The sequence below is a fragment of the Emys orbicularis genome, chromosome 7 (assembly GCF_028017835.1).
Source record: "Emys orbicularis isolate rEmyOrb1 chromosome 7, rEmyOrb1.hap1, whole genome shotgun sequence".
In the NCBI taxonomy this organism is placed as follows: Eukaryota; Metazoa; Chordata; order Testudines; family Emydidae; genus Emys; species Emys orbicularis.
In genome coordinates this window covers 1,826,209-1,897,339 of record NC_088689.1, presented here as the reverse complement: position 1 = coordinate 1,897,339, position 71,131 = coordinate 1,826,209, and the positions used below count along the sequence as shown (strand labels likewise).

General features: G+C 48.2%; 1 protein-coding gene and 1 long non-coding RNA gene across 2 annotated transcripts in view; both read left to right on the top strand.

Moving 5' to 3' along the window:
* PPRC1 (PPARG related coactivator 1) overlaps nt 1-7,142 on the top strand; it is a 13,253-nt gene extending 6,111 nt beyond the window's left edge. Inside the window, exons 5-13 of the mRNA XM_065408062.1 lie at nt 216-269; nt 806-866; nt 1,202-1,272; nt 1,548-2,280; nt 4,113-4,292; nt 4,848-4,914; nt 6,077-6,198; nt 6,415-6,566; nt 6,820-7,142. Of these exons, the coding sequence (XP_065264134.1) occupies nt 216-269; nt 806-866; nt 1,202-1,272; nt 1,548-2,280; nt 4,113-4,292; nt 4,848-4,914; nt 6,077-6,198; nt 6,415-6,566; nt 6,820-6,923 (1,544 nt within the window). The 3' untranslated portion in view covers nt 6,924-7,142. The remainder of the gene's footprint in view (nt 1-215; nt 270-805; nt 867-1,201; nt 1,273-1,547; nt 2,281-4,112; nt 4,293-4,847; nt 4,915-6,076; nt 6,199-6,414; nt 6,567-6,819) is intronic.
* Nucleotides 7,143-36,389: 29,247 nt separating this feature from the next.
* On the top strand, nt 36,390-68,694 carry LOC135881092 (uncharacterized). Its single transcript, XR_010561532.1, has 3 exons — nt 36,390-36,504; nt 63,502-63,594; nt 68,649-68,694. It is a non-coding gene; the product is annotated as an uncharacterized LOC135881092 (long non-coding RNA).
* Nucleotides 68,695-71,131: the final 2,437 nt, after the last annotated feature.

The window sequence follows — 71,131 nt, the reverse complement described above, 5'->3', positions numbered from 1 at the left end:
TGCCCTGGAGCCCTGGCTCACGAGAGTCCCGGCTGGTCCGGATCTGGCCCCGTCGCCCCATGGCAGCAGCGTGGCCATCCATGGTGCCAGTGAGTGTCCCTCGGCGCTGCTCCTCGGGGGGGGGGGGGGGGCTCGTCAGCCTGAGCCCCTCTGCCCCAGCTCAGGACCCCAGCCCGGAAGGGACCTGACAAGCCGCGTCTCCTCTCCCGCCACAGGAATCGAAGCCTCCGACCTGTCCAGCCTGCTGGAGCAGTTTGAGAAGACTGAAGGTGAGCGGCTGGCGCCCTGATCGGCCATTCCCCCGCCTGCCCCCAGGCTCTGCGGGGCTGGGATGTGCCTGACCCGGCCCCTAGCCCGACAGGCCTGTTGCAATCCCACGTCCAGGGAGGTGCCGGCCTGGCTGACGCTCCGTCCCGAGCTCGGCAAGCGTCGGGTTTCTGGCGTGTAGCAGGGACTGGGTGGGGCAGCCCCACGGCGGAGGCTGTGGGTCAGCAGAAGTTCCCGGGTTAGCTGAACAATGGGTCCCGGCGTAAATCGGAGCAGCCCGAAGGCTGCCAGTGCGCAGTTACTGCGGTGAAGGGCAGACCTGGCCCATTTCCCCACCCCTGCCCCATATGTTAACTGGGCCAGTGGGGGGCCCCGGATGAGGCCCGGAGGGAGGGGGCCCCAGCAGAGGTGTTGTGCTGTGCAGAGGTGAGGAGGAACCAGGCCCCCTCTCCCAGCTAGCGGGCCCTGGAGTGGGGACGCTGGGCTCCCCCCGTGGCAGCGTCTCCCTCAGCCATCCCTGCATTCGCTCTCGTTTTAGCCACGAAGGAGGAGCTGCACGTGCGATGCCCTAGAGACAGGCTGGCGCCAGGGAACGCTGGGTGAGTCTGGAGGTGCCCATGGTGCCGCCCAGCCCTGGGGCTCCTGGCCTGAGGGAGGGGTGCGGGCAGAGCTCGGGCAGCTGGGGATGGGTTGGTGCTGTCTCTCCGTGCTGCTGTGAGCCGGACAGTGAGTGCCCCCGGGGCATGCTCTCCTGCCCGGGCACCCAGGGCTGTGCCATCTGTGCCCCGGGCTGCGGTGATGGGCACTTTGGGTGGGGCGCGGGGGCCCCGCCGGCCCGCACTCCCCACTGAGGTGGGGGTGAGAGAGACCTGGCCCGGAAGGTCACGGGTCTTGGCCATTGCCGCTTTTAGCGCTGACCCCTCTCTCCCTCCAGCAGGTCGGAGAGCCACCAGGACAAGAACCCGCCGGACAGCCTGCATGCCCCAGAGCTGGCCAACGTCGCCGGTAAAGCCCTGGGGCTGGAGGGGTTGCTGGGGGCGGGGGAGATCTGGCACCCGTCTGGCAAGCGCTGCCCAGGTTTGGCTCCTCACTCCAGGGCTGGGAGAGCCACAGAGCAGACAGGGAGGCAAGGGGGCACCGAGCACCCGAGGGGGGCATGGCTGGCAGCTGCCATGGGGAATGCTGAGCGGGGGTGGGGGCCCAGGCCACGGAATGCTGCTCGCTGTCAGGGCGCACGCCGTGTCGTGGGGGCCCCCCTGAACGCCCTCCTTCCCTCGCAGGCCTCACCCCGCCGGCGACGCCGCCCCACCAGCTCTGGAAGCCCCTGGCTGCCGTCTCACTGCTGGGGAAGCCCGGGGCCGCCCCCCAGGAGGGCAGCCAGAGAACTGCCAAGTTCATGGAAGCGAAGCCGCTGCCTCAGAGCAAACCTCGGGGGAAGGGCCCGCCCCCCACGACCTGCGGCCCACCCCCCAGCCACGTGGGCTCCGGAGACCATGACTACTGCGTCCGTGGCTCCGCCCAGCCAGAGGAGGGCGCTAGGCTCCCCGGCACACCGGCCCCGTCGGAGCTGGGCTCCCGCTGGAACGTGAAGCATCACCAGGATATCACCATCAAGCTGCCCTCCTCCCTCTCCACACGGACGCTGGCCTGGGCTGGGCTCAGCCCCCAGCCTGGCGCTGCCCCTGGCTCCAGCGAGCAGCTGGATCACCGGACTAGTGCCCAAAGCCAGGTTGCCGCTGGCAGGAGCAGCCCCCCCACCTCGGTCCTGCTGTCTCCGGACGCATCCCCCTGCCGGGACGAGGAGCTGCAGACTCGGGACCCGCAGTCGAAGCAGCTGGCTGCCAAGAGGTCCCTGCGCTGCTACCGGAGACGGGCCTCGCCAAGCCCCCGGGCCCACACCAGCTGCTCTTTCAGCTCCACGTCCAGCGGGGCCAGCGCCTCCTCGTCTTCCTCCTCCTCGTCCTCCCGGTCTCGGTCCCGGTCGCTGTCCCCCCCTCCAAAGCGGTGGCGAAGGTAAGTGGCGGTTCCGTCACACAGCCGCCGTAGCTGGATGTCCCCACGGAGTCTGTCCGTTGTGTGTGGCTGGGCACCCGGGCGGCTGGGAGACGCGCCTTGCAGAGCGCCGGGGGATCTTCGGGGGATGGGCCCCGTGATGGCATTTGCTGGGCATGTGGAGGGTGGGGTGATGCCCCAGGGCTGGGGGACCCGCCCGCGCTGAGCCAGACTTGCTCAGCCAGGGGGGACTCTGGGTTTGGGTCCCCCACCATGGCCATGCTTGGGGGGCAGCTTCGTTCCCTGACTTGGGCCATGTGCGCCCCCCACCAAGCTGGCGGGGTAGCTCCGGGGGGTGCTCTTGACTCCCTCGTCGAAGGGGGTTTTCACAGAACCCGGAGCCCAAGTTCTTCTCTGCACCCGCTCAGCCGTGTGGGAAGCCGCCGGTGCAGCACCGCGTGGGCTGGTTGCAGCCACGGCGCGGCACAGGGCCCATGGGCTGCCCATCACTCGCCTGTGTCGTAGCCATGTCGAGGGGCACCGGGCCAGCCGTGGAGTGAGCAGGGCTGCGTCTGCCCGGGCAGAGCCAGGCGCTCGTTCAGCAGGGCTGCCCCTGCGCCGGAGGCCTTGGCATAGGCAGGATGTCCGCACCGACCCCAGGGCTCACGCACTGTGGGGCTGGCGCCCGGCCCGGCCCACGCGGGTCGGACCAAGTCCCGCTGCTGGTGGGGTGCCCAAGCCCGGCTGTCGCTGCTGAGTAGCCAGAGGGGCCTGGAGCTGCGTGGGAGGCACCGGACAGCTCTGCCTCCCGTCTCCTTCCCTGCGAGTACGCCCGGGGGCTTGGCGCTGCCTTCTGGAGCTGGGCGTCGCAGAGCGAGCAGCAGGGGTGTGTGTGTGTGGGGGGGGCTGCCCGGTCCCTCCAGCCAGGGCACGATCACCTCTGCTCCCCCAGCGCCAAGCCCAGTCTGAAATGGCTGGAGCAGCCCTGGCACGGCTGAGGGCGCTCCCCACCATCCAGTGTGTACCCCTCAATCCCATTGTCCTTGTGCCCCTCCCGGCCCTGCTGGCACTGCCAGGCGGTGGGGAGCTCCTGGGCCCCGTGGGATCAGGCTCCTCGGCCCCACGTCCCGCTGTGCAGTCCAGGAACGGGGGCCAGGGACAGGGGGGCACCTCTCCTCTCCACTCCATACAGCCAGGCCAGCGTGCTCCACGGCCGCCTCGAGGCGCTGTGAGCTGCCCCCCGCCAGGCCCGAATGCTCGGTCTTCGTTGCAGCCCCTGGCTATCGGCCGGGCTGACACGCAGCCCCAGAGAGACTGTCCTGCTCCCCACCTCGCTCCCCAGGCAACCAGTGAGTGGAGCCGTGTCTGGGCCGCCCGCCCTGCTCCCTTCCCCGTCCCGGGGAGCCCGGCTAGCCCTGCAGGCAGATCCGGTGCCTGGTGCCGAACACTGCATGCTCCTGTTCTGTCCTGGCAGCCGAACCGTTCAGTGACGGCTAGTGCGGGCCAGGCCACCAGCGGCTCGTTAGGTTTCAGAGTCAGTGCCATACCGTAATGAACACGGCCGTTGGCTCAGGCTCTCTGCAGACTCAGGCAGGCGCTGTCCTGCCAGGGGCACGTTTTGAAGGCTTTCCTCGTACCATGAGGTTCAGGAGGCCGGCTTGGGCGGACAGGTGTCCCCTGGAGCGCCCCAGGCAGTGCTGAGTGTCCTCTGCGTGTGGGTCTGGAGAGCACCTCGCGGCCTCGATGCTTTGGGGATGGGAGGAAGCCCCAGGCTGGGGCTGGCGGTGAGGGGCTTGGGGCCCACCGGTGGTGGGAGGCGCCGGGGCTCACCGGGTGATGTGCTTGTTCAGCAGGTATCGCTCAAGACGCTCCCGCAGCTCCCACTCCTCCCGCTCTAGCTGCGGGTCGTGCGGCCGGTCCCGGGGGAGGTCGTCGTCGTCGTCCTCCTCGTCCTACTCGTCCAGATCCTCCTCGGCTTCCCGCAGCCGCTCCCGCTCCCCATCCCCCCGCAGGAGGAGTAACCGGAGGAGAAGGTAAGGACATCCCGGGGACTTGCTGGTCCCTCCCCACCCCTAGGCCCTCCTGGCTCAGACTGCTGCACCGTTTGGGCCCCCGCTGCCTACCCTGCTCATCTGGGGCAGCGACTGTAACAGTGGTGCCCCCCACCCCCGCTCTGCTGGCCTGCTGCTGCCCCGATATGCTCTGGGTGTCTCCAGTCTGGGAGGGTCCCGTGCCTGCCCCCTCCCCCCCCCAACCTGGGGAAGCAGCAGCCCCCCTCGGCTCCCCAGCCCTGTCTTTTGGGGCTGGGGAGCGTCCGGCCCATCTCCTGTTCCCTAGGTCGCGTGAGGGACTGGCCGGGGGCTCTCCACAGCCTGCGACCCCCCCGGGCTCCATCGGCCTGGTGTGCAGCCAGGGGTGGGTGTGGCCTCACGCTGGGCTTGAGGGCACATGCCCAAGGCCCTTGGCAAGCCTGTGGCTTCCCCTGGGCGCCAGCCACAAAGCCAGGAACAGCTCTGGGGGCCTGTCATGGGGGGGGCTGCTTGTCCTGGCTCTCCCGGCTCCCAACAGCCCTGATTGTGCCCTGCCAGATACGATTACGGCGACCCTCCGGATCACTGCCAGCACCCGAAAGTCCTCCACAAGGAACGTGCTATAGTGAGTGAGGGTGTGCACCAAGCAGGGGGGGTCCCTGGGAGCTACGGGCTGGGCATGTGGGGGGGGATCTGGTCCCAGGCAGCTATGGGCTGGGCATGGGGGGGGGGGGGGGGAACGGACCTGGGAGCTATGGGCTGGGCATGTGCGTGGGGGGGTCCCTGGGAGCTACGGGCTGGGGGACGGGGGGGGGGGGAGATCTGGTCCCTGGGAAGTATGGGCTGGGCGTGTGGGGGGACGACGACATGGGGGCGGGGATCTGGTCCCTGGGAAGTATGGGCTGGGCATGTGTGTGGGGGGAGGGGGGGATGTGGGGAGGGGAACTGGTCCCTGGGAAGTATGGGCTGGGCATGTGGGGGGGGGGGATGGGACACATGGGGGGGGGGGGATCTGGTCCCTGGGAAGTATGGGCTGGGCGTGGGGGGGAGGGGCATGGGGGCGGGGATCTGGTCCCTGGGAAGTATGGGCTGGGTGTGGGGGCGGGGATCTGGTCCCTGGGAAGTATGGGCGGGGGGGGGGGAATCTGGTCCCTGGGAAGTATGGGCTGGGCGTGTGCTGGTGCAATGGGAGGGGGGGGGGCAATCCCTGGGAGCTGCAGGCCGGGCATGTGCTGGTCTAAGGGGAGTGGGGGCATGTGCTGAGCGGGGGGGGGCAGTCCCTGGGAGCTATGGGCCAGGTGTGTGCAGGGACCAGGGGGTGCCTGGTCCCTGGGAGCTCCAGGGTGAGTGTGTGGTGTGGGGAGCCCGGGTGACCAGGTCTCTGCTCCCTGCAGGGCCGGCCCCTCCCACACCAGGGCTCAGAGCTGAGCCCCCCCCCGGCAGAGAAAGGGGACGGACGCCCTATGTGAGTGTCCGGCCTGTCTCCCTGCTTCCCCAGGGGGCTCGGAGCCCCTCTGGCTGGGGGCTTGCCAGGTGTGAATGCTGCTCTGGAGTGGGGGCGTGGCAGGGCCCTGCCCCACCGCACCCCACCCCGACTTGCTGAGCTGGGGGCAGGATCCCCACCTTAGGGCCCCATCGGGCGCCGAGCTGGGCAGGAAGTGGCACTGGCCAGCAGCCGGGGTCGCGCGGCGGAGTCTGTAATGCCGGCTTTCGGGGTGAGCTGGGCGAGCGTGTGCCGAACTCCGGGGCTGTGCCCAGCTCATTGCATTGTGCTGTGCTCCCTGCAGGAGGAGAGGAGAGTCGTCTTCATCGGCAAGATCCCCAGCAGGATGACGCGGGCAGAGCTCCGGCACCGCTTCTCCGTGTTCGGGGACATCGAGGAGTGCACCCTCCACTTCCGGGCTGAGGGGTGAGGCCGGGCCCTGCCCTGGGGATGGGGATTGCTGGGGCTCCCTAGGGAATGTCAGGGTAGCTCCTGGCACCCCGTCCTTGCCCAGAGCAGGCTGTGCCCCTGCCCGGGTGGGCATGGCTGGGCCCATGCACCTCAGCCTTGGGAAGCCTCTGCCAGTCACCAGGCCCCGTGGGAGGGGACGCAGCGAGTCACCGGCTCTTCCTCTCCCCCCAGGGACAACTACGGCTTCGTCACCTACCGCTACGCCAAGGAGGCCTTCGCCGCCATCGAGAGCGGCCATAAGCTGCGGCGCCCGGACGAGCAGCCCTTCGACCTGTGCTTTGGGGGGCGCCGCCAGTTCTGCCGGAGGAACTACGCGGACCTGGGTGAGTCGGGGAGCCCGAGACGTCGCCAGGGCCTGGGCCACCCTGGGAGCCCCGCGGCAGGAGTCTGCCGAGCAGAGCTCTCCCCTTCCCCTGGGGTCCCCTGGGCCCGCCGAGAGCTCTGAGCAGGGGGGCGGCAGCCCCAGGTCCGGCACTGCCTTGTGGGGGGTTGACCTCTGTGGAGTGGGGATGATCCCCCTCGCGGTGCCTTACCACCCCAGCGCCTCGCCGCTCACTGCAGCCTTGTGTCCTCCAGATTCCAACCGGGAAGATTTAGACCCTGCCCCCATCAAGAGCAAGTTCGACTCCCTCGACTTCGACACCTTATTGAAACAGGCGCAGCGCAACTTGCGGAGGTAGCGCTGGGCCCATGGCGGCTCTGCCCGGTGCCCGCGGGAGGTGCCCCGGCCTGGCTGCAGCTGAGCAGGGCTTTACAGAGAAACGAAAAAGACAAAAAAAAGTGTCTCACCAGATTTTTTAAACCGTTTGTTTTTATAACAAATATTTAAGGCAGATGAATTGTCTCTGTTAACTGAGGGGCTGCCCCAGCCCAGTCACTCTGGTTAATAAACCCGGGTCCAACCCAGTCCTGGCTTGTCTCCCTCCTTCGGTTGCTTGGGCCTGGCGCCCCCTGGGTGGGCTGGGCCCAGGGGCGCCACCTCGTGGCGCTTGGGTGAGGGCGGCTGTGCTGAGATGGGCCTTTGGAGTTAGTCTCTGGGTAGTTCCTGGCACCGGGCAGCAGTGCCCAGCTGGGGTCCAGCATGGCCACCCCCGGCTGAGCCTGCACCGCAGCTGCCTGCAAGTGCCAGGGGAGAGCCGGGGAGCCAGTGCCCGGCCCAGGGACGTCCCGCCCCTTGGCCTCCCTGGGGGGAGTGGAATGCATGTGAGCTGGAGGGTCTCACGCTGGTAGAGTCAGGCTGGAGCTGTGCGTCTGACCTCCTCTGTGGGACGGTTCAACACGGGGAACTTACCTTCTCTCTGCGCTAGGCCAGGTTGCCGGGGGACACAGGGACACGGCATCGTGCTCCTCCCCCAGCATGACCGACCTGCGTCCCGTGGCTGACACCCGAGGGGCATGCACCTCTGCAGTCACTGTCCTGGCGTCATCTCGTCCAGTTCTGCTGGGCGCTTCCCCAGAGCAAGCGCAGGGAGAGAACCCTGTAACCGGCAGGGACGTGGCTCTGAACCCCCAGAGACTGAGGGAGGGTGGGGCCAGGCCTGGAGCAGCTAAAGTAACTGGGCCCGTGTCACAAGGGGAGAAAGGACGGTTAATCATCCCAGGTGGCCTGCAGGGCTCAGGCCAGAGAGATTCCTGCGCTAGGGTCCCTCTAACCCTGCTGTGCCCTGACAGAACCGGAGCCGGCCCCCGAGAGCTCTGCAGCTGCCACGGAGGTGGGGTCACTGGTTCTGCAGACGGGCAGGCAGGGCTAGAACCTGGCTCTTGTCTGTCCCTGGCTTTAGCACTCGCGGGTTTGGTGCCTGACAAGCCAGGGCGCAGCCCCTGTGTACCCCGAGCCCAGGGCGGGCGTGGGGAGCTGAGGACCGGCAGGGCTGGGATGGCTCCGGGAAGAGGGGAGCATGGCTTGTTGACTCCTGTTTAGTGCCAGGTACTTGGGCGAGCTGCAGTTCCGATGTGCACCACAGGGTGGCACTGCATGCACCTAGCGCTCCAGCGCCGTGCCCCGGCCCGGGACTCTGCACGGGCCGGGGAGGAGCCGGTCCCGGCTGCCAGGGCTCAGCCTTGTCCAGTGAGCGCTGCGGTGGGAGCCGTTGGCGCTGAATTGCCAGCCCAGGTGCCTGGGGAGCAGGGTTTGCGTCGGTCACAGGGGCAGGGCTTGGGCTCAGAGCTGTTCACAGATGGGACTTGGCTGGAGGGAGAGCTCCCCCTTCCCCCGCTGTGGGCGGCAGAGTCCTGCCCACCCTCTGGGTACAGCAACGGGCCCCTCCGTGAAATGCAAAATCAGCAGGAGCGGCTGGCCCTGCATCCCTCCTCCCTTCTGGAGGCCACTGCTTGCAGCAGGAGTTCTAGCCCCCGCCCGTCCCTGTCCACACCGGGGGGGGGATTGGACCCTGCGGCTCTCGAGCAGCCCGCTGCCTACAGAGGCACTTCGCCCTCCTGGCCTGGGGGATGCTGGCAGCTCCCCTGTACGCACTGCCCCTCAGTCACTCTCACGGGCACCTGATAGCGGCCCTGCACCGGGGGGCTCTGGGGCATGGATGGCCAAGGGGGCAGGGGTAAGGAATGGAACTCACCAGCTCGCTCCCTTTGCTGCTCTGGAGTCTCTCCAGTCCGACAGCTCTGCAGGGCAGGGGCTCTCCCTGGCCAGGCAGTGCCCGGTGCCAGACTGGGGCCTCTGGCTGCTGCTGCCATGCAGACGGTGGCAACAAGGGCCAGCAGGGCTCTGCAGCTCGGCATCGCACTCAGCAGGGGAAGGGTTAATAACGGTGCCGTTAGCCCTGCAGCCCCCTGCCCCTCCCTGACCGAGCCAGGGGGGTTGCGCCTCCGCTCCTCGTTCTGGCTGTTGAGCTGAAGGCTCAGCACGGGGTTGCCGCTGGCCCTGCCCCAGCGCTTTGCAAGCAGAAGAGCTTGGAACTGCTTAAAAACCAAGGGAAGGGAGGGGAGCTTCAGGACGTCGGCTGAGAAACAGGATCGGAGGTGTCTGGGTGCCCTGGCCAGCTTTGGGAACTTACCATCCCGGTGGTGGTGGTGGGGGGGGGGCCTGTTTCACGCTGCAGGATGGGATGCTATGGGGACGGGGGGCGGGCGCATGGGAGCGCGGGCGCACTGTGGGTGGTGGGGATGAGTTGGGTCTCCTCTCTGCCCATGTGACCTGGGGGGTCTCAGCATCCCGCAGGCTGGACCCAGGGTGCAGGGACACTCTCCACCTGCGCCTGGCGTGGCTTTTGCTGCCATCTCTACTGCCCCGGGCCGAACTCCCAGCCAATCGGCGGCTGGGAATGGCTCGGTGCAGCTGATGGATGGAGGGCTGGGCCGGGCCAGGCCACCAGCACAGTTGGCCTTCAGCACCCCCAGGAGCTTTGGGGGTAGGTTAGGTGTGATCCCCCTTGGTTCCGGCTTGGTCCCTATAGCCATGCCCCGGGGCAGGCTTGCTGTCTGAGCCCTGTTTCCCAGCCTGTTTTCTTGGGGCCTTTATGTCTGGCAGCGATGCAGCGAAGCCACTGGCCCTCTCCTGGCTGGGGAAAGCGCTCATCTGCTTTGCTTCCCTGGCTCGTTCCCAAGGAGACCGTGCATCTCTCAGACCTGGCGTCAATCTCCTACCCCAGTGTCACGGAGCTGGAGTCGGTGCCATGACCCCAGCTTTGGAGCAGTGTGTGGGGGGGAATCCGTTCAGGGTGTCAGTCCCACTTGGGTCTTGCTCCTCTTCCAGGGTGAGCCGTGTGGCCCCATCGCCTCTGGGCTCCAGCCCTCCTGTGTCACACCGTGAGCTCTGCCCTGCGAGGCCAGCTGAGATAGACCCCGAGGGAGGCTTGTGCATTAGCCCCTCGGCCAGCGTTCGCAGCGACTCCCCCAGCGCTCAGACAGTCGGGTTTGTTCGGTAACTGGCCACGGCCCAGGCCGGCCGTCAGGTCGCCCAGAGAACTGAAGGTCACAGCACGGCCCATTCTGGGGAGCCCAGCGAGGCTGTAGGGAACCTACATGTTCAGGCTCTGACTGACCTTGGTCAGTTTGCAGGTGAGAGCCCTGACTCCTTCCAGCAGCCAACTCTGATTTTCCCCCCCCTCCCAGCCCTCTGTTCTCAGCTGGGGAGTCTGTGTCCTGTGTCTCTGCTGAGAAATGAGGAAATCCATCTTCCGCTGGGGTGTTGGTTGCTTGTTGTCAATGGCCGGGTGAATGGGTTTTTCGTTGTCCTCTCTGATATGGGGTCGGCCGTGGCTGCTCCTTTTAAGCGACCCGTTCAGGTTCAGACAGCGGGGTGTCATTCACACCCAGGTCTCCAGCCTGCCCCGAGAGCAAACAGTCCTTTCCCCACTCTGGATTGCCATATGAAATATAGGGGAAACTGAGGCACACATAGGATTCCTAAAACTATTTCAGAAAATTCCCACGTGGTCTCACCTGGCTCGTCTGACAGTCGGTGTTAGCACGGTGTGTCTTTCTAGTGCCTCCTATCTCCAAGCAGTTTGCAATCTGGGCAGCCAGCTCTGGGGTGGAACAAGGGGCTCTTGAACCATCCCCAGCAGTGTGATATACCAGTCTAGGCCAGGAAGTGAAAGATCCCACACAGTGCAGAGGGGAGGACTGGAATTTAACACCACCCTGTGGGAGCTCTAATGACCACAAGGCATCAGGCCCTCGGTTTTATGCTTTAACCCGAGTCCAGCACCTCCTGCAGTCCTGGCCCTAGCACTGTGCTAGGCCATTGGCTCGGGCCTGAGGCAGGGGCACCTGCCAGACGAACAGGAGCGGCTAACAGGACTTTTGCGAGGGAGTTGTCTGGGTGAAGGAGGGCCGACTGGGTGACCCTTGGGGTGTGTTTGTGGTGGGCTTGCAGCTTGACTGAAGTATATAGTGTTCTCTATTTGGGGGCTGGGGGCTGAGCCTAGCGGCCTGTTAGGCAAGGCTGAGAGCTTCTTAACGAGACTTTGAGCCCTAAGGCCTTTAGCACCCATCAACCCTTAACTGGCGGCGGGGCTACCAAGGTTTTAAAAAGCACATCCCTAAGTGACCAGAGGAGCTAGCGAACAGGGGACTTTTGCAAGGGAGTTTGGAGGAGAAGTGGGGGGCTAGATACACTTAACATTCTTTAAACTTAAGGCAGTAAACACCCCCTGATTAAAAACAAAACATCAAGAAAGGAACCAGCGGCAGGAGTAAAAAGAGAATGCAGGCAGAGTCCAGCAACAGAGTGGGGCTACCCAGTTTATTGCACCCAGTGCAGCATGTCTGATTACCTGCCCTGTGGGCTGGTGGCGTATGTGTGCACTCAGTGCAAGGAGCTCCTGGCCCTCAGAGACCGTGTACGGACACCGGGGTGGCTGAAGTGGAGGAGCTGAGGGAGACAGAGAGGTGCATAGAGGAGACTTTCTGGGACACAGGAGAGCGGTCCCACCCCCAGTCTGACAACCTCTGTGCTGGTGGGGAGGATGAAAGTCTCAGGGAAGGAGAACATCCAACTGGAGCAGAGGGAAATGATCCCTAGTTGGGATCATTCTTCCAGATGAGGGCAGGATCTATGAATGGAGATTCTCTCTGTCCTAGTAAGGAGGAGAGGATGGAAGATGATAAAATATGGGTAGGATCTGATGAGAAACAGTCAAACGAAAAAGTCCCATTCAATTCCATCACGTAATGGCAGACAGCTAAAAAGTGACAATTTTTTAAAGTGCTGATATACAAATGCTAGAAGTCTAAATAATAAGATGGGTGAACTAGAGTGCCTCGTATTAAATGAGGAGATTGATATAATAGGCATCACAGAAACTTGGTGGAATGAGGATAATCAGTGGGACACAGTAATACCAGGGTACAAAATATATCGGAAGGACAGAACAGGTCGTGCTGGTAGGGGAGTGGCACTACATGGGAAAGAAAGCGTAGACTCAAATGAAGTAAAAATCTTAAATGAACCAAACTGTACCATAGAATCTCTATGGATAGTAATTCCGTGCTTGGATAAGACTATAGCAGTGGGGATATATAACCGACCACCTGGCCAGGATGTGATAGTCACTGAAATGCTCAGGGAGATTAGAGAGGCTATTAAAATAAAAAAATCAATAATAATGGGGGATTTCAGCTATCCCCATATTGACTGGGTACATGTCACCTCAGGACGGGATGCAGAGATAAAGTGTCTTGACACCTTAAATGACTGCTTCTTGGAGCAGCTAGTCCTGGAACCCACAAGAGGAGAGGCAGTTCTTGATTTAGTCCTAAATGGAGCACAGGATCTGGTCCAAGAGGTGAACATAACTGAACCGCTTGGTAATAGTGACCATAATATAATTAAATTAACACCCCTGTGGCAGGGAAAACACCACAGTGGCTCAACACTGTAGTATTTAATTTCAGAAAGGGGAACTGCACAAAAATGAGGAGGTTAGTTACATAGAAGTTAAAAGGTACAGCACCAAAAGTGAAATCCCTGCAAGCTGCATGGAAACTTTTTAAAGACACCATAATAGAGGCTCAACTTAAATGTATCCCCCAAATTAAAAAACATAGGTAAGAGAACCAAAAAAGAGCCACCGTGCCTAAACAACAAAGTAAAAGAAGCAGTGAGAGGCAAAAAGGCATCCTTTAAAAAGTGAGGAAAATAGAAAGGAGCATAAACTCTGGCAAGTGAAGTATAAAAAAAGAATTTGAAGAACAGTTAGCCAAAGAAGTACAACAGAAGGAGGAACCCTGCTGAACAACCAGTGGGGCCACTGGACAATCGAGATGCTGAAGGAGCACTCAAGGACGATAAAGCCATTGCAGAGAAACTAAATGAAATCTTTGCATCGGTCTTCACAGATAAAGATGTGAGGGAGATTCCCAAATCTGAGCCATTCTTTTTAGATGACAAATCTGAGGACCTGTCCCAGATTGAGGTGTCATTAGAGGAGGTTTTGGAACAAATTGGTAAATTAAACAGTAATAAGTCACCAGAACCAGATGGTATCACCCAAGAGTTCTGAAGGAACTCAAATGTGAAATTGCAGAACTACTAACTATGGTATGTAACCTATCATTTAAATCAGCTTCTGTACCAGATGACTGGTGAATAGCTAATGTGACACCAATATTTTAAAAAGGCTCCAGAGGTGATCCTGGCAATTACAGGCCAGTAAGCCTAACTTCAGTACCGGGCAAACTGGTTGAAAATGTAGTAAAGAACAGAATTGTCAGACACATAGATGAACGTGAACTGGGACCGTATAGATCATTGTTGCAACCAAGGTCCTGTAGTGGCACCAAATCTTTTATAAAGGGAGTCAAAGAAGGTGTCTAAGACAATGGTTTGCTGGTTATCATTATGCTATCTGTATGCATGGATCATTTTTGTATTTAAAGTTATAAGTATTGGCTCTATACTGTCTGTATTTCAAACTTATGCTATGCTTCTGGGTGACACCCCAGACAAGTTGGTGTCAGCTCTGCCTAGCCTGCTTGATGGCCCATTAAGGACCATCAGCTACACAATTGACCCATTGAAAGAAGGCAGATACATCTTGTAACTCAGCAAGGCAAGCAGGGACCTGCCTGTGGACAGAACTCTTGGTTTTTCCAGGCCGTGTGCTGGGCGGCTTGTCTTTGGGACAAAGAGAGCAGAGACCACATGGCAAGAGACTATAAAAAGCTGCTGCAGCTCCTGCATCTTGTCTTCAATCCTGCTTCTTACCTCTGGAGGGACTTTGTTACAAATGGAAGCTCTGAACAAAGGACTGAGGACCCATCCCAGCTGGGATGTTTCAGAGACTTGATTTGAACCTGCAGTTTATTCTATCACTGCTACAAGCCTGAACCGAGAACTTTGCCATTACTGTATGTAACTGATTCCATTTAACCAATTCTAGCTCTCATCCATATCTTTTTCCTTTTAGGAATAAACCTTTAGATTTTAGATTCTAAAGGATTGGCAACAGCGTGATTTGTGGGTAAGATCTGATTTGTATATTGACCTGGGTCTGGGGCTTGGTCCTTTGGGATCAGGAGAACCTTTTTCTTTTACTGGGATATTGGTTTTCATAACCATTTGCCCCCATAACGAGTGGCACTGGTGGTGATACTGGGAAACTGGAGTGTCTGAGGGAATTGCTTGTGTGACTTGTGGTGAGCCAGTGGGGTGAGACCAAGGTTTTCTCTGTGTGGCTGGTTTGGTTTGCCTGGATGTGCAAAGGAACCCCAGCCTTGGGCTGTAACTGCCCTGCTTTAAGCAATTTGTCCTGAATTGGCACTCTCAGTTGTCTCACCAAAGCCAGCATCGTTACAATGAACACAATTTGTTGGGGGAAGAGTCAACATGGTTTTTGTAAAGGGAAATCACGCCTCACCAATCTACTAGAATTCTTAGAGGGGGTCAACAAGCATATGGCCAAGGGGATCTAGTGGATATAGTGGACTTAGATTTTCAGAAAGCCTTTGACAAGGTCCCTCACCAAAGGGTCTTAAGCAAAGTAAGCTGTCATGGGATAAGAGGGAAGGTCCTCTCATGGATCAGTGACTGGTCAAAAGATAGGAAATAAAGGGTAGGAATAAATGGTCAGTTTTCAGAATGGAGAGAGGTAAATAGTGGTGTCCCCCAGGGGTCTGTACTGGGACCACTGCTGTTCAACATACTCATAAATTATTTGGAAAAGGGGTAAACAGTGAGGTGGCAACATTTGCAGATGATACAAAACTACTCAAGATAGTACTAAAGTCCCAGGCAGACTGCGAAGAGCTATAAAGGGATCTCACAAAACGGAGTGACTGGGCAACAAAATGGCAGATGAAATTCAATGTTGATAAATGCAAAGTAATGCACATTGGAAAACAATCCCAACTATGCATATAAAATGATGCTGTTAGCTGTTACCAGTCAAGAAAGAGACGTTGGAGTCATTGTGGATAGTTTTCTGAAAACATCCACTCAGTGCACAGCGGCAGTCAAAAAAGCGAACAGAATATTAGGAATCATTAAGAAAGAGATAGATAATAAGACATTGACTCTATATAAATCCATGATACGCCCACATCTTGAATACTGCAGGCAAATATGGTCATCCCATATCAAAAAAGATACATTGGAATTGGAAAATGTTCAGAAAAGGGCAACAAAAATGATTAGGGTTATGGAACAGCTTCTATATGATGAGAGATTAATAAGTCTGGGACTTTTCAGCTTGGAAAAGAGACGACTAAGGGGGGATATGATTGAGGTCTATAAAATCATGACTGGTGTGGAGAAAGTAAATAAGGAAGTGTTATTTACTCCTTCTCATAACACAAGAACTAGGGGTCACCAAATACAATTAATAGGCAGCAAGTTTAAAACAAACAAAAGGAAGTATTTCTTCACACAATGCACAGTCAATCTGTGGAACTCCTTGCCAGGGGATATTGTGAAGGCCAAGACTATAAACAGGGTTCAAAAAAGAGCTAGATAAGTTCCTGGAAGATAGATTCACCAAAGGCTACTAGCCAGGAGGGGCAGGGATGGTGTCCCTAGCCTCTGTTTGCCAGAAGCTGAGAATGGGCGACGGGGGATGGATCACTTGATAATTCCCTGTTCTGTTCATTCCCTCTGGGGCACCTGGCATTGGCCACTGTTAGAAGACAGGATACTGGGCTAGATGGACCTTTGGTCTGACCCTCTAGCCCAGTATCCTCTAGAGGAGGTATCTGAGCCTCTAGCTATTATCTTTGGAAAATCATGGGAGACGGGAGAGATTCCAGAAGACTGGAAAAGGGCAAATATAATGCCCATCTATAAGAAGGGAAATAAAAACAACCCAGGAAACTACAGACCAGTTAGTTTAACTTCTGTGCCAGGGAAGATAATGGAGCAAGTAATTAAGGAAATAATCTGCAAACACTTGGAAGGGGGTAAGGTGATAGGGAACAGCCAGCATGGATTTGTAAAGAACAAATCATGTCAAACCAATCTGATAGCTTTCTTTGATAGGATAACGAGTCTTGTGGATAAGGGTGAAGCTGTGGATGTGGTATACCTAGACTTTAGTAAGGCATTTGATACGGTCTCGCATGATATTCTTATCGATAAACTAGGCAAATACAATTTAGATGGGGCTACTTTAAGGTGGGTGCATAACTGGCTGGATAACCGTACTCAGAGAGTTGTTATTAATGGTTCCCAATCCTGCTGGAAAGGCATAACGAGTGGGGTACCGCAGGGGTCTGTTTTGGGACCAGCTCTGTTCAATATCTTCATCAACGACTTAGATATTGGCATAGAAAGTACGCTTATTAAGTTTGCGGATGATACCAAACTGGGAGGGATTGCAACTGCTTTGGAGGACAGGGTCATAATTCAAAATGATCTGGACAAATTGGAGAAATGGTCTGAGTTAAACAGGATGAAGTTTAACAAAGACAAATGCAAAGTGCTCCACTTAGGAAGAAAAAATCAGTTTCACACATACAGAATGGGAAGAGACTGTCTAGGAAGGAGTACGGCAGAAAGGGATCTAGGGGTTATAGTGGACCACAAGCTAAATATGAGTCAACAGTGTGATGCTGTTGCAAAAAAAGCAAACGTGATTCTGGGATGTATTAACAGGTGTGTTGTGAGCAAGACACGAGAAGTCATTCTTCCGCTCTACTCTGCTCTGGTTAGGCCTCAGCTGGAGTATTGTGTCCAGTTCTGGGCACCGCATTTCAAAAAAGATGTGGAGAAATTGGAAAGGGTCCAGAGAAGAGCAACAAGAATGATTATAGGTCTTGAGAACATGACCTATGAAGGAAGGCTGAAAGAATTGGGTTTGTTTAGTTTGGAAAAGAGAAGACTGAGAGGGGACATGATAGCAGTTTTCAGGTATTTAAAAGGGTGTCATAAGGAGGAGGGAGAAAACTTGTTCACCTTAGCCTCTAAGGATAGAACAAGAAGCAATGGGCTTAAACTGCAGCAAGGGAGGTCTAGGTTGGACATTAGGAAAAAGTTCCTAACTGTCAGGGTGGTTAAACACTGGAATAAATTGCCTAGGGAGGTTGTGGAATCTCCGTCTCTGGAGATATTTAAGAGTAGGTTAGATAAATGTCTATCAGGGATGGTCTAGACAGTATTTGGTCCTGCCATGCGGGCAGGGGACTGGACTCGATGACCTCTCGAGGTCCGTTCCAGTCCTAGAATCTATGAATCTATGACCCAGTCTGGCCGTTCTTATGTCTCTTCACGAGGGATTTAACCTGAGTTCAAGCTGGCTTGGCTCCGCTAACTCCCCCACTCCACCCCACATCAGGTGTTACTTGTGGCATTGCTCGAGCAGGTTAGTGACGCACAACAGTTCACAGCCACTAGTACTACAATGCCGCCCCACAATCCCCAGCATTGGCCGATCATGCCATCTACCCATTCGCAATCCCTTGGCTGGACATCACCTACCACTGTGGCTAGGGGGCTTGGCATCCTGGTCCCTATTTGCACACAGCGCCTGGTACCAGTCCTTGCACATTGCTCCAAGACGGTGCTCCGAACACCTGCCAGCAGCCACCGTCTCAGCCTGCCACCAGCTGCCCAGAGGCCAGGACTGAGGAAGTTCCTGACCTATGCAAGGCTAGCAGTGCACCTGACGTGAGGGGCAAGAAGAGGCATGCCAAGAGCCCCCGCACGTGTCTGGTTCCTGGGGTTATCCCCTTTCTGCCCACTGGGGGGCCACAGTCTCATGCCATGCCAAGAGCCCCCGCACGTGTCTGGTTCCTGGGGTTATCCCCTTTTGCCCACTGGGGGGCCACAGTCTCAAGCCATGCCAAGAGCCCCCGCACGTGTCTGGTTCCTGGGGTTATCCCCTTTCTGCCCACTGGGGGGCCACATTCTCAGGCCATGCCAAGAGCCCCCGCACGTGTCTGGTTCCTGGGGTTATCCCCTTTCTGCCCACTGGGGGGCCACATTCTCATGCCATGCCAAGCAAGAGCAGTTTGCTGTGGCACAGTGCACCATGGGATGTGCAGCCCCCCAGTTGCAGGCAGCGCTGGTACGGATACAGGGTGGCTCAGTGAGCGCCTGGGACACAATCAGTCCTTCACAGCAGGGTCACCCTCCTGGGCTGGGCTGACAGGAGAGAAGATCCTCGAGTGACTCCGCCCTGGTGGCTGTGTAGCACGGGTGTGCCCCTGCTACGCTGCCGGCTCCACGGCCCAGTGAAGGTGCAGCATGGATGTGTGCCTAGGACATCGCCAGCACCACAGCGATATGTCCACCACCGACCCCACGTCCCAGTGACGGTTTGGGTGTGCCCCCGGTGTGTCTGACCCCCACATCCCAGTGATGGTGTAGTGTGGGTGTGCCCCTGGTGCATCTCTAACCACACGTCCCAGTGATGGTGTAGTGTGCCCCCGGTGTTTCTGACCCCCACGTCCCAGTGACGGTGTAGTGTGGGTGTGCCCCCGGTGTGTCTCTGACCCCCACGTCCCAGTGACAGTGTAGTGTGGGTATGCCCCCGGCGTGTCTCTGACCCCCACGTCCCAGTGACGGTGTAGTGTGGTGTGCCCCTGGTGTGTCTCTGACCATCACGTCCCAGTGATGATGTAGTGTGGGTGTGCCCCCGGTGTCTCTTACCCCCACGTCCCAGTGACGGTGTACTGTGGGTGTGCCCCCGGCGTGTCTCTGACCATCACGTCCCAGTGACGGTGTAGTGTGGGTGTGCCCCCGGCGTGTCTCTGACCATCACGTCCCAGTGACGGTGTAGTGTGGGTGTGCCCCCGGCGTGTCTCTGACCATCACGTCCCAGTGACGGTGTAGTGTGGGTGTGCTCCCGGCGTGTCTCTGACCATCACGTCCCAGTGACGGTGTAGTGTGGGTGTGCCCCCGGCGTGTCTCTGACCATCACGTCCCAGTGACGGTGTAGTGTGGGTGTGCCCCCGATGTGTCTCTGACCATCACGTCCCAGTGACGGTGTAGTGTGGGTGTGCCCCCGGCGTGTCTCTGACCATCACGTCCCAGTGACGGTGTAGTGTGGGTGTGCCCCCGGCGTGTCTCTGACCATCACGTCCCAGTGACGGTGTAGTGTGGGTGTGCCCCCGGCGTGTCTCTGACCATCACGTCCCAGTGACGGTGTAGTGTGGGTGTGCCCCCGATGTGTCTCTGACCATCACGTCCCAGTGACGGTGTAGTGTGGGTGTGCCCCCGGCGTGTCTCTGACCATCACGTCCCAGTGACGGTGTAGTCTGGTTGGCTCTGTTCATTCCACGGAGGTTAGATGGCACAATCCTGCATGCAAGCTGCTTCCTCATCCCAGTTATAAGCTCCGCAGCCAGTGCGTCTTGGATTGGGTCCTGGTGGCTAGGCCGCAGTCATGGAGAGGGGGCTGGCACGAGGGCAGCCTTACAGTGTGTTGTGGGAACTGGAGCGTGTTCCTGCTGCCCTTGGTTTCAGAGAGCGGGAAGAGATGATTAGGCTGCTTTATGACAGAAGAGTGGTCTTCCCCCTAAACACAGGCACATGGCGCTGCCCGAACAAGAGCGCATGGGAGTCTGCGTAGGAATTAGGAGTACATGGGCAGAGGGTTTTTCGCAGAGTATTGTTTGGTGGCAGTGCTGTACCTGTGTGTGAGGGACAGAAGGGGCAGCAAGGGACTGAAGCAGCCAAAAATCCAAGCTAACGGTAATGGAAGTCCTGGTAATGTGGCGCTGAGTGAAAGCTTTTTGGGCACTGAGTGTTGTCTGGAAAGGCAGGCTTGGAACAGCTGGCAAATAAACTATCCCCTGATGTTTGATCCCTGCTGTGTTCAGAGAACAGGCTTTATGTACAATCTCTGCACATAAATAAGATTGCATCAAAGAAAATATCTGGCTCTATCATCAGTTTCTCCTCCCAAGAGAAACAACCCACTGGGCCCCAGCTGTGGCTATCAGGTGGGGGATTACGCGGGTGTCAGGGGTGGGCTTCAAACCCATCCCTCCAGGTAACAATATGAACAGCAGAGACTGAGAGTTCAGCACTTTTTCTGCCTAGGAAGGAATATTCCCAGCCTCTGCCTCTTCAGCCAGGACAGGCACAGGCTTCCACTTCAATTGCCACTCTCCTGTGAACAGATCATGAGCAATGAGGCTGAGAGGCTCTCTTCCATGAAAACACGCTCCATGACTCCGCAGATTTGTGGGAATCCCTCACATTGAGGCTCCTCAAATGTACACAGGCCACTTGGCTGCTGGAAAGGTAGCTACAAACAGCACCTCTCTGACCGCAGCCTTTCACCTCCAGAGTCTGGAATGCACTGTAGGGAACAGTCCTGCCCTGGCCACAAAGGGACAGGCAACCTGGCACATCACTGCCATTTCTCAGAACAAGGGCAGTACATTACAAGGAAGCTGAGTTCCTCAAAGACAAATTTTTTTCAAACCTTCAGCATAATTTGTCAGATTTCCCTGACAGGAGCTCTTGATTAAGAAACTAGAAGAATACAACATTAACATGGCACACATTAAATTAAACATTGGCTGACTGGCAGGTCTCAAAATGTAATAGTAAATGGGGGCGACATCAGCAAGTGGGTGTGCTTCCTGTGGGGTCCCCCGGGGATCAGTTCTTGGCCCTATGCTATTTAACATTTTTATCAATGGCCTGGAAGAAAACACGTCATCACTGATAAAGTTTATAGATGACACAAAAACTGGGGGGAGTGGTAAATAATGAAGAGGACGGGTCACTGATACAGAGAGATCTGGATCACTTGGTTAGTTGGCCACAAGCAAACAATATGTGTTTTAATGCAGCTAAATGTAAATGTACACATCTGGGAACAAAGAACGTTGGCCATACTTACATGATGGGGGACTCTATCCTGGGAAGCAGCGAGTCTGAAAAAGACTCGGGAGTGGTAGTGGATAAAAAGCTGAACATGAACTCCCAGTGGACACTGTGGCCAAAAGGGGCTAATGCGATCCTGAGATGTATACATTGGACTATCAAGTAGGAATGGGAAGGTTATATTACTGCAGTATTTGGCACTGGTGCGACCGCTGCTGGAATCCTGTGCTCAGTTCTGGTGTCCACGCTTCAAGACGGATGTTGATAAATTGGAGAGGATTCAGAGAAGAGCCACGGGAATGATTAAAGGCTTGGAAAACCTGCCTTAGAATGACAGACTCAAGGAGCTCAATCGGTTTAGCTTAATCAAGAAAAGCTTAAGGGGTGACTTGATCACAGTCTAAAAGTATCTAAACAGGGAACACAACTTTGACAGAGGACTCTTCAGTCTAAAAGAGAAAGATCTAACCAGTGCCAACGGCTGGAAGTTGAAGCTACACACATTGAGACTGGAAATAAGGCACACATTTTTAACAGAGAGTGTACTTAATCATTAAAACAACTTAGCACAGGCTGTGGTGGAGTATCCATCTAATCAAGATGGGATATTTTTTCTAAAAGTGCTGCTTTGGTTCAAACAGGAATTATTTTGGGGACAGTTCTCTGGCCTGTGTTATCCAGGAGGTCAGACTAGATGATCACAATGGTCCCTTTTCGCCTTGTAATTGATGAATCTGTGACCCACTCTGCCTTGTAACTCATGAATCTGTGACCCACTCTCTGGTCCGTTTTGCCGGTAACTTCCTTTATAGATAACAAGAACTTGCCCTGAGGATCTCAGGAGAATTAGGTTATTTACTCATTCGCTCAAAGGCTAATGCACCTCTCTTTAAGCTCAGCACTTAATTTTGGAAGCACTAAATGGCTTTTTAAATGGCTACGGGAGAGATTACTTCCTCCCCACTCCTCTCCGGCTCCAGAGTGACAAGGGTTCAGACCTTCCCAGCTAGCGGAGCAAATACAAGGGTTGTCTGAGTGCACAGAGATGGTGAAATGTTTGACTGAGCATTCTTTCCATCTCACACGTCATCACCACTAATAAAGGCTCAGCTACTCTGGGCTAAACTCTTTGGTATCTGTGAGTTTGCACATGTTCAGCTAAGCGTAACTTAGTTAATTGGTGCTACACACGAAGGAAGAGTCCAGTGTTGGTTCTGCATGGCTCAGAGGAGTAAAGTCACTCACTCCCCTAGAGCCAGCAGCTCTGATGCTGCTACACGATGATGTGCTCATTAAGAAGGTGCCATTTTCAGAGTCACTTTCTGGAACAGACCCGTGCTGTATGCACAGACTGCATGAGACCTGCAGTCAGACTCCTGCAGATTTGCAACTCGCAGGCCGTCTGTTCTGACTGCCCCGAATCAGCCCAGCAGGTGCACCACAGAGGTAGGCAATTCCCAGCTGGGGGACATCCTGGCCCCACTGAAGTCAACAGCAAAACTCCCACTGACTTCAATGGGGCCAGGATTTCACTCTGGATTTTTCCCACCTCTGGCATCTCAGGGGCCCCACGTCCTAATGCTGAGTGTAAGAGAATGCAGGTTCCTGCTGCTAGAGCCTTTCCGTGAAAAGCAGATGTTGGAGTGACTCGCTGGACAATCTGCCTGGAAATACTTACCTTTAAGATGCCGGGTGCTCCTTGGTGCTAAGTGAAATTGTCTGTGTCTCATTAACATCAAAGAGTTTCCTTCAGTAGTCCGGGCAATGGGAGAGCAACCAGCAGATGAGCTGGGGAACCGTTAGTCTCCACTAATGTGGCCTGCAACCAATTAGCATCAAAGGGGAGCCACTAGAACGCGTGAAACAGGGAAGGAGGGCAGCAGCAACAGTAAATCGCACCAACTAGGGAGAAAGGAGCAATGCTAAAGTTTCAGCTCAAATTGTGACCCCACCCAAAGACAGTTCGAATCCTGTACTGGGGAGTTCTACCTAGTGCTGGTGGGTTCCTCTGAAATCCCCCCACTCCTCTGTACTGGCCGTAGTGGGTCGTGCCTTCGTCATCCTGGCTGGACTGCAACTCTCTCTATCCTGGGGCTTGTCTACACTGGCACGTTACAGCGTGGCAACTTTCTCGCTCAGGGGTGTGAAAAAACACCCACCTGAGTGCTGCAAGTTTCAGCATTGTAACATGCCAGTGTAGACACTGCACCAAGAAACTCACAAAGAAGCTACCACTGGTGCTCAGCACAACAGCAGTCTGTAAGTATTTAGGTGGGGAGAAGAGTTCTACATAAGAATGGCCAATTTGGGTCAGACCAATGGTCCATCTAGTCTGGTATCCTGTCTTCCGATGCTTCCGTGGGAATGAACAGAACAAGGCAATTATCAAGTGATCCATCCCCTGTCGTCCAGAACCAGCTTTTGGCAATCAGAGGCTAGGGACACCCAGAGCATGGAGTTGCATCCCTGACAATCTTGGCTAGTAGCCATTGATGGACCTATCCTCCATGAATTTATCTAATTCTTTTTTGAACCCTGTTATACTTTTGGCCTTCACAACATCCTCTGGCAAGGAGTTCCACAGGTTGATTGTGCATTGTGTGAAGAAATACTTCCTTATGTTTGTTCTAACCCTCCTACCTATTAATTTCATTCAGTGACCCCTGGTTCTTGTGTTATGTGAAGAGGTAAATAACACTTCCTTATTCACTTTCTCCACACCAATCATGATTTTATAGACCTCTATCATACCCCCACCCCCACCCTTTAGTTATCTCTTTTCTAAGCTGAACAGTCCCAGTCTTTTTAATTTCTCCGCATATGGAAGCTGTTCCATCCCCTAATTACTTTTGTTGCCCTTCTGTATACTTTTTCCATTTCTAATATATCTTTTTTGAGATGGGGCCACCAGAACCGCACGCAGTATTCACGGTGTGAGCATGCCATGGATTTCTATAGTAGCATTATGATATTTTCTGTCTTACCTATCTCTTTCCTAAGGGTTCCTAACATTGTTAGCTTTTTTGACTGCCGCTGCACATTGAGTGGATGTTTTCAGAGAACTATCCACGATGACCCTAATATCTTTTCTTGAGTGATAGCAGCTAATTCAGATTGCATCATTTTGGATGTATAGTTCGGATTGTTTTCCAATGTGCATTGCTTTGCATTTATCAACAATACATTTCATCTGCCATTTTGCTGCCCAGTCACCCAGTTTTGTGAGATCCCTTTGTAAATATTTGCAGTCAGCTTTGGACTATCTTGAGTAATTTTGTATCACCTGCAAATTTTGCCATCTCATTGTTTACCCCCTTTTCCAGATCTTCTATGAATATGTTATACAGCACAGATCCCAATATAGATCCTTGGGGAACCTTGCTATTTACCTCTCTCCACTGTGAAAACTGATCATTTATTCTTACCCTTTGTTTCCTATCTTTTAATCTGTCACTGATCAATGAGAGGACCTTCCTTCTTATCACGTCTGCTTAATTTGCTTAAGAGCCTTTGGTAAGGAACCTTGTCAAAGGCTTTCTGAAGGTCGAAGTACACTATATCCACTGGATCACCCTTGGCCACATGTTTGTTGACCCCCTCAAATAATTCTAATAGATTGTGAGGCATGATTTCCCTTTACAAAAGCTGTATTGACTCTTCCCCAACATAGTATGTTCATATATATGCCTGGTAATTCTGTTCTTTACTGTAGTATCAACCAGTTTTCCTGGTACTAAAGTTAGGCTTACTGGCCTGTAATTGCCAAGATTACTACTGGAGCCTTTTTAAAAACTGGCCTTACATTAGCTATCTTCCATTCATCTGGTACAGAGGGTGACTCCAGCGATAAGTTACATACCCCAGTTAATTGTTCTGACATTTCATATTTGAGTTGCTTCAGAACTCTTGGGTGAATCCCATCTGGTCCTGGTGACTTATTACTGTTTAATTTATCAATTTGTTCCAAAACCTCCTCTACTGACACCTCAGTCTGGGACAGTTTCTCAGATTTGCCAACTAGAAAGAATGGCTCAAGGCTGGGAATTTCCCTCACATAATCTGCAGTGAAGACCAATGCAAATAATTCATTTATCTTTTCTGCAATGGTCTTATTTTCTTTGAGTGCTACTTTAGCACCGTAATCATTCAGTGGCTCCACTGATTAATTTGGCAGGTTTCCTGCTTCTGAGGTACTTAAAAAAAATTTGCTGTTAGTTTATGTGTCTTTTGCTAGCTGTTCTTCAAATTATTTTTTGGCCTGCCTAATTATACTTTTACACATGACTTGCCAGAGTTTATGTTCCTATCCTCTTTTCCTCAGGAGGATTTGACTTCCAGTTTTTAAAAGGTGCCATTTTGTCTCTAACTACATCTTTTACTCTATTATTTAGTCATGGTGCCATTTTTTTGTTCCTCTTACTGTTTTTTTATTTGTTTTATTTGGGGTGTACATTTAGTTTGAACCTTTATGATGGTGTTTTTAAAAAGTTTCCATGCAGTCTTGTGACTTCCCTTTAATTTCTGTTTAAATAGCTTCTTTATTTTTTGTGTAGTTCCTCTTTTTGAAGTTAAATGCTACTGTGATGGGTTTCTCTACAAGGATATTAAATTTAATTACATTATGTTGCTATTACAGAGCAGTTCAGCTATATTCACCCCTTGGACCAATTCCTGTGCCCCATTTAGGATTAAATCAATAATTACCTCTTCCCTTGTGGGTTCCAGGACTAGCTGCTCCAAGAATCAGTCATTTAATGGTGTTTAGGAAATTTTATCTCTCCATCCCATTTTCAGGTGACATGTACCCAGTCAATATGGGGATAGTTGAAATCCAACTAATTTCTAAATTACTATAATTATTATTATTTATTTACATTACCATACTGCCTAGGAGCCCTAGTCATGAACCAGGACTCCATGGTGTGAGGCCCTGTACAAACATAGAACAAAGAGATGGTCCCTGACCCAACTATCTTACAATTCAAGTATATGACAGGAGACTAAAGATGGATACAGACAGATGGGGGGCGGAAGGGAGTACAAGGAAAGGAGACAGGATTGGTCAGCATGACAGGCAGTGGTCTCAGCACACCAGGGGCCTAACCAATGTCATGTTTTTTGTAGGCCTCATGGAAAAGGAGAATTTTGAGGACAGATTTGAAGGAGGAGAATCTCATAGACAGCAGCATAGTGAGATCCAATGGTTGGAAGTTGAAGTTAGACAAACTCAGACTAGAAATGAGGTGCAGAATTTTAATAGGGAGGGTAATTAACCATTGGAACAACTTAGCTAGGGATGTGGTGGATTCTCCCTCTCCTGAAGTTTTCAAATGAAGTCTAGATATCTCTTTTTAAAAATTATGCTATACATCAACCAGAAGCTATGGGTCTGATGCAGATTCCTCAATGGATGAGATTCTCTGGCCTTTGTTGTGCACAAAGTCAGACTAGATGATCACAAATGGAATCTTCTGGCCTTAAAATCTATTAATCTAAGGCCTTGTCTACATTCAAGTTTTTCAGTGGCATAGTCCCATCAGGGCAATTAGAGTTGGTTGAACAATTTTCTGTCGGGAAATGCATTTTCATTGTAATCTAAACATTTGTTAGGAACATGTCAATTTTAATGAAATTTTGGAGAGGAAAAAGTCAGAATGAGTCATTGCAACTTTCTTGTTTAGTTTAAATAATTTTTTTTCATTTGATAAAGTAAAAACTTTTTTTGACCTTTTAATTTCAACTATAATAGAAAATGAATCAAAACAAGAAAGTTGAAATGAAACATTTTTACTTTATATTGATATATTTCATATTGTAATATAAAAGTCTAAACAAAATGAATTGACATTATTGAAATTAAACATTTCAGAGGAGGCACAATTTTTGTTCTACGGGAAATTGTGAAATTTTGACCTCTCGGGCTGATTTGGAAGAAAACTTTCTTTGGAATACCCCGTGGAATGGAAATTCTGGTTTCAGACCAACTCTAGTTATATTAGTGGCTAAAACCTTAATTTACACAAGGCCTGAGTGAAAGGAGCTGGAGAGACAGCATATTGTCTGTGCTCCAACAGCCTGCATTTGCTTCTCATACAATACACAGTCTGACACACCTAGACCATCTCTTCTTGTGGGACCCTCTGTTGCAGCTATTGCTCTGTAGCACTCTGCATTTGTGCAAACCCACATACAGACTGAAGGAGCAGGAGGGAGTTCTCAGGATTCTGGCAATCTACTAAAGAAACCCAAGGAAGTGTCCTCACCTCACCATCTTCAAGTCACACCATAAGCTTCCCCTTTTCACTATCACAGTCCCCAAAGAGCCAGAGCAGAAGATGATTCAGTGGAGTGGTCAAAACAGCCAAGATTCATCCTAGAGCAGGGTGAAGGATTGACTGTGCTTAGAGTGAGGTTCCAGTTACAGCCAGCATAGGAGAACAAATCCACCATCTTTTCCTCCCACCACCAAAACCAAAACTGTGGATACACAGAACCAAATGCTCCAAGACAGATCTTTCCTCTCGGTGTCCCAGTACGTTCTGTGTTGTCCTTCAGTTTACATTGTGTCCTCCTTGGGGCAAGGGATGGTTTCTTCTGCATTTTGCATAGTGCCCAGCAGACTTTTGCACTGGGTCTAGCAAAAGGCAAAAGAGGTTAATGATACGTGATGCCACCAGGAGAGAAGGAAGTGAATGAGGTTACCTACCAATGCGAGGATGTTTCACTTTCTGCTTGAGTCATTTCTCTCACCTTCCATATCAAGTTTGGATTCGTCTTCATCTTCAAGGCTCTGCATGACTCAGCTCACATGTAGATCTTTGATCTTGTTTCCTCTTGCTCCCCCTTACTGCTCTCTATGCTCCACCACGATTTTTCTCCTACATGCTCCATTAGTATCCTTTCCCCATTGACCTCTGATCTCCTTGCTCCAGGTTGCTTTCGACATCTGGAATGTCCCCCCTTATATACCAAACTACCTCCTCTCTGAATCATTGCTTGAGGCACATGAGGCTTCCATGAGAACTTTTATCAAAGACGCAAATGTAGAAAATAGCTCTAATAAAAATACAGAAACAAACTGCTTGAAGTTTGGTCCTTCAGCCAAGGTACTAGGTAACACAGATGAGCATTCAGTGTACTGATTTAACCAGTACACTGCTGAATTCCCTAGGTACTGGTACCACATACAAGTGACAGCTTAGTTTGGAACCAGTTCCTCCCCATTCTGTCTCAGCAATTCTCAGATGCTGTGAATCCAACCTGATGAAAGTCCAGTCGGGTCCATGCAGTACAGCCCCACTAACCTACACCTTGTATAACCAAACCCCCAAGGAACCAAACTGAAATATCTCCTGGGGTTCGGCTTCCTGGACTCTTGTTCCCCAAGGCAAGGGCACAGTGAAGGAAGGCCAGGCTAGCTGACAGCACATTGATCAGCTCCAGTGGGATACTGTCATTTGGAGAGCAGCCAAAAGTTCGACGCTAGCTAACATCTTGGGGCTCTTTGTAAAATCCAGAGGGCAGAAAGCATGTGGAACAGGTGCACATGGAGTGGCCTAGCCAGCAGGCTGTTTTGGGTGATACCCCTTTAGCAAGGGCACGGGGTGGGCTGTTGGAACAAGTGGAACAAGAAAGTTCTGTGGCAGTTGGGATACAGGAAGTCTGAGGTGGCCAGTTGAAAGCAGGCAGGCTGGAGAGTGGAGATTGCAAGAAGCAGATTGGGAGGGGAGAGATTGGGAGTTGCAGATAGAACTGGGCAATTTGGGGTTGGGATTGGCAGTTTGAACAGGGAGGGGACTGACAATTGGGACTGGCAGATGGTGTGAGGGAATGACAGTTGGGATTGCCAGTTTGAACTGGGTGACGAGTGACAGTTGGGATTGGCAGATGGGATGAGGGTGGTGACAGTTGGGACTGTCAGTTGGGATGAGGGTGGTGACAGTTGGGATTGACAGATGGGGTTAGGGATGACAGCTGGGATTGTCTGATGGGTGAGGGGAATGACAGTTGGAAATAGCAGTTCGAACTGGATGGGGATTGGCAGTTGGGATTAGGGGGGTGACAGCTGGGATTGACAGATGGGGTTAGGGGATGACAGTTGGGATTGGCAGACAGGGTGAGGGGATGACAGTTGGGACTGTCAGTTTGATCTGGACGGGGAGTGACAGTTGGGATTGGCAGTTGGGATGAGGGGATGACAGTTGGGACTGGCAGTTTGAACTCGATGGGGAGTGACAGTTGGGATGAGGGTGGTGACAGTTGGGATTGGCAGTTGGGATGAGGGGAGTGACAGTTGGGATTGACAGATGGGGTTAGGGGATGACAGTTGGAATTGGCAAAAGGGCTGAGGGGGATGACAGTTGGGATGAGGGAGGTGACAGTTGGGATTGGCAGTTGGGATGAGGGGAGTGACAGTTGGGATTGGCAGATGGGGTAAGGGGATGACAGTTGGGACTGTCAGTTTGATCTGGATGGGGAGTGACAGTTGGGATTGGCAGTTGGGATGAGGGGATGGCAGTTGGGACTGGCAGTTCGAACTCGATGGGGAGTGATGGTTGGGATGAGGGGGGTGACAGTTGGGATTGGCAGATGGGATGAGGGGAGTGACAGTTGGGATTGGCAGATGGGGTGAGGGGATGACAGTTGGGACTGTCAGTTTGATCTGGATGGGGAGTGTCAGTTGGGATTGGCAGTTGGGATGAACAGAGCAGGTTTGAGGGGGAGTGACGGTTGGGAAGGACTGGATTTGACAGGTTCAGCAGGGGTGACTGATGATTTTAAATGATAACTGTGCAAGGGGCTAGTCCCAAGTGAGGAACCAGCTGGTCATGACATTTTGGACAGTGATGGAGGAATGAAATTGAATTAGACAGTTTGGGAGGGGCTGTTTGACCTGGGGAGGCAACAGAAGGATGAGAAGCAGGTTGGATTTAGGCAGTGAGAGGATCAGAAAACAGCAGAGGAGGTTACTAAGAAGCAGGTAAAATGTATGAGAACTATTCCCTCTTCCTCACTGAGTAAACTCTACTTGCTAAAGTAGTGATTAGTCATGGTGTGAGGTAGTAACACCGGTTCTTGTCTGTAGTATTCCATTTGTGGTGCACCTGCACTCGAGATGAGAATCCTTTGGCCAGCAGTGTCTTGTGTTCCATGCCTCCACCCTGCATGCCCTCATACCCCCACCTACCCAAGGACAGAGCGAGGCCAACTGACCCTCAGTTCCTTCTTACTTCCCGTGGCTGAAAGACACAATGTCGAGCAGTGTTTCTGTCTCTTGCACTTACGATCTAGTTAAGGTTTTTGTATATAGCTGCCCTAGGACAGGTTTTTTTATAAGTCTTAGCTGGGTGACTTTTTTTTACCTTGTTTCTATTTTGTTCACCTGGTATGGGGAATTCAGTCTTATGGCTGACCAGAAATCCCTTGGTTTTAAGCATTATTCATCATGTGAGGCTGCAATTCCTCTTAACGATGGATACTCATTCTCCAAGCAGTCCCTGAAAGTGACAGATGCTTGCTTAAAATGTTTCTGTAAGACAGGTCCATGAGTTCTGCCTCTGACCCAGGAAAACAAGACCAGATGAGTTCTGCAAATTCCTCTTCTAAAAGCATTGCAGCAGGCACTATTTTTGCATCACCCTTTAGTGCTTTGAGGCAATCCCCTGCTGCTGTGTCTGTAAAGTCTTTCTCCGTGTCTGAAAAGGGTAGGTCACAGCACCCCTCCCCTAAGGAGCACAGATGTGGGTCTCCATTCCAAAGGCGGTCTAAGACAGCAAGGGATAAATCCCCTGTCTCTACTTTGAAAGGACAGCTCAGGGGTGATCCATGTCGTACTGGCACTCCCTGTTAGTAAAACTCTGGTACCACCTAATGTTCACTCTGACTTTGGTATACAGTCCCCACTATGGTCACATACTCTTGTGGTAACCAATCACGGAATGTTCTGTACCTGTGCCAACATTTCTGGTGCCATCCATTGTCTTGAATCTCTTACTACTGGTACCGAGATTTACTGCAACGGCCGATTTAACTGTCTTAGCTCTGCCTGATTCTCTCTTATCTTCTTCTGTGAAAATAACTGCATTGGTAGTGTCAGCTTCTGTACCGACCTTCCTAGAACAATTGTGAAGGAAATAATTACATTAATGGAGGTAAACAGTAAAGGGGATGTAATACAATATGAGTTTTCCAAAGGTAAATCATGCCAGACTAACCTGATTTCCTTCTTTGAGAAAATAACTAATTTGTTTAGATAAGAGAAGTGCAGTAAATCTACTATACTTGGACATCAACAAAGCATTTGACATGGTTCCACATGGGAAATTATGGGTTAAATTAGAGAAGATAGCGATTAGTATAAGCACTGTAAATTGGACAAGGAACTGGCTAAAAGGGAGAAGGCAACAGGTTCTGCTCAAAGGTGAACTATCTGACTGGAGGAAGGTTACTAGTGGAGTTCCTCAAGGATCAGTCTTGGGACCAATCTTATTAAATATTTTTATGAATGACCTTGGCACAAACAGTAGGAGTGTGCTAATGAAATTTGCTGATGATACAAAAGCAGGGGGCATCGTCAATACAGAGAAAGATCGGAATATTATACAGGAAGATCTGGATGATCTTGAAGACAGGAGTAACAGAAATGGGATGAAATTCAATAGCAGAAAGTGTAAAGTCAGGCACCTAGTTCTAATAAGAAGAATTTCTGCTACAACATGGGAGCTCATCAGTTGGAAGCAACAGAGGAGAGAGAGCTGGGTATGTGGGTTGATCACAGGATGAATATGAGCTGCCAATGTGATGCGGCTGTGAAAGAGGCAAATGCAATCCTAGGATGTATTAGGCGACACATTTCCAGTAGAGAGAGAAGTATTAATGTCACTCTGTACAGGCAGTGATGAGCTGCCAAAATCTTAACAACCGGTTCCCTACCGGGTCTTTGGCGGCACTTCGGCGGCGGCTCCTTCACTTGCTCCAGGTCTTCGGCAGCACTTCGGTGGCGGGTCCTTCAGTGCCGCCGAAGACCCAGAGCGAGTAAAGGACCCACCGCCGAAGACTCGGAGCGCCGCCCGGTGAGTACAAGCCCCAGGTGTTTTTTTGCGTGTTTTTTTTAAGTCATCCCTGCCGGGGCCCCGTCAAAACTGTTTGAATCGGGCCCCGCACTCCCTAAAGCCGGCCCTACACATCGGGGTTGCAAAATTGTATCGCGGGCCGGGTTGGGAAGGCTGTGCCTCCCAAAACTGCCTGCCCCTCTCATCCGACCCCCACCCATGTCCTGCCCCTGACTGCCCCCCTCAGAACCCGCAACCCATCAACCCACCCTGCTCCTTGTCCCCTGACCACCCCCTCCTGAGACCCCCCACCCTAACTCCCCCCAGGACCCTTCCCCACCCCCTACCCAACTCGCCCCACTCCCTGTCCCCTGACTCCCCCGACCCCATCCACCACCACCCCGACAGACCCCCGGAACTCATGCCTACCCGAACCCCCCCGTTTCCTGTCCCCTGACCGCTCCCCCAGAACCTCCGCCCCCTCCAACCGCTCCCTGCCTTATCCAACCCCTCCTCCCAGCCCCGGCCCGGCCCCCTTACCATGCTGCTGTGTAAGGATGCCACGCGGCCCGCTGGAGCTCGCAGCCCCCCCCCCCCTTACCTTGCCGCTCAAAGCGGCAGGAGCTGCAGAGCTGCCCAGAGCGCTGGTGCAGGCGGCGTGGCGCGCTGCGGCTCTGCAAGGGGGGGAGCAGGGGAGGGGCCGGGGGAGCCCCCCCAGCTGGGAGCTCAGACGGGCCAGAGACAGGACGGTTCCACGGGCCGGATGTGGCCCGCGGACTAGAGTTGTTTGCCTACCCGCCCGCCTCTTTAACAGCCGGTTCTACACCGGCTTCTAAATTTAACAACCGGTTCTTGCGAACCGGTGGGAACTGGCTCCAGCTCACCACTGTGTACAGGCACTGGTAAGACCTACTTTGGAATACTGTGTACATTTCTGGTACATGTTCAAGAAAGATTAATTCAAGATGGAACAGGTGCAGAGAAAGCTACTAGAAAGTTCAGGGGAATGGAGGACCTATCTTATGAGAGGAGACTGGAAGAGCTTGGTGTGTTGGGCCTAGCAAAAAGGCATCTGAGAGGGGAGATGATTGCTCTCTACATTGGGGTGAAAGCACCAGGGAGCTTGAAGAGCTATTTAAGCTAAAGAGCAATGTTGGCACAAGATCAAATCAGTACAAACTGGCCATGAACTAATTCAGGCTAGAAATCAGACGATTTCTAACCATCAGAGGGGTGAGGTTCTAGAACAGCCTTTCAAGAGGAGTTGTGATTGCAAAGAACTAAATTTGTTTTAAGACAGAAGTGGACAAATTTATGAGTGACCTTGTATGACAGGGTTGTTGTTTGTGATGGTAGAGGGCAAGGCTCAGCAGTCCTGGGGCTCACTTCTGGTTTATGTCTTGTGTTCCTAAAAGATCATGCTTCAAGGCTTCAGCCAGCCACCTGCAGGGGTCAGGAAGGGATTCCCCTCCATCCCAATGTATTCTGTTTTTGTTTGTTTGTGTCTGCTTTCTCTGAAACATCAGAGATGGCCACTGCTGGAGCTGGGACACTGGATAGGGAGGGCAGTTGCTCTGAGTTGGTGCTGAGCATTCTCTCTCTCAGGTGCTTGGCTGCCTGGTTCTTGCTCACATGCTCAGGATCTGACTCATTCCCATATGTGGAGTCAGGAAGGCATTTTCCCCCAGGTGAGATTGGCAGTGACTTTGGGTTTTTTTCACCTTCCTCTGCAGTGTGGGGTGCTGGCCACTTGCCAGGATTATCTGGATACCACTTAATTACTTCCCTGCCATTGCAGGGGCCTTGGATACTGGTGTACCTTGGTCCCTCCCTCTCTCTCTGTGGCACAGAACGGTTTCTCATAGCTGCGAGCAGTAATATTTGGTCTATTTTCGGTTGTTGGGTTTAGGATATGGGTTTTGGGTTATGTGGGTGGCCTATGAGATACAAGAGGTTCCTTCATGTCCTAAACTCTATGACTCAACACTGATCAGGTTCCATGATGCCAGAGCCCTCAGATTCCCAGCAGATAATTTTCCCCACCCTCCAGGAGAAAGAAGTTTCATACTCCTCCTCTGCCTCAGATCATAGTGCAGGGGACTCTCCCACATACTACCCTAGCTCACAACACTATGACCCCTATTTCTCAGATAGGGATTCCAGGCATAGGAGTCCTAGTAAGCATAGGGACTTCAGACAGGACCCCTTGGTTTGGAACCACACGCCCTGGCCACCTGCTAATTATCTGTACGGTTCCCACTCATAGCCATACCGGTTGCCATGGAAAGTACAACATGCTAGGAAACCTGGCTCCCCTGTGCCATCTAGAGTTAGTTTAGTACCACAGGAATTTATTAGGTCTCACTTTGAATATCCCCACTCAACACTTCTGCACCTATTTCCACTATACAAGATCTTCCCCCTCCTTGGGACCTAAACACTGTCCTCACGGGGTTAACTACTTGCATGTTATTATCTCTATCTATGAAGACATCTTGTCTAGTAGCAATCACTTCAGCCCACAGGGTAGAGGCCTTTGTAGTACAACCTCCATACACCACTTTTCATAAGGATATGGTCACACACTTGGACCACATCATACATTTCTACCAAAAGTTGTTTGAGATTTTCATGTATGTTATACATGGAGCAGTATATTCCCCTAAACTGCATTCCTCCACAGGGGAGCTGCACTCCACTCTTTAGACATCTTTAGGACCTGTCCTACTTGCATGAAACAAAGCCATTTAGAGTCTCCTCAAGGTTCTTCATTGCTTTTGGTGAAGAATCCAAAGATCAAGGGATTTCAACCCAAAGATTATCTAACTGGGACTCAGATTGTATTAAATTTTGCTACAGAATAGCTAGTCAAGGATTACTGGTCAGGTTAGGGCTTGTTCCACCAGAGTGTAGGCAGCTTCCACATCTTCTTTCAGAAGTGTCCCTATAATTGACATGTACACGGCAGTTAAATGGAACACCTCTCATACTTTTACTAGATGCTATTTGGTAGTAGAGGCATCTCATTCTGATGCCAGATTTGGCAGGACTGTGCTGAAGTCTATTTAGTTAGATTCCTACCACCTGCCTTCTTTTGTCAGGTTACTTGGGAATCACCAGAAGTGAAAACACATGGACAAGCACTCAAAGAAGGAAGAAGTTACTAACCTGTACAGTAACTGGAGTTCTTCAAGACATGTTGTCTAATTGTATTCCATGACCCACCCTCCTTCCCTGCTACTATGGAATCTAATACTATCTGGACTCTATACTAGCAAAGGAACTGAGGGTCGGTCGACCTTGCTCCTCACTTTATGTCCTCCACTGGGGGTGGGGAATGAGGGTATGCAGAGCGCAGGCGCAGACCAATGGACACTGCTGGCCAAAAGATTCTGATCTCGAGCGCATGGGGCAGACGTGCACCAAAACCGGAATACATATAGGCCTTGTCTACACTGCCACTTCCAGCGCTGAAACTTCCTTTGCTCAGGGGTGTGTGAGTGAGGAAATGTTCAGTGCTGGGAGTGGCAGTGTAGATAGTGCTCCAGCGGGTAGCTAGTCCCCTGGGAGGTGGTTGTATTACAGCGCTGGGAGAGCTCCCATACTACTGCACAGGAATGTCACTTCTCTTTCTGGGGCACTAGCAGAACCTAGTGCCAGGCTTCAGAGCTGCAGCTCCTGCTGTGGGAGCAGGGGAATGTCGGGCTCAGCCGGGGTAGGCTGCAGCTGCCTCCCACGACGGAATGGCGGTGAAGAGCAGTGAGTTCGTTCCCGAGGTTCTCACTGAGGAGCCGCCGACCCCGGCATGTCCTGCTGGGAGAAAGCCGTGAGCGGGGAGGCACGGAGCAGTGCCCATCGCTGCTCGCTGCGGCCGCCTGAAAGGCGGTAGCGAAGCCGTGTCGGCGCTTGTCACCGCGGCGACTGGTCTGCTGCTGGCCCGCTGATGTGCTCTGCAGGGCCCAGCAACCGAGCCCCCTGCCCTGCCCTGCCCTGGCTAGAGCTGTCCCCCGGGGGCTGCCCATGCCAGCCTGCTGCACGCTCCTCCGCCCCCTCGGCCCGCTGCCAGCCCGGCTGCGGGGCTCAGCGCTGCACGTGCCCGGGGAGCCGGGGGCGCGCGCTGCGCCTCGGGGCCTGGAAGGGCTCCCGGCCTCCATAGCGCAGCCCTGCTGGTGGGGCAAGGCGCCGCGCTCCGTCTCCATGGCAGCGGGGGCGCGCGCGAGCACGTGGGCTGCCATCCCTCGGCCCCGGCTGGGCGGAGGCAGCCCCTCTCCGGCCGGGCGCGAGGGGGCGCGGCGGGACGCGGCTGCCGTGACGCCGCGGTGCGTGGCGCGATGACGTGGCCAGCCGCGGCCGTGGGCGTGCCGGTGCGGGGCCCTCCCCCAGAAGATGGCGAGTCCGTGCGGGCGGCAGGAATGCTCCATTGAGAGGCGCGGCTTCCGCCACCAGCTCGACTCGTGGCGACACAAGCTCATTCACTGTGTAGGTGAGGGCTGGCGCGGGGAGGGGGAGCCCCCCGCCGCGGCGGCGCCCCTTCCCCTCCCCCTCCCCCTCCCCCACCGCTCGGAGACACAGCGCGCCCCTCCCCCCGCGGCCTCTCCCTCCCGCCCGCCCGCCCGCCCGGATTAGCGCCGTGCGCCGCCCGCCCCCTCCTTCCCCCGGGGCCGGTCCGGGCTGCGGCCTCCTCCCTGGGCCGCCCGCGCAGCCTGCGTCGGGGGCGCGGCCTCTCTGCTCCTCAGCCCCCGCCGCCATCGGCGTGTGCGTCGGGGGACGACCCCCACCTCGGGTTCCGCAGGCCCGGCCCGTCTCCAGGCCGGGACCTCCCCAGCCGCCGTTTCCCGGACCCCTTTGTCGAGGAGGGGCCGGTGGGGGGAGGCCTGGGGCGCCGCTCGCCGCTGCAGCTATCGCCCCCACGGGGTTCCGGCCGCAGCCAGGCGAAGCCCTTTGGCTGCCCTTCCTCCCTCGCCGCGGGACCGCCCGTTCAGCCCGAAACCTGCTCGCTCGCACGTGTTCCCTCGGGATTGATCCCCCCTTCGGGAAGAGCTGGAGCGGGGTCCTTACCTCGGCTCCCCCCGATCGGCTCGCTCACGGGACCAGGGCACTCATTTCTGTTATGGTCCCCTTGGGTGTGCGGCTCCCGTGCACCCTCCTGCGGACCGCACCCAGTGTTTGGGGGGCAGCTGAAGGCTGAAATGTTTCTTTTGGCATGGAGAAAAAAACCCTCCTAATGCGTGTTGCTCTTGGAGCTTGTTAAACCTTGGTCTTGAACTTGATTGCCACGTTACCCCGAATTGTCGTGAGTTCCTTCAGAGTTCTGCGGGGAAACCTCATTACTTGTTTGCAAGAAATGGAGGATCCATTCAATTAAAAATAGGAGGAACTCAGTTTTGCTAAATCGGAAGACTACTCTAGCCTAGAAGAAACAGCTCTTCTGTCATTTTTTCAATTTGTCTTCAATCTGCTTTGACTCTGCTACCTGTCTTATTCATTCAGATCATATTGCTTCCCTTGCGTAATATAAATTACTGGTCAGTAGATACAGTTTCTGGTGTATGTGAAGCTCAGTGTTAGACACTTGCACAAGGAACCCTTTTGAAATTTGAAAGATAGAGTGCAAATGACTTCAGAATTAACATTAGAACCTTGCAACTGTGTGTCTGAAGCAGAATCCTTGTCTAGTTTGCCTATCTATCCTTGCACCATAATACTAGTCCTGTTTCATGCTGGTTTTGATTGAATTCCTGAGATTTAACTGCCAAATGTATCTTATGTAGTGATAGTGACTTCAGCATATGTAAACTGTATCTGTTATAACAAAATGTTTTAATTTTTATTCTGATTTTAGCCCCTTTATTCATTGTATAGAGTGACTTGAATTCAAAGTCAAAAGTACCAACAAAAACATACCTTTCCCTCTATCATTATGTAAAAGAAGGACACATTATGGAGAGAAGGAATGGAGTGAGTTTAAGGTTATTGTAAAGTCCTTGATTGGACCCAATATTCTGGCTCTTAATAGTCCTCATAAGAGTTAAGGGACGTATAATTCTGCCTGTAAACATTCTTGTTACATAGTGCTTATATAACAGTCACATAGGGACTGTGACAGGGAATGGATCACTTGATGATTACCTGTTCTGTTCGTTCCCTCTAGGGCACCTGGTATTGGCCACTGTTGGAAGACAGGATATTGGGCTAGATGGATTTTTGGTCTGGCTCAGTATGGCTGTTGTTATGTTCATATTTAATTTTTTTCTTAAAAAAAAAAAAAAGTCTAGTAGTTCCTTTTCATTTTGTGGGTAACCTTCTTCAGAGAAAGAAAAGTGCAGTCTCCATTTTTCAGTTAGAGATGGTCTTTCATAATACATATACTAACAGCAGAAAGTGCAAGAACCGAGAAGTTAAGTTTGTATCTGTCTGAGCTCCCTGGGTAGATAGTTTATCACCCTTAAATCTACTTGCTTCACTATGTATCTCCAGGACATCCTTAAGAAATTCTATAGCCTGATCCCTGAATTGATATTTTTATTCTTGTTTAATATATTCTCCCACATTTTCTAAACACAGCCCATCCTTTTTATTCTTCCAATATGTAAATATGTCCATAATGTCAGTGATTGCTCAGTATATGTAATCTGTAGTGAAACTTTCAGATTCACTTTAGTTCCTACTGAAAAGAGTTAAATGTATTTTATTGTGAGGTAGTTCAGCATCCTAGTTCAGTATCTGGGCTTTGAAACATCATTGTGTGTTACACTAAAAATCCTAACAAAGCTGTTTGGTATATACCTGCTCACCGAATCCATGTGTGAGTGTATTTTATGTAAATAAAATGTTCAGGGCTTGAGAATATACCAGATCCTATTAACTAGCAGCTAGTACAAATGATTAAATTGGGAGGTCCAAGGTTAATTAGCTGCTGACAAACTCTCCTCTACTCCTAACTACTGGAACGGGGGGATGTTTGGATTTCTACCAGAATGATGTCTCTAGATCCTGCTTAGGAGCTTTCTTTTGGATCAGTCTCTGGATAACAGATGTCTGTCATTTGACAACTACCTTGCTGAAGTTCTATGGCCTGTGTTATACAGGTCAGACTTTATCATCATAGTGGTCCCTTTTGGCCTAGAATCTGTGACCCACCTCTGTCTCCTTCAACTGGATGTGTTCTGCCTTTTCCCTTTGCCTCAAACCTGCCTGGCTTCTGGGGGACCATTATACTCTTCCTTCCTGGCTGCACCATGTATGAGGGAGCGGGGTGCCTTCCTCTCCTTATCTTATATTTTTTGGATCATCCTTGAATAGCTTCAGTGCTGCTCTCTGGTGCTTCTCAGAGCTTTCCTTAACAGCTGCATAGTGAAACTAAGAAATGTCTGGGCAATTCTATTGCTGCAGTTCCAAATCTTGTGGGTTTCAATGAGACTGCTGAAAATCGTGCCTGTTTCATTCTGCTGCTGCTTGGGAAAGCTATGAGAAGTCAGAGGTAATGGAGCTGTCTGCAGACTCAAAGAAAACATAGCATTGGGGCACATCTAGAATGTTCTTAGCAACCATAAGTCGTAGAAACTTTTAAAAAAATAAGCACTTAAATTCTCCAGGGATTGGTAATATTGGTTCCCTTTAGTCCCCTCTTGGTCCTCCCTCACCCTTTATGAATTGATAGGTGTGGTTTGGTAGGTTTTTTTTCCAGTCCCTGTGACTGTTTACAAGAGAGGCTATGGAGGAAATGGTTAATTACTAAGTTGACGCGTTTTTTTGGAGCTAAAGTACAAAAAACATTTTGTAAAAAGTCCAAAGTATAACAGTGTGAAGTGGCTTTTATCTTGATGGCAGTATGCCAGAAATAGTTTGAACCTCAAATTGATCAGTTTTATGAGACCTCAGACCTGCCCTTTTCCTAACATGTGCCTAGCATAATTTCTGTCTGTTCATATGAATAGAAATTGTAATTCCTTTATTTTTCCTTCTTACAAGTGTTGAAGGCCTCACTACTATTCATGATATCCAACTGAAATTGCACTGGAGGTATAAAAACCGAATTTTAAATACATAAATACATTTAGGGGTAACTTATCAGCCATAAATGGGTTGTATACAGCCTGTGTTCAGAAGCTGATCTCTTATTCTGCCGTGATAATTCCATGATAATCTTAATATTATAATAATCTTTATAGGAACTAAATGCTCTATTGGAGAAAAAAAGAGGAAATATCTACTTTGGGTGTTTCTGAAGCACCTATCACCTTGGTAGCTGAGTGAATCTTATGTGGACTAGTGTTCTATTAGCAGCATCAGTCCAAAAAGAGAGTAGTTTGATAACAGTCCACAGAGCTTGATATCCAGAAAGCACCAAGAGGCTAGCAATGCTTTTGGCCCCCCTATTGAGTACTAGGTTGTAATTCAGTCAAGGAGTCAGTCTATAAGAATGCTGCTATACAAGGCTTGAAATAGATGGATAATCCACTAGTTCTGTTTAAGCAATGGTGTTACATTGGTAACCTGAAAGAAACTCTTTCAATTATAAGAATAATTGATCTGGAATTTATGATGTGGAAGTATCTTGGCTTGTGTATATGTTTCAGTGTTAAAAGCAAACTTAGCTGTTTGGATTCTAAGCTGGTATGCTACATTGAATTTACTCCCATTTTTATTGCTGGGAAAGTGCTGCGACCTAAGTTCCTTCATATGACTAGAATTGCATAGCAGTAGACATTTGGAAGTTTAGCTGCCTAAGATGTAAGCATAGGTTTTATGAGGTGTGTATTACATGCTCCTTCTATTATATAGCAGAAAGCATTAAAAGCCAATAGTACTAATAAAGAGACAGTATACAAGATCTGTATAGTTCTGAAACAATTCTTATGGCTTCTAGACTTGCCTGTCATTGAAATATTTGGTTTATTTTGTGTCCATATGTGATATCACAACTGATAGGGATGAACTAATAAACTGCTGCTTCAAAATATAGGACAGTTGGAGGCATCTTAAGGTTTTTTTATGCAGTTTAGAAAGCAATTTGACTCTCAGTGTTAGTGCAGTTCCAGTACAAATGAAGCAAAATTGTAGCTTATTTTTTAGTGAAGAATTACATTAGTTATATCACTGGTAGTTATGGAAAATTCATGGAATAATTTGCTTTTAATCAACAGCTGGAATATGGGTAAGAATAAAGTGTAAACTTAGGGTTTGCCTACATTTTGTCATCTGCTTCTCCCCACCCCACAGTGTACACAGTCCATCTATACTACCTTTGGACTAGGGCAGGGGTTCTCAAACTTCATTGCACTGCAACCCCTTCTGACAGCAAAAATTACTACATGACCCCAAGAGAGGGGACTGAAGCCTGAGGCCATGCAAGCCCCACTGCCCAGGGTTGAAGTCCTGGGGTTTTGGCTCTGGGTGGTGGGGCTCAGGCATCCGCTTTGGCCCTGGGCTCCAGCAAGTCTAACGCCAGCCCTGGCAACCCCATTAAAACAGGGTTGTGACCCACTGTTTGAGAACCGCTGGACTAGGGGAACCCAGACTGGTGCAAATCACTTTTTACACCAGTGCAATGCATTTACACTAACAGTTTGCATTAGTGCAGATAGATACACCAGTACCCCCTCAAAAAAAAAAAAAAAAAAAAAAAAAGGCCCCAGTGTAGACAAGTCTGTGGCTATCACTTGGTATAAAAGCAGAACTTAGTTTGATTAGTTGCTGAAATGATCACTGTGTTCAGGTATGAAGCATATATTAACCTTCAGAATTTCTCTAATGCTGTGCTTTGGTTCAGAATGTTTATTAATTGTAATTAGGATACATTTTTTAGTTCTAGCTTACAGAGAATATTGAGTGGGGAGGTTTATAGCACCTCTGTATTTGGCGCTGGTGCAATTGCTACTGAAATACTGTCTAGGTGTGGTATACACAATTCAAGAAAGATGTTGAAAAATTAGAGAGGGTTCAGAGAAGAATCACAAGAATGATTAAAGGGTTAGAAAACTTGCCTTATGAGAGACATAAGGACCTCAATTTGTTTAGTTTAACAACAAGAAGGTTAAGTGGTGACTTGATCAGTCTATAAGTATCTGTATGGGGAACAAAAAATTGATAATGGGCTTTTCAATCTAGCAGAAAAGGTATATTAAGATATAATAGCTGGAAGTTGAAGCTAGACAACTTCAGGCTTAGAAATAAGGGACGAATTTTTGATGGTGAGGGTAACGAATCATTGGAACAACTTACCAAGGGTTGTGGTAGGTTCACCCTCACTGGTTGTTTTTCTGAAAGATCTACTTTAGTTCAAACAGGAATTAATTGAGGGAAGTCCTGTGGCCTGTGTTGTACCGGAAGTCAGACAGAGATGATCACGGTGATCTTCTGCCTTATAATCAGTTTGGCTTACCGTACCTATGTCTTTCTGTGAAAGGTATGGCAGACTGATCTAAAATTATTCGTATTTCATCAAAAACTCCTAAGCAGTGGAGTTAGTAGAAAAATCTTGCTATCTAGCTGTTTTAACCTTCAGTGTGATTGGAAGTATGATATGTAACTAAGGAACAGGACTGGGAGTTAGGATTAGGAATAAAACCCAGATCTACTACAAATTTGCTTTATGATCCTGGATAAATTGCGTCAGCTCTGTGCATCCATTCCCTCATCTGCAAAATGAGGGCAAGTTCTTGCCTCTCAGCGATGCTGAAACTTAATTTGCTAACCTATGTAACATAAGGTAGAAGGCATTCTCAGTGGAAATTATTTTCTTCAGAAGTGCCCTCTTCAACCCACGCTGACCTCACAACTGTATTTCAAACAGGAAAAATCACTCGACAGGCCAAAACATGTTTACAGCAAGATACCTTGAGCTGGTTTAAAACCTCTCACACAGGTGGTCTGCTTCTTGAGTCCTATGATGATTGCCCCACATTCCTGGCTGTTGCAAGTCCTGAAATTCACCCCAGATCATGGACCAGGTCAAAGAACTTGCTTTATTAAATATTAACAAAACCTATATCTTAAGTCAAGTAACTGTTTCATACATGTTATTGCTGTAATTTGGGAGGTGTTCTGAGGTTGGAAAAGGATTGCATTGCAGGACATAAAGCTTTGTCTCTAGTTTAATTTTAACTAGGGGTTGGTGAAATACAAATTTCATCCACATTTTACTATAGAATTTCCAAAATAATCACATTATTCTATTTTTGTACACATTGGAAAAATACTCTGAAAATTAGATAGTATCTTGCCCTGTTCTTCCATACCAGTCATACAGTAAAGATTTACAAGACTGTAAGCAGCTGCTATACACTTCTAAACGAACATCTATAACAAGAAACATGGAATCCTCTGATTTTTTTTTTTAGACATCCTTTGATGGGATTTTTTTACTAAGAAATAGCAGTGTTAATCCCAACACCTATTATGTATAGAAATATAATCTTCTGATTTAATTAGTAAGTTTGCTATAACTAAAAATGGATGAATAGTCCCTTATTCTGGTCCTTGTAGTTATCTTTAAATCCCCAATGCACATTAGTTAAATATGTTGGCTTTAGTAGTAATGTTCTGCCACCTTAAAATACTTTGTATCAAGACAAATAGTGTCTTGGGTCTTGTCTATACTGAGAATTTTAGTGTGTCCACCCTCTCCCCCCCATGGTAACTAATGATGGGAGTAGCATTCCCTGAAATTCTCATTCTAGACAAGGCCTTAAAAAGACAAGAATTCAGCATGGTTTTAAGAAATGTAGCTCTATTTTTTTTTTTCATTTATATGAAACAACACAGTAGGTAATTGCGTTTCTTTTATGTGAATTTTCAATCCTTGCTTTTGTCTTCCAGTTTTAATTGGTTCCTTTTTCTCTCTGTCCCTTCATCTTATTTTCATTTCCCTTACTTTGTACTTTCATGTTTATTGTGCACTGAACAATTTTAACAACAACAAGTTTTTGCTGTAGTGCTGAATTATAAGCACATGTGGTAGGTAGGATTTTTTTTTTATAAATACCATGGTGATAAATGTTAGATACCTAGATTATAATCCCTATTTTAAATTGGTGACATCATTTTTGATTAAAAAATAGTCCTGGGTTAAAACTTCCTGTATTTCCCTTCAGGTCAAAGGTAAATTAAAATAAAAAGCTGAGTTAAAGCTTCAGTAGTTGGAGAGAGTGGTAATGGTAGGACACTTTTTTTGAATTTTTAAGGAAGTGTCTAGTGCGTAGAGCACAGGAGTTGCGGGCTCTGTTTCCAGCTATCTAAAGCACTTCAGGATCTCTGGTTTAAGAGTAAAGGTTTTGTGGGGTTAAACTTACAAAACACTTTCCCTAATCACCTGTTTTCAGATGCTCACAACTCTGACAAAAAATGGAGCATCTTTTTCCTTTTACATTTGAGGCTGAGGTTTGAAAATTACAATGTGGTGTGGAAATAGTCCTCAGTGGGGACCTGTGCACAGTCCTGTTCCAGAGGAAACTAGTTTGGATTTGGGAATTATGGGAGTCTGACAATTATGTACTAAACATCAGGGCTTAAAACACTCAATATCTTCTCGCTTGAAGCCGAAGCCTGCTAGTTTGGGTAAAATGCACCGTTTCTCTATGAGCCCTCTTTCCCTCCCAGACCTATTAAACTTACATAATCACAGCTTCACTTCTTCCCCAATCTTTTCTGCTTTTCTATGTTAAGTCATTCCTGACATACTCTTGTTAATAAATTCTATTTCCCTTCTAAGTACACAGATTTGAATTCTCCCCATCCTGCTAAATACATGTATTTGGGGTTGTCCTCTTGTCTCCCTCCTAATGCTAGTGAATCCTCTTCCATTGTCTTCTCCCTCTGCCCCCCAAATTTTGGGTTACCTCTCGATTCTCACCACTGAATGAATACTGGGCTCTTCATTAACCCACCGCCTATAAATTAACGCTAGTCCTCCAGGACATCTGGAAAGTCCTGCCTTTTAGCAACTGTTCTCTGCATGGGCCACTTTGCTCCTGGCTCCCCCTCTTTTCTGGGAATAGCAGTAAGAAGTTTCCTACTTTCCTCTTCAGAGAAGTGGGTGTGTCTGCTACTCCATTTCTGTATTTTCCTATAAAAGGGCAGTAGTTCCTGCTACTCTGCTCTCTGCATTTTCACTCTCCACTCCCAGAAAAGCAAGCAGTTTAGGGCTTCTCTGCTTCCTGCCTGTTTCCTCTCCTGCTGATGAAGCAACAGTGGCTTGGGCTGCTCCACTCCTTACTTTCCCACTCCCACCCCGGGAGTGGCTTCTTCCCCCAATTAAGCCCACCCTGAGGTAAAATTTCTGCTTGTCCTGTGGCCTTATCTACACTTGAAAAATGGGTGTATTTTATATAATGATGAAGCTAACACATGATAGCTAACATGGTAAATTTCAAGTGTAGATAGGCCATGTCTTAGGATTCACTTTGACCAGCTACTTTGAGGTAAAACTACAATTTGTCCTGCTTACACTGTGGTGTTACAACTTGTTAGCTCTCATTGTAAAAACACCAGCTTTTCCTAGTGTAGCCATGGCCTGAGAATCAGTTTTGCAAGCCCTACTGAGCATACACACTAGGAATTTTTTGCAGAATTTGGTAAGCACACATTAAGGATGCACTGACTGTGTTCGTAGCAAACTTAGCTTTGTTGTGAACTGGGTTGTACTCCTCAGTACTGAATTGGGCTGGACAAAGCTTAAAATAGTCTAGAGTCTGGCAAAAGGTCCCCTTCTGCTTTCCTCACCAAGTTGCTGTTAGCGAATGTACTAGGTTCGGAGCCACAAGGTCCTGAGTTCTTATTTTCACTGCTGACTTTTAGTCGTCTTAAGTGCAAATCTAGGCAAGGGCGGGTTCAGGTCTCCATCTTCAAGATAGAGGAGTCGAGTTCTGTGTCGTTCACTGAAGACGTTTCATTCTGTATTTTACAAACTGAATCTTGGTTGGCTGTGTGGACGTTGGAGTCTGTGATGAGGTGTTTTCAAAGAGCAGGGTTGGCCCTGATGTTATTACCCAGCTGCTGTTGTGACGAATATACACCATTTTAACTGTTGCCCCTCACCTCAATCTGCTCTAGTTAGCTGGTGCCGTGTGGAACATATCAAGTGCTTTGTGATGAAAGGTGCTACATAAAGTTCAACTGTTACAAAGTATATTCATGTGCAGGTGAAGTATTCTACCTCACTAATCATCAGTTTATTGGGATTTTTTTCTGGAACATCAGTTTAGCATAAAGGTAGTCAATAATTATTATTGTTGCTTAATTGGTACTAGCTGAATTTGTTAGTGTGCCAAGTGATTTGATGGTGGATAACCACATGTTACATATTATCATTCTATTGTGTTTAATACACAGGATGGCAATAAAGATTGAGGAAGTAGATCTTCCTTGGTGCTCAAAAGGCCTTTCTCGAGGTTGGCTGGATTCAAGTGGATTATCTGAACGCCACATTTCTTGATAAATCTTCTAGCAAAATAGTTCCAGATTATGAAATTTGCATATAAGGCAGATGCACTTTTACAGGCCAGTAGAGCTTTAGAGTCCTGCAAACCAAAACTCCTTTTGAGTCCATCAACCTTGTTTCTTTAACCATCCTCCTCTCCCCTAAACTTAACTACCACACAGACCAATTATATGAGTTGTGTTCTTAGTCTAGCCACAGATCAGTCAGAGCTGGCACAACTTTCTCCGTTCCAGCCCAGCAATCTTTTCCCTGATAGCATGTTTCCCGAGTTCAAGAGGAATAGTTTCTTAGCCAGGTTTCAGTGTGGTAGTCGTGTTAGTCTGTATCAGCAAAAAGAACGAGGAGTACTTGTGGCATTTTAGAGACTAACAAATTTATTTGAGCATAAGCCACTTTAGCCCACGAAAGCTTATGCTCAAATAAATTTGTTAGTCTCTAAGGTGCCACAAGTACTCCTCGTTCTAGTTTTTTAGCCAGTGATCTGGAGCCTCCAGGCTTCTTGGAAGGAGCATACTGGGAGATCTACAAATTGAAGTAGAAAAAACAATGGTGTTGTGCAGTTGGGCCCAATTGGATTCCTTTATAGGCCCTTCACAAAGTGCTTGCCTAGCTTCTTAAAGTCTGGGTTCATCCAGACAGGTTTGGCAGCTATTGCCTGTCATGAACTAGCTGAATGTTGGTGAGTCTTTCTTCTGTCTCAAGTTCAGGTGATGCTTGGCACTCTTGAACCTCTCTCATTAGAAAGCCTCCTGTGTTGTGGGATGTTAATATGATCCTGATAAAACTGATGAAATCTTCTTTTCAGCCCCTCTTTAGATGCAATCTCAGATTTCTTAAATGAGAAGATTTTCAGAAATGACTTGAGTTGCATTTTGCTTTTTGCTTCTCTTCTCTCCCCCCCCCCCCCCCCAATTTGGCAAAACTAAGGAAGCTAAAGATGAACTGCAGTCACTTTTTATCTTTACATCTGTTTTATGACTTATAAAGATACTCCTAATCTTTCTGAACAGACAAGCCTATTTTTCCCTACCTTACTAGAAACCAGAATAGTGATGTCACCTGATCTCTGGCTCTCCCTCCCCAATCTGAAGAGAGGCACTGCTGGAACTTGGATCACATGAGTCTTTAACATCGCTTGTGAGATCCTTTTAAGAAAGATATTGGTAGAATCATCAGAAAAGAGAAGTGAACCTGATAACCCCAACTTAAATTTTCTTGCTTGTGGTTTTTCTTCGAAAAACATCTACAGCTTTCTTTTGGCAGTTATTCTTAGTTTACAAGATCTGATCACTAGCATCTTTCCTGATATTTATTCTAAGATTTCTCTTGGTCAATTTGTTCCTATTACTCCTAATTATCCACCCTTATACTACTTTTTAATTCCTCTTCCCTGGGGTTGCAGTCTTTAAATACTTAAATCGAATGGGTATGATTGTGTTCTTACACCACAACCACATCTGGTATCTCTTTCAACTTAATTGTTCAACTAAGTTCTAAATCATTCGGTACAATAAGTTATTATGCTTTACAGAATATAGGGAGCATGAAAGAGCTGAGGGTCCGAAAAGGAATGTAATCAGAAATCATGACTGAGATGTGGGCAGTGTTGGAGCTGTGCAATACTTTAAAGACAAGTCTTAAGGAATTTGATGTATGAGGTCAGCCAGCTATATAGGATCGCTGTGACAATGAAGTATCTTAAGACTGTTGGAAAAAATACAGTGGTGTACTTGAGTACCATGCAGATATGTTCAAACTGTATATGTGAGGGAGCAGAGTTGAAGTAGTATGTACAACATTTTATTGAGTGAGTGCTTAGCTGTGCTTGCTACCTTAGTATTAAGGTATATTAATTTTTGATAGAATTTAATGGAATTCCATAATTTGATGAATATTAGATTTTGATGGAATTTCCTATGTTCTTTGGGGGGGGAGGGGAATCCATAATGTGGAGCTATATCATAGAATCATAGGATTAGAAGGGACCGCAAGGGTCATCTAGTCTAACCCCCTGCTGAGATGTGGGATTTGTGGTGTCTAAACCATCCAAGACAGATTCCTATCCAACCTCCTTTTGAAAACCTCCAGGGAAGGAGCTTCCACAAGTTCCCCATGGCAGTCTGTTCCATTGTCCTACTCTTATTACAATTAGGAAATTTTTCCGGAGATTGAATCTAAATCTGCTGTGCTGTAGTTTGAACCCGTTGCCTCTTGTTATTCCCTCTGTGGCAAGAGAGAACAACTTTTCTCCATCTTTTTGATGGCAGCCTTTCAAGTATTTGAAGGCAGATCTCATGTCCCCCCTCAATCTCTTCTTTTCCAAACGAAACATAGCCAGTTCCTTCAGCCTTTGCTCATAGGGCTTGCATTCCATCCCTTTGATCATCTTTGTCGCTCACCTTTGGATCCTTTCTAGTTTCTCTGCATCCTTTCTATACATTGGTGACCAAAATTGGACACAGTTCTCCAGCTGAGGCCTAACCAGAGTAGAGTGGTACTGTCACCTCCTGTAACTTGCATGCTATGCCTCTGTTAATGCAACCTGAGATTGCATTTGCTTTTCAGTCTCCCATTGCTGACTCATGTTGAGGTTGTGATCTACCACAACTCTCAGATCCTTCTCAGCAGTGCTGCTGCCAAGCCAGTTATCCTCCATTCTGTATTTGTGCATTTCGTTTTTCTTCCCTAAGTGTAGCACCTTACATTTGTCTTTGTTGAATTGTATTTTGTTGTCCATAGCCCAGTTCTCCAATTTAACAAGATCCCTCTGAGTGTTAGTTCTATCCCCCAAAGTGTTGGCAGCCCTCCCCCTTTCCCCAGCTTTGTGTTGTCTGGAAATGTGATCAGTATGCTCTCTCTTCCTACATCCAGGTCGTTAATAAAGATGTTTAACAACACTGGACCCAGAACAGATCCCTGTGGAACCCCACTTGAGACCTTCCTCCAATTTGACATCATTCCATGAATAGTTACTTTTTGTTTGCGGTTGTTTAACCAATTCTGTATGCACTTAATGGTAGTTCCGCCAAGACTGCATTTCTCCAGCTTCCTTATCACAATGTCATGGGACAGTGTCAAAAGCCTTGCTGAAGTCCAGGTATATTATGTCCACTGCTTTCCCCTTATCCACCAAACCAGTTATCTTGTCAAAGAAATATGGTAAGAAGTTATGGAAATCAGGGTCCCAAAGACCTCACAGGCGCATCTCTTGAACATCTTAGGAAGTCCACTGGAGAAAGACCCTCTCCTGTGAACCTATTGCACCTTTTATCTTACAAGGTGCACAGTGAGTCAGGCAAGAGTTCCTTTCTCTTTCATTGCACACTAAAAACTTTTCTTGTCTTAGCTAATGCAGGCTATACTGTGTCTTTCTGTCTTGCTTTCTTAGCTGTGCACTTTGAACTCTAAGAACTCTGTACAGAATGCACTGAGCATGCATAGAATGTTTCCTTAACAGGTCATAACTGTCAAAATGAAACCAATTTTCACCAGAACACTCTAAGAGACTTCTCAATGAGGGCTATTTCCATGCCAAATTTAAACTTTCTAGCCACAGCTGTTTTGGAGCGGTTTTTACTTTTTATTAAAAAAAACAAACAAAAAAACAAAAAAAACCCTGATATTTTTAAATAGGGGATAAGCACACCCCATTTTCCTTGTATTCTAACAGCTGAACTACTTATGAGCAAACTTTGCAGTAAAATTCACCTTTTTGGGTAGAGACAAACTGTGGAGAACTTAATTTCTGAAAGTTTCACCTTTCAAGCTGAATGGAAGTATTTATGTAACCATAACTACTTTGATCACTGCTGTACTCTCTGTAATGAGGGCCTCGTGTATTCCATGTGAAACTTTCCATGACATCCACCCCTTGCCATGGAATTATGCTCTTGAATCTAAAGCTTTCATTAAAACGTATCCCTTATGGTTGCAAAGAAAACCTGAGCTGAGTCTAAACCGATGGAGTGTCATCACTTTGCATCTGGAGGTCGTTTGAAACAATGGCTGGACAAAGGGATATTGACTTTCTAACCTAAAGATGATTTTAAATGTCGCCGTTTCACAACTGGTTTTAGCAGAGATATCCAGTTAGTTTGGGATTGTGGAATAGGTACTATTGTGCTACCATATGTCAAAAGCCCAATTACTCAAACTTCCACCTTCACTCTGACAACTTCTACAGCACACTTACGCATTGTTCTACATTTTTATATTAACAATCTAAAAGGAGTATAGGGTAATTGTATTGAATGACTTAATCAGTTTCATATTTGATTAAAAGATGCTTTTTTAAAATTTAAATTAGACTTGCGGAATTGAAGTCTAACTTGTGATGGTGTGTATGGGTCATTGACTATGATGAACAGATTAAGGACTACTGCCTCAAATTTGCTGATCTTTCTGCTATTAATGTACTCTGAATTGAATTCCCTATTCAGAATAAGAGGAGGGTACAGAGGACTTGAAGATTACTCAGTGCTACTAGTTAGGGTAAAAGATACCTATGCTACACTTGAGTGCACCATCTACGCCCGCATCTTTCCATCCCCAGCCATACTGCAGCAAAGCTACACCTCTTACAGCGTAAAGGCATATGATACCGCATACGTGACTGACATGTTACAATTAAATGAACTTTTTATTTAATACACTTTTTAAAAGTATAACTTGCATCTCTTCTACTACTATTCCCTCCCTGGCTTCACTCCACTTCTTTATATATAAGATCCTGATGTATGTCTTCCTGAATTGTCTTCAGCCTCTCTCTCTGCCTTTATCTCCATTTCCTACACTGTGTTCTCTACCTCCTCCTTTCTTCTGTCCCCCTCCCTAAAAAAACCAAACTTTTCTCTCAATACAATATTTTTCTACCATTCTTTCTCTCTTCCCATCAATGCACACCTCCCTCACTCTCCCATCTACTTGCACTGGTCTACAATAAAATGTTCGTTTGGATGTGATTGTGAATAATTGAGCTAGCTGATACAATGCTGACCATGACTTAAGTCATTGCAGACCAGGACAAACTGTGTTCAGCATTGTCTGTCTAACCAGTCCATAAAAAAGCTTTGAAGAACAGCAGCTCTCCCTGCTTTCCCACTCAGAAAGGGCAGAGGCATCAGGCTGCAGTGAAAGGCTCCCAACCTGCATGCAGTTGAGGAGGTTGGTTGAGCAGGTCGCATGGAAATTTCCTTTGGTGAGACCACACCAGAATGAGTGCTATGGAACTATGGGCATAAGCTTCTTCTCCCCCCCCCCGCCCCCCCCCAAAAAGTCCCCTCCTCCCTCTTCCATAGATAGTGGGACTCCTTTTCATCACTGAAACACTCCTGAATCTCAGGGAGAGGCAAGGTACCCCCATAGCAACCAGGAGGAAGAAATTCTTGTTCCCAGCCAGCAACTAGACAAGATCCATGCTGAGACAGTTGATACAACAGAGTATCCCACTATTTACTTGAGGCCTCTGCTGTCATGAAAGATGCCAGCTCCTACAACCTTTCTGTTATAAACAAATTGTCTCCAGTGGCTCCAGCTTCTCATTCTGTGTGTCCAGTCCTCACTCAGCCAGGACCCAGCAGCAGGGAATATGGGGTGAAGTGATTGATCCCCTTCCTGGAGAGACTATCTCCCCTTCCAGTCTCTGGTTCTGAAGGAGGTACTAAAGAGTTTACTTTTTTCCTTAGGAAGACATACCTGCAGACAGTCTTTTCAGTCTCCTTGGTAACTCTCACTCCCCATCCCAGGGCCCCCTACCCTTTTCTCTTAGGGGTTTGGCCTAAGGACTGGTGAAGGATATTGTTCATAATTACTCTTAAAGGGACTTAAGCTCTTAAACCTCTCCTCTAGATCCTCTAAAAAGGAGATATCTCTTCATCTGAAGCATTGAGGGCGTTACCATAGACTCTCAATTAAGCTACCCAGAAAGAGCATGAATTGGGGGAGGGGGTGTCCAACTTCACAAGTACAAAATATATATATATGAAATGCCAAAAAATAAAACTTGCAAAGTTGAAGAGCTGCCTAATTCTTCCTCCCCTGGTTTGAGGGTGTAATTAAGGTGGAGTGGGAATTTCCCCTGCTGGCCTCTTTTATCGCTGCATGTAACCTGCTGGCCCCTTTAATCGCTGCATGTAACCTCACAGCGAGTGTGGATGCAGTGTGCCTTTCACTAACTAGCTACATGTACCCTACATGCTGCTGTAAGTATAGGCAAAGTCTCAGAGGAAATTGACAGATGTCTCTTTCACCTGAGGTTTCGATACTAGAATTATAAAGGACACACATCAGGGCAAAGTCAGCTGAAGCAAAGGACAGTCTAATGTTTTTTTAACAAGATGGGCTAACCATGGGCCTCAAGGCCAACACTTTTTGCAGAAACAAGTCAGTGACTGCAGGTATATTGCTCTGTAAGAAACCCACACGACTGTTACTTAATGGATTCCTGAGGACTGCCACTCTTAGTCCTCTGGCAATACACAGGTTCCTGTTACGACCTTGATTGATGGGCTACAAATCCTAATGAATCTCCTTTCAGTTTCACAACTGTAGGTCTCTTCCTTTTTTCTCTGAAAGTATCTTGCCTACTTGCCACCTCCTTGCCCAAGAGGGTTTTGGGGCATAGGCCTCTCTCAATGAAACCTCTGTTACATGTCTGTCACTGGTAATACTGTGAATTAACTGGGCCTGCATCCCTAAGGACACCACAGTCTTCTTCATATGGTAGGTGGTATTGTTCTTCTGGTGGAATCCAAATATCCTAAGGAAATAAAAATGCACAGATTAGATGTGAATAGCCCCCTCTTCCTCCGATGCTCCTGTTTGTGGGCAAACCCGCCCCAGTTCCTTCTCTACGGTCCCTGGCTAGAGACAGAGCTTTGATCCTTAACCTCTTTAGAATTGTTAATCTTTAGCTACCTGTTCAAGCTGCTTTTCTTCATTTATCTTTTATATGGCTGCCTTAAAAAATAAATACAATGAAAAAGGAAAATGATTTTGTTCCTTCTTCGACCCCCTGTCTGGACAGAGTATCAGGGTATGCCCAGCTCCCCTAGAGTTCAAGAAATGTCTCAGTTGCAAGGAATCTATCCCAGTGACTGATGGACATGCTCAGTGCATCTGCTGCTTGGGAGAAAAACATATTCCATAGAAGTGTGGTTTGTGTCAGCTACTGAAGCCCAGATCCAGAAAGCATAGAGAACAGAGGCTCAAACTCCTACTTATGGAGGCAGTCTTTCAATTATCTGAGCCGCATCAAGACCCTGGTCGGTGGGAAACCTCACCCCAACTCTTTACTAAGGGAAGTGAGCCCAAGAAGATCTCCACACGCCACTCATGTAAGGCTGCTAAAAAAGGGCCGTGAGTCCCCACAGCAAGCCCCGATTGAGCTGAAAACAATCTCTGGCTCGATCAGTGTCATCAGTACCAACGGCACTGAAGCTGTTTAAATCTGGTATCTCTGGCTTTTGTGATACCATCCCGACAGAGTGTGTTGGGTTGCCTAAGGACACAGTGGGCACAGGCAAGGAACCATTGGTATCATCTGGGCATGAGAAACATAGAAAATCTGCCCCCGGAAAGGCTCCTGTGGTACAGATATTGACATTGGTACAGCTTGTGGCATGCCAGGCACCGACAGACTATACTGTCAGGTCCACATCACCGACTCCTTTGGCACAGGCATCTCGGCACTGGAAGCCACCGCCAGTATGGACGCCTCTGCCACCGCTGGACTTCTGGTATGCGACGGACCTCTCTGTGTTTGACACACCGGATTCGCCTCTGCTCAGTACTGGGGCCCCGGTACCGAGTTCACCTGGAGATCCTGACTCACCAGCAACCTCTTGTCATGCACCACCTTTTTCATCCTCCAAGGCAGAAAGTGAGGAAGAGGATGTAGTCTCCCATCACTCTTCTCATCCTCCATATGGCGCCCAGTTCTGCTGTGAACCACAACCATACCGTCCACATGATCTGGGCAGCCATGGTAACAACCACCAGGCCCCTTCCCACCCTCACAGTGGCCATACTACAATCCCTGTCAGGCTCAGAGAACATGCATTCCAAAGCTCTAGTATGGCCTACCAGCAACCAAGGAGACATCCTCCTTCAGCTGCTGCTTTGAGGGCATCTGAACTCCATCTCAACAGACGATGGAGGAACAAGAGGCTGAAGTTGAGGAGGAAGTTACCCCTAAGGCTCACTTCTCATCCTCACCAGATGAGACGACGATGCCCCCTCTGCCATCGACGGTAGATAACTTTAAACTATTTCAAGAACTGGCATTGCAGTTGGCAGAGGCACTACAGATACCACTACAGGAAGTGACCAAGTCATACCACAAGCTAGTGGACATTCTACCTTGTCCAGTGTAGCCTTCCCTATTAATGAGGCACTCTTGGACGCTGCCAACATCATGTGGCAGCCCTCGCATTGGTCCCACCAACATGTAAGCAGGGTGACAAAAAATATTATGTGCTGGCGAAAGACATGGAGTTCCTCTTCTCCCATCCGCTTCCCAATTTGATCATAGTGGATGTGGTCAACTCAAAGGGCCACCAGCACCATTTCAAATCAAACCCCCTACGACCGTGATTGGAAGCAGCTGGATCTTTTTGGCAGGAAAATATACTCTTCAGTTCCATATAAATATGATTACCAGAACTACTCAAAATTCAGCTCCCTCATTGAGCAGCTCCCAGATAAGCCGAAGGAACAATTCAAAGCCATTGTCACTGAAGGCCAACAGGAGATGAAGACATCTCTCTAGTCTGCAGGCGCCACCTCTGACACGGCAGCACGTTCCATCTCTACTGCCGTCATGATGAGAAGAGCCTCTTGGCTGCACCTATCTGGCTTCCCAAAAGAAGTTCAAACAACTGTGGAGGACCTTCCTTTTGAAGGGACAAAACTGTTTGTTGAAAGGACAGGCGCCTCCCTCCACACATCTCGGTATAAGAGAAAGTATAGCCCTCATACGTCATTCAAACCCTGCTCCTCGCAAATATCCATTGTAAGTCGTATGAACCTCAGAGAAGGAAGTTCAGGTTTCCCAGATGGAAACAGTCGGGATCTCAACCTACATCCTCAAAGCTACAGTTTTTGATAGGTTTGCCGAGGCTGCACCCAACCCTGACACAGTGCAAGGACCGGGCCTGCCCCAGAAACATCCCAGGGCCCTGCCCCTCCATGCCAGGTGCACCAGGTGTGGACAGGCAGGCTCAGCAAGGCAGGATCCAAGTGTGGAGAGGCTTAGTGTGGGAGGCTCCAGGTGCGGGTTGAGAGGGTTCTGTGTGGGGGAATCTGAGTACGGACGACTCAGTGGGGGATCTGGATGCACAGGGGCTTGTGTGTGTGTGGGGTTTCTGGGTGCACTGGTAATAGGACATTGCAGGGTGGTCTAGGGAAAGGTGGTTGGGGCTGTGTGTGTGTGGGGGGGCGGCTCAGTGGGGGTCCAAGATCCTGGGAGTGTGGGGTGGGGATTCAGGTGCAACTGGTTGGGGCTTGGTGGGGTGGGGAGGGGATCCAGATAGCAGGTGGCTCATCAGGGTGGTGCAGGGCAGGGGGAGTGGGACTCATTGGGGGGTTCTGAGTGCAGGGGGTGAGGCTCGGCAGGAGGGTCTGGGTATGAGAGGGTCTGGATGCAGGTGGGTTGGGCGGATGGGGGAGTGGCTCCCTGTACAGGGATCCCTCCTCCTGCAGCTGTGGTGCGATGGGTGCAGGAAGCGGGGGGCGGGGGAGGTGGCGTTTACACAGGTTTCTGCAGCCGGGGGAGAAATCTGGGGGTGGGTCTGATCCAGCCCCAGATTCTGTGCAGGGAAAGAAGTTCCGTTCTCCCCAGCCTGGACTAGTAGCTGAGCCCAGTGCAGGGTAGGAGCCACTAGCTAGGTCTTCCCCAGTCCTACCTCCTGCCCCACAGTGGTTTACCTCTCTGCCAGCTGACCTGGGCACCTGAAACATACTGCTGGGGAGGGTCGCATGACTGCTCTTCTGGCTTCCCTTTGCTTCCCCGTCAGTCATTTTTCTGTGGGGAAGCAAAGAAATCTGCGGGGGACATAAATTCTGTGCATGTGCAGTGACGCAGAATTCCCCCAGGAGTATAGCTCATGCCAGACTGCACATGGGATGCCTCCAAGCGTGGTTTGGTTCAGTTTAAAGACTGAACAGAGACAACATAAACTACCATCAATGCCCACCAAGATTAAACAATCCTTTAATTGGTGGAAAGACCCAATAAACGTCTGCACGGGAATCCTGTTTGTTCAGCTTTCTCCATCACTACTCCTGATCTCGTAGGATGGGGCGCACATCTCAACGATCTCACAGTGCAGAGCAAATGCTCTCCATCTGAGACATGCCTTCACATCCACCTGCTCAAACTCAGTGGTCAGTAATGCGCGTGCTCACTTCTTCCCGCGGATCAGAGGCGCACACGCACACAAGTCGTGATGGACAACATGGCATGTATTACAAACTGACGAGGAGGTGCCAGATCACGCTTCTTGTGCATGGAAGCACCAAAGGTCTGGAACTGGTGCATTCCCACAATATCAGCAGCCTACCTACTGAGAGTGCACAACATGATAGTGAAGAGTCTCACCCGCAAATTCCCGCATGACCACAAATAGGAGAAATTCAGTGATACTCCCCGACCTATTTAGACAATAGACCTGTTTGCCACTTACCAGAATAAGAAATGTCCACAGTACTGCTCCAGAGCGGGGCTTGGACGACACTCCATGGGGGACGCTCTCCTCTCATGGGACCAGGGTCGTCTTTACACCTTTTTCCCCCATTCCCTCTATTGCTGAAAGTCCTGTTGAAAATAAAATGGAAAAAAACAAACATAATACTGATTGCTCCCACGTGGCCCAGACAGACTTAGTATCCTTACCTGTCACAGCTGAGGCTGTGTCCACCGATGACTCTTCCAACTACTCCTTACCACTTCTCACAGAACGAGAGACACTTTTCATCCCAACCTGCAGATACTGCAGTGCAAAGCCTGATTCCTTCATGGTTCTAGCACGAGACATCTTGCTCTGAGGAGGTACAGGAAGGGTTATATCACAGTAGAAAAGTAGCTACCCATTGTACCAACTTACAAAGGTGGACTAGATTTTGAATCTGGTGCCAATCCAAATGTGTCACCCCGGATACAGATGCGCTGCCAATAAGCCTAGACGATCTATTGACACTCCCAGAAACTGGAAAACTATTAGCTTGCTAAAAGTCCACTTAGCAACAATTGCGACCTTCCACCAGCAGGTTGAAGGGTACTTTCTCCCCACCAACTATGAAGAGGTTTTTCAAAAGTATAGTGAACCTCTTTCTCAATGCAATCTTCCTACCCAACAATGGGATCTCAACCTAGTACTTAAAGGATTGACTAGTCTGCCATTTAACCCATGGCCACGTGTCCTTTAACTCACCTCTCCATGAAGATGATGTTCCTGATCATCATCACCTTGACTAGAAGGATAGAGGTGATGGCAGCGCATCCCCTTCACCCCACCCCCAAAGTGTTCTTCCCTGACAAAGTCACGTTTAGACCATATCTGAAGTTCACCCCCAACCTGACTTCCACATTTCATGTGAACTAGCTCGTCCACCTTCCAACCTTTTATCCCAAACTTCATCAGGATAATAGGGAAGCCATACGCTACAGGTGAGAAGAGCCGTAGCCTTCTATTTGGACAGGACAAGAGTTTTAAAAAAAATCTCCGAGACGCTTCCTCTCCGTTGCAGATGGGTCCAAAGGCACTGCGATTTCAGTTAAGACTCTCCAAATGGGTCTTGAACTGTATCAATCTCTATCAGATTTGCAATTTAACTCCCCCATATTCAATACTCTCACTCTGAGGTGGGTCTTCTCGTTTGTTACCTTCTCCAAAGGTATCCCTCTATCCGAAATCTGCAGAGCAGCTACCTGGACATCTGCACATACCTTTGCAGAGCACTATGCCATCCTAGGGGACATTACTCAAAGTAGTAGTAGTTACTCACCTTGTGCAGTAATTATGGTTCTTTTGAGATGTGTTCTTAAAGGTGCCCCATGACCCACCTCCTCCCCTCTACTTTGGAGTTCTTGTCAATATCTCTGTGGTAGAGAAGGAACTGAAGAGGGTTGGCCTGTGCAAGGCTGGTTAGCCTTGTGGTAAAGCACAAGGGGGAAGCAGTGCATGGGCAGGCTGAACGGACGCTGCTACCAAAGTTCTCAGATCAGCAGCACAGGGATGCACCTACAGTTGAGCTCCCGTAGAGGGACACATCTCAAAGAATTTTTCCTTTCTCATGTCAAGAAAGCTGCTTGAAAGAGCCACCACAAAGTGATCTCCAGGGGACTCTAGGACTGAAATTTCCTCCTCCTTCTCTATCCGAGGAGGATCAAGGGAAATGTAAGAAAAAAGTCTCTGATGTTCAGCTCTCTTTAGTTGCTTCAACAAAAAGCACACAAGCCTTTGTATTCTGGACCAACCATCTTCCTCACTGTCATTGCTCTGAGACTTCTGGAAAAGGGAGTAAGATGAGAGACAAAGAGGTGCCAAGTGAAATATGCTTCCCATGAGTGGCATGAATCCAATACACTTCTTGGGAGGAAGGCTAGCTCTCTGATTCTGACCCAGATCAGAAAGAAGAGATTTAGGATAAGCATTTTCCTTCTGATCTGTTTTTAGCACTATTACTAGATATGCCTCTAGAGGAACTCCCTATGAAGGAGAAAAGGAAAAGCCTGTCTGATAAAGTGAGATTACTGGGTAATAGTATCTCTCTAGTTCCAAGGTAGAACCGTATATTCCTGTAAATCTTCCCTTCTCAGAACATTATCAAGGAGGAGTGGGAGCTTCCAGCAAGGCCAAAAGAGCAGGGTGGCTAAATAGTGCTACAAATGTCCACCCAATCAAAATCAAATCTGGCCGCCTTTCTAAAGGTGGCTGAAGACCTGCCTCTCTAGTTAAGGACACAGCCATTCCTGTAGCGGATCCCACAATTAGGAGGATTGAATTGGCAACACATTTCTGGAGCTTGAGCTGTCCCCCCTTATTTTGCCAGAGCAATCCTGGCATGGGTTTACAATGTGGCTGACAGTACCTCTAAAGCAGAGAGAGCCTGTTAAACTGGGCACATCTCTCTAAAAAGATGTCCTTTTGCTGCATTTGTATCCGACTCCTCCCTGGATGCCCTCAGATATTAAGCATGGGCCAGGGGCTGCAAGGTGGTAGCACGCCCACATGTGGCTCCAGGACTGGAAGGCAGGCTCACAGGCTAAACTGCTTTTAGCCACTTCCACAGATTGTAAGCTGCTCAGCAATACCATGAATCAAGTTGGAGAGCCACTAGTAGGAAAAATGAGACCTGTGCCCCCAGCAAACAATATAGGAGAAGCCTACAGGCCGTAATCCAAAGCCGGGAGTCCTTCTGTGCTGACCAGTATAGAAAATCCTACAGGAAAGGACCCAACTACACCAGAAGAAAATGGAACAGATGTGGGGAGGGGAATGTGGCAGTGCAGGAAAATTCTCCAGTCAGACCTCAGGTTCCTCAAAGCAAACATGACATGCAGGCAGCATGGTCTGGGGTGGAGCCCCAGTGGTAGTTTTCAGTTAGCAATGTTTTGGCCTCTTGTGACCTTGCTCAATTGGGTTTTGGAAATTGTTCACTGGGGATACCTTCTGGATCTCTTAGCATATGTCCATGCCCTGAATATCTGACCTCTCATGTCTGTGGATCCTTTGACAAGACGGCATGTAGCCATCTATCCTACATCTCCCTTCTTACAGACTGGCTGAGAGTACATAGCCCAACTTGGCAGTTTCACAGATGCTTTCTACGCTTTGCTTTCATAGCACAACACTACCAGTGCAGCTTACTGCCCTTTGGTTTAACAACAGCACCAAATGTTTCTGAAATGCTGCTAGTATTAATAGCAGCTCTCAGGAGGTCATCCAGGTCTTCCCCTTCATGGCAGCCATCTTTTGTGGGATCAGTGGCCTCCTGGGTGGATGGAATTCAGTGGGCCTGTGGTTCCATGGGGGCTTCCTCCTATTCCTCTCTCAATAGTGTTCTCTGCATCTGAGAGGACACTGACTCATTCACCATCTGAATGATCCATCAGATGTGAGTCAGGCTTCCTAATAAGTGCTCTAGTCAGGGGAGTTATTGCTATAGATACTGTCTTAGAGGGATTGGGTGCTCACAGAGGGTCAAAGACTGAGAACCACTGCCCTAGACAAACTTTGTACTGGTGACCCCTTTCACATAGCAAGCCTGAGTGCGTGCCCCCCCCCTTTATAAATTAAAAACACTTTTTAATTAACACCATTATAAATGCTGGAGGCAAAGCAGGGTTTGGGGTGGAGGCTGACAGCTCGCAAACCCCCATGTAATAACCTCGTGACCCCTGAGGGGTCCCGACCCCCAGTTTGAGAACTCCTGGTCTATGGGATCTGGTCCAAACAAAAATAAACATAGCATAAACTGACTAGAGGGCGATCTGATATGGTCTCAAGGCTCTGAACCATATCTGGATTCCCCTCATGTACTGATCATGACAGACAACCCCATAGTCATTCCATATTTTGATTGTTACCCCACCCCGTTCTAAGTCCACAATCCTTCAAAGAGAAACTTCCCTCCTGAGGATTTGAGTAGAGGAGAATCTGCTCCCTTAACATTCCAGGGAGAATGAATGTTATGACTGACTGGCTCAGCAGGCAAGAAAGAACATTCAGAATGGGAATTACACCCAGAGGGTTCCATCTCCTGGTAAAGGAATTTCGTCTCCCAGCAATAGATTTATGTGCCTCCCACCTGACACACACAGCTTCAGGCTTCTTTTCTTGCCAGCAGGATTACAAAGCCAAGGCCCTGTTGACCAAGTGGCCAAAGGGATTCCTATATGCATTTTCTGGTAGCCCATTCTGGCCAAGAAGGCCTTGGTTCTCCAACCTCCTCGATGTAGCACAAAGACCTTTCATCAGCTTTCTATCCAGAAGGAATCTGCTTTTAAAGCAGCCAATAATGCATAAGAAGCTGGACAGACTGCGTGCCTGGCTCTTGAACAGTCTCAAGTCAAGAGGTAATATCCTTGCTTCTAGCTTCCAGAAAGAATGCTACTAAGTCAGCCTATTCATGAGCTTGGCTGAGGTTTTCCCATAGCTGGCAGGACAAGTATCTCTTCCCAGTCCTGTCCCGTCCCCCAATATCTGCATCAGTATCATAAATTCTTGACTTCAAATTGGACTCAGGCCAGTCCTGGTGATTCAGACACTCAGAGGTCAAGTAGCTCCTTTTGTCTAGTGTCCTTCGTGCAGCAGGCAAGATGTGGATTTAATCTTATCCAGATTTCCAATGTTATATTTGGAAAGCAGTCTCCTCTGCATCTGGTCCTGAAGTACACAAGGGTTTTTCCATGGCATATACATCTGGTTCTCAGTGCTTTACTGGCTCTCCATGTGAACCAGTCAGGAAAGTGTCTCTCAATACTTCCTAACCAATTGAAGTGGCATTTTTTTAAAGCAGTCTCTTCAGCTTGAAGGATCTGAGTTGGAAGCTCTCTCTACATGAACTCTCCAATACTGTATCTTCCATAAAGATAGAGGTATTCAGAACTAACTTCCTTCGTACCAAAGATTATCTTGAGGTTCCATAGAGCTCAGGAAACTGTCCTTCAACAGAGCTCTCAAAATATAAAATTAATCACACAGCTCAGTTCAGCAAAAGCAGAAATAAAGGATCAGTCTATCAACTGGTGTCAGGGGGCTTCTTTTCCTTTATTTTCCATTTCCAGGTGGTGAAGACATTTTATGCTTCTGAGATTCAAGTAAAAAAATGTAACTCCATCTTTGAAAATCAACTTACTCTTTTAGGTGTGGCAACTTCATAGGCAGAAAGATCACTGCTATGAAATTCCTAGTGTCTCTGGATCTGTGGACCTCCTTACGTTTTCTTATTTTTATCTGTATCTGTGCATTATCTGAAAAAATATTTGTTTGAGGTAATGAGGTCCACAAATCCAACCAACCTTGAATGGGCTGTAAACTTGGGAAAGATATGGGATTATTAACTGGCACTCAAGTTTGTTCTTCACTGAAATTCTTTGCTCTGTAGGAGAATTGTTAGTATTCAGTCTTAATACTTAATTCTTAACTTTCCTAATGGACACATTATGGTTATAGATTTCCTCTGCTGTGAAAGTCTCTCAAATGGTATGGGCTTCTCAGAGGTGGAGGAACTACACCTCCCTGGCCATAGACTGACAGTTGTCTGATCTGTCTCCAAGGCTGCACAGAGCAGAGACCCTATGTTATGGATCTGTGGATCTCATTACTTCAAGAAAGGAAACTTTCAGGCAAGGTGCAGAGGAATTTTCCTATTCTCCCCTGTGAATAGCTGAAGTACCTACTTTGGTTGCTGTTCAGAGCTTTCCCCAAAAGCAGCTGTTAAAGCTGATGTGGTTCTTGCTAGTTTAACAGGTGTCCTCAGAGTGCTGAATAGCAGCCATGAAACTGACCAATCTTATTAATTTCACTCTGCTGCTAGTTAAAGCTAGGAGGCACTGGAGGACCCCGCTTCATTCACTAATGCAGACTATCTAGCAATTTAATCAGTTCTTCAGAACATGATGGCATTTGCTGAGGAAAGCTTTTTATTTGCTGTGGGTGAGTGAATTTTTCGATCCCTGGCGTGGTGCAAGTTGATGGCTTTAGTGGCTGAATGGTCACATAAGTATTTTCACTTCCCTGCTCTCTTTCTGATGCCTCTGTACTTCAAAATCCTCTTGCAATGCCTGTATCCAACTAGCTGTGTACTGTCACTCCTAGGTTTCTTTCAACTTACTCCTTTCCACTCTCTATCCCTATCGTTGAATGTTTCAGATTATTTTTCTCATGTATTTACACTTGTCCATACTGTTTTCCTGCTGTATCTATAACCTCCCTAGGTCCATTTGTATTTTTGTCCTCACTAATGTTTGCAGCCTCTCCCCATGTAGTGTCATCTGTGAATTTAACTAACATGCTGTTTACCCTTTCTTCCAGATCCAGTTTCTGATCCTACTTCCACATTTGGGAGTATGCAAGGGACAAACACATCTCCTTGCGTAGCTTGACTGGATATCCCAAGACTAGGATGTTAGTATACCTATACAATTTTATTTGCTTTAAAATGTTGCTAGTTTATTTGCACATGGGTTGTTCAATTTTAATTGGCTACATTAGCATTGTACAAGTTTAGAATGGTAACCATGAAGCAGCAATGAGTTTGTAGAGCTGTAATAGTATAGCCAAGATTTTCAAAAACAGTTGCCTAAAGCTACTCTCCTAAATATTTTTGGCCTGTCTTTAAAAATACTAAGTATCCTGAGCTGCTACAATGGGAGGTGCTTTAGGCACTTTTTTTTTTTTTTTTTTTAAATCTTAGCCCTTTGTTTTGAGTACAGTCAACTATAGATTAATCCAAGATCATCCAAAATCTTTGGATTGTGTTCAGGATACTTTTACAAATCATTTAAAACATCTAAATGCATGGATATGCATGAGGTTCTGGTCTGTAGAGACTTCAAATATTTTAAATTGCAAAATGTTTTATGGAAATATTGGCATCTAGTTTTTAGCCTGATTTCAGCTAGTTCTAAACTAGTTATGTATGTTAGAGCTTATTCTGCACCCCTGCAGTTCATGGCAGTATATTGTTCCATCTTTTTAAAAGAAATAGCTTTCTAATCACTGTTGCAGCCTAAGCTATAACTTTTGCCTTATCAAACTATAGCAGTGGCTTGTAAATTCTTCTAAATTGTGTTCTGAATTGTGGTTATTCTTGGTACTTATTGCAAAGAAGATGATACATCTTCTGCTATGAAAGCAGTTGGCTGACAGCTGAGTCATTGGATGTGCAAATCTAAAGAAGGTCAATGTTAAGATTGAAATTCCTACTATGCTAAAATGAGTATTCAGCATTTAGTCACTTTTTGGAGTATCATGTTAGTAAATGGCACATGCAACTTCTGTTGTTGTTTTTTCTTGTTGCTGAGATTGCTAACAAAGATGCACATTTTTTTTTATTCATTAGTAACTAGGTTTAGCCCCATCCCAAAACTTACTTTACACTTTCCATTGAACAGCCATACATGGGTAATGAGTTCGGTAAAATTGTGGTTAAGTTGAAGAGGGTCTGTAACATCCATTGCACCTCCTCATGCATCAGCGTTCCCCAAGGACTTGGGCTAGAAAATCATAATGATCCTGGATGTGAGTGTCTCCTGCTACATTCTTTGCAGGGTGCACTTGGTGTAGGGGCACAGGGAATAGACATACCCTTTCTAGTGTCCTTGTTGCTGTTGCTTCCTTTGTCCTTGTGGAAAACCAGGATTTCGAGAGAGACACCCCCTCCACCCACCTCACTGCAGAACTATGCATGGAAGACTCCTTGGGCCTTCCTGAGTTTGAGCTCATTAGAGGTAGACAGTCTAGCTCTTTTGTTACCAAACTCTGATAGACTAGAATACTTGGGTACTGGTTCAGCGGTATTAAACCGAGCTTTTGAAACTTTTGTTACTAGTAACAATGGTTACAAATTACTTAATAAAAGTTAGCCTAGCCTAAACTGCCCTGCATTATGCCCCTGTAGCTTACAAAATAAATCTTTTAGCACTCAGCACAGTGGGTCAGGTGGTGCTGTGTAGGCTTGCTGTACAAACTTACCTATATGGTTCTTTTAAAATTCAAAATTCTGTGCCAATATTGATTCAATAGGTGTGCAGGGCATTTTATGGAGAGCTTGACACGGTCCTGTCCCAAAGAGCTTACTCTGTTAATTGTATTAGGGAGAAATGACCAACATACGTGTGGGTGTAAGGAAAAGAAGGGTTACATAAGGTCAAGGGCATTTGTGTGTGCATACATAGTGTTAATATTCTCACTTGTGTCTGACTAGGCAAGGGGCGGCAATGGTACTTCAGCCTCTACCATTTGTAGGTCCAGCTGCTTGAGTCTGTTTCTTCCACCCTGTGTGGTGCTGCTGACTGCCTCCCATTCTGCTTTGCAATAGATCTTGTAAGGCTCCTGTAATTCTGCTGGGGGCTAGTGTACAGAGTTGCTGTGGAGACAGGAAGTAGCATTGCACCAGGTCTCAAACAAGCTTTTCTTGCATAGTACAACTCAGTGGCTCAGTCATACACAGGCAGTTTCAGTGGAAGTTGAGCCTTCCTGCGCTCTAGTGGTACCTCCTGCGTCACATTTGTAGGATACACTCTTCAGTGGGAAAGGTCAGGGAAAATCTAAAATTCAGACTTCAAGCCCAAGGGTCTGTGTCAAGCAGACTTTAACCGAGGGCTTGGGCAGTGTTTGTTACCTTGTTGATACCTTCCTGGCAAGGAAGGAGAAAATCCTGCTGTTTAATTTTGGGCCCACTAATCCTCAGTGTTCCTTCAAAAACAACAAGGAGTCTGGTGGCACCTTAAAGACTAACAGATTTATTTGGGCATAAGCTTTCGTGGGTAAAAACCTCACTTCTTCAGATGCATCCCACCAGACTCTTTGTTGTTTTTGTAGATACAGACTAACATGGCTACCCCCTGACACTAGTGTTCCTTCAGTCTCCAAGGAACATCTGGGGCAAAACCAGCTCTGTTGATTAGTAGTAAGCCCTCTTTCTGAGGTGCCAGCCAGGTTTTTTCCCCCCCACTTTGACAGCTGTGTCAGAAGGCTCAAGAGCTATGGGCACTTGTCTTCCTAATAGTTTAAAGTTCCCAGATGGAGAGAGTTACTTGCTTGGCTTTGATCAAACATTCTGAGGCCCTGCAGCAGCTAATCATGCTCCACCAATATGAGGCAAATGTGTCAGGCTAACCCCAGAAGAAACCTAGCGCTGTATAGCGGTCTTCTGTTCTGTACCATCCCTGTCCAGAGCTGCTTCCAGGGAGAGAGCTCCTACCAGACTCAAAATAGGACTACTCCAAGGGGAAAGTATGGGCTCCACCCAAGCAAAGTAGCACTGACTGGTCACTTTTCAGGGCTTCAAAGGGTTAATTGTAACATACCCGGGGCATGTATAGTATGTCTGGTGTGAACTGTTCAGCCCCTTCTTCATCTCATGAAGTGATAAACTTGAAGAGAATTACTTAGACTTACAAAAGGGTACCTAGCAGGTAAATGAGTGGAGATACAAGTTGAGTAATGTACATTGGAAGGTATAATTTGAACTGCACAGATACGGTGAGATTCTAAATTAACTATCAATTTATGAAGAGACATGGGCATAATTTTGAGATATTAATAAAAACATATGCACAGTAAACATGACTGGTCAAATTAAACAATGTATAATGATGTATAAAGAATGGGATAGGAAATACTGAGTTTGCAAATGGATACATCACTTTGAATATGGTCTTCAGTTTTGATCACCTCCTCTTAAATATAGTGATTTGCTGGCAAGTGCTTCAGCCATGCTTAGACTAAAGAATGAGGTGAGTGGGAATAAAAGTGGGACTTTTTAGTTGAGAAGGCAAATAACAGGTACACAAAATAAACAAAGTGAAAGTAAATTGGATGCCTTTTCATTTATACTCCTAACAAAATGACATCTAGTGAAATTGAAACAGATTTCAGCCTGTTAATGAGGGTTCTTTTATCCTCAGAATAATGGAGTGGCTGATACAGCAGCTGATTAATAAAGAATTAAAGGAGGGTAATATAATTAAGGAAAATCAACATGGATTTATGGAAAATAGATTGTGATATCATTTTCAAAGTTTTTTTGGGTGAGAAAGATATTAGTATTGATGTAATAAATTTAGACTTCTGAACAGCATTTGACTTGGTTCCACATGATATTTTGGTTAAAAAAACGAGAATGATAAAAAATCAACATGACACACATTAAATAGAATAAAAGCCAGCTGCCTGGTAGGTCTCAAGCTGTAATTGTAAACAAGGCATTGTAATTGAGCAGGTGTATTTTTAGTGGGGGTCTTGCAGGGATTGGTTCTTGGCCCTATGCAGTTTAACATTTTTATCAATGACCTGGAAGAAAACACAATGTCATCACTGGTAACATTTGCAGGTGATCCAAAAATTGGGGAAATGGTAAATAATGAGGAGGCTAGCTCACTGATTCAGAGTGATCTGGATCACTTGGTAAGCTGGGTGCACACACACAGTAGGCCCTGCTTACAGGGTAGGGGACTATTCTGGGAAGCAGTGACTCTGAAAAGATTGGGGATGCATGGGTAACCAGCTAAATATGAGCTCCCAGTGTGCTAAAAGAGCTAACGTGATCCTGGGATGGATAAACAGGGAAATCCTTGAGTAGGAATATAGGTTATTCTGTTTGTGGTACTGGAATATTGTATCCAGTTCTGATGTCCGTAGTTCAAGAAGGATGTTGATAAATTGGAGAGGGTTCACAGAAGAGCCACACAAATGATTAAAGGACTAGAAAGCCTGCCTTATAATGATAGACTTAAGGAACTCAATCTGTTTTGCTTAGCAAAGAGAAGACCAACAGGCAACTTAATTACAGTCTATATAAGTACCAACATGGATAACAAATATTTGATGATGTGCTCTTCAGTCTAGCAGACAAAGGTATAATGTTATCCAGTGGAAGCTGACGGTAAACAAATTCAGACTGGAAACAAGATGTACATTTTTAATAGTGAAGATAACTAAAGGTTGGTGACCAGATACTTAACATAAATAATATTAATGAGGAAGGAATACAGGCCAAAATAGGGAAAGAATAGGTTAAAGTATGTTTAGATAAGTTTACATTAGCGCTGTCAAGCAATTAAAAAAGTAAACATGATAATCACGTGATTAAATAATAGAATACCATTTAAATATTTTTGGATGTTTTCTGCATTTTTAAATATTGATTTCAATTAAAATACAAAGTGTACAGTGCTCACTTTATATTTATTTTTTATTACAAATATTTACACTATAAAAAATAGTATTTCAATTTACCTAATACAAATACTGTGGTAAAATCTCTATCATGAAAGTTGAACTTACAAATGTAGAATTATGTACAAAAAACCTGCATTCAAAAATAAAATCAAACTTTAAAGAACTACAAGTCCAGTCTTACTTCTTACAGTCTTACTTCCTGTTTGGCCAGTGGCTCAGACAAACAAGTTTGTTTACATTTGCAGGAGATAATGCTGCCTGCTTCTTGTTTACAGTGTCACCTGAAAGTGACAATAGCTGTTTGCCTGGCATTGTTGTAGCCGGATGTCCTATGTCCCTTCATGCTTCAGCCACTATTCCAGGGGACATGCGTCCATGCCGATGACAGGTTCTGCTAGATAATGATCCAAAACAGTGCGGACTGACGCATATTCATTTTCATCATCGGACTCAGATGCAACCAGCAGAAGGTTGATTTTCTTTTTTTGGTGGTTCGGGTTCTGTAGTTTCTGCATCAGTGTGTTGCTCTTAAGACTTCTGAAAGCATGCTCCACACCTAGTCTCAGATTTTGGAAGGCACTTCAGATTTTTAAACTTTGGGTCGAGTGCTGTAGCTATCTTTAGAAATCTTATATTGAAACCTTTTGTGTTTTGTCAAATCTGCAGTGAAAATGTTCTTAAATCAAACATATGCTGGGTCATCATCCAAGCCTACCGTAACACAAATATATGGCAGAACGCGTGGAAAACCATGGAGCAGGAAACATAGAATTCTCCTCCAAGGAGTTCAGTCACAAATTTAATTAACACTTTTTTTTTTTTTTTTAACAAGCATCAGCATGGAAGCATGTCATCTGGAATGGTGGCCGACGCATGAAGAGGCATATGAATCTTTAGTATATCTGTCATGTAAATACCTTGCAAGGCCGGCTACAAAAGTGCCAGGCAAATGTGTGTTCTCAGTTTCAGGTGACATTGTAAAAAAGAAGTGGGCATCATAATCTCCCATAAATGCAAGTGAACTTGTTTCTCTTAGTGATTGGCTGAACAAGAAGTAGGACTGAGTGGACTTGTAGGTTCTAAAGTTTTACATTGTTTTGTTATGGAGTGCAGTTATGTAACAAAATAATCTATTTGTAAGTTACACTTCCGGGATAGAGATTGCATTACAGTATGTGTATGAGGTGAATTGAAAAATGCTATTTCTTTTGTTCGTCATTGTAATCAAATGTAATACAAAGTGAGCACTGTACAGTTTGTATTGTTAAAATAAAAAAAATTAGATTTTTTTCTACAAATTTAATTTCACTTGGTATTCTATTGTTTAGCAATGTGATTAAAACTGCAATTAATCTATTAATTTGAGTAACAGATTAATTGACAGCCCTAGTTTACATGTATTCAAGTTGGCAGTGCCTGATGAAATTCATTCTAGGGTAGGTAAGGAGCTAGCTAAAGGAATCTCAGAACACTTAGCTGATATCTTTGAGAACTCCTGGAGGACAGGTGAGGTCCCAGAAGAGTGGAGAAGGACAAACATAATTCCTATCTTTAAAAAAGGGGAAGAAGGAGGACCTGGGGAATTATAAACCAGTCAGCCCAACTTTGATACCTGGAAACATACTGGAACAAACTATTAAGCCATCAGTTTGTAAGCACCAGGCGGATAATAGGGTTGTAAGGAATAGCCAGCATGGATTTGTTAACAAATGTCAAACCAGCCTAATTTCCTTCTGTGAGTGGGTTACTGGCCTACAAGTGGGGGAAGCAGTAGATGTGATACCTTGATTTTTTTAATAAGGCTTTTGACAGTCCCAAACAAGCTAGGGAAATGTCTAGATTAAATTACTATAAGGTGGTTGCATAACTGATTGAAAGACTGTACTCAACAATTAGTTATGAATGGTTTGCTGTCAACCTAGGAGGGCATATGTAGTGGGGTTCTGCAGGGGTCAGTCCTGGGGTCTGATACTATTCAGTATTTTCATTAATGATTTGGATAATGGATGGAGAGTGTGCTTATCCATTGGGAGGGTTGCAAGCACTTTGTTGGGACAGTATTAGAATTCAAAATGCCCTTGACAAATTGGAGAATTTATCTGAATTCAACAAGATGAAATTCAATAAAGACAAGTGCAAGGTACTACACTTAAGAACAAAAAAATCAAATGCACAACTACTACCTGGAGAATAATTGGCTAGGTGGTATTGCTGTAGATTGTAGTGGATCACAGACTGAATATGAATCAATATGATGCAGCTGTGAAAAAGGCTAATATTCTAGGGTGTATTAACAGGAATGTCATGGAAGACACAGGAAGTAATTGTCCCACTTTAGTTGGCACTGGTGTACTGTGTCCAGTTCTGGGTGCCATGCGTTAGGAAAGATATGGACAAATTGGGGAAAGTACAGAGAAAAGCCACAAAAATGATAAAAGATTTAGGGGAAAAAAGCCTGTCCTCGGATGAACCATCAGAAAAACTGGTTGTTATTCTTGAGAAAAGATGACTGAAGGGGACCTGAAAACAGTCTTCAGCTATGCTAAGGGCTGTTATAAAGAGGACGGTGATCAGTTGTTCTCAATGTCTGCTGAAGGTAGGCCAAGTAGTAATGGGCTTAAATCTCCCTTACTATAGATTAGGCTAGATATTAATAAAAAACTCACTATGCAAGGGTAGTTGAGCTCTGGTATAGGCTTCCAAGGGAGGTTGGGGAATCCCCATCATTGGAAGTTTTTGAAAGGGGGTTGGACAAACA